This window comes from Chiloscyllium plagiosum, chromosome 2 (assembly GCF_004010195.1).
Source record: "Chiloscyllium plagiosum isolate BGI_BamShark_2017 chromosome 2, ASM401019v2, whole genome shotgun sequence".
NCBI lineage: Eukaryota > Metazoa > Chordata > Chondrichthyes > Orectolobiformes > Hemiscylliidae > Chiloscyllium > Chiloscyllium plagiosum.
The window spans coordinates 14,477,363-14,549,451 of NC_057711.1; the positions used below are offsets into that span (position 1 = coordinate 14,477,363).

Below are 72,089 nucleotides of genomic sequence, written 5' to 3' on the forward strand. Positions count from 1 at the left end.
CCTTACATTGAACCCTGCAGTACCTGATGAGTCACTGCCTGTCACTTGGAGAAAAACAGGTTAATTTGCAATGTTTCTTTCCTGTCTGGAAACATTTCTCTAAACACATCATTACATAAACTCAAACCCATGTACTTGAATTTTACATGCCAATCTCTTACGTGGGACCTTATCAAAAGCTTTCTAGAGGTCAAAGTGAAACACATGCACTGATTCCCCCTTGTCAACATTACTAGCTACAGTCGTTTGTCAAATATTATTTCCTTTTCATAAATCTGTGCTGAGCATATCTGATCACATCATTGTTTTTCAAGTGCTATGCTATGAAATCTTTTATCATGGACTCTATTATTTTTCCCACTACCAAGGTTGAAGCTGACTGGTCTATAATTTCCTGTTTTCTATTTATCTCCCTTTTGAAATAGTGAGGTTACATGAGCTTCATTCCAACCTGTGGCAAATGTTATGTATTGGATAGAATCTTGGAAGATGACCAATGCATTCATTATTTCTAGAGTTACTTCCTTAAATACTCTTGAGATGTAAATGTTTGGGCCCTGGATATTTATTGGCCTCTATTCCCATCAACTTTTCCAAAATCATTTCCCTACTAATACTGACACTTCAGCATAATATTGATGGAAAGCTGCATTTTTACAGATTAGAGAGTCATAGAGATATGCAGCATAGAAACAGAACCTTCGGTCCAACTCTTCCTTGCCAACCAGATATCCCAAATCAATCTAGGCTCATTTGCCTTCACTTGTCCCATATCCCTCTAACCCTTCCTATTCACATACCCATCTAGATGTCTTTTAAATGACATCCTCCACCACTTCCTCTGGCAGCTCACTCCATACACGCACCACCCTCTGCGTGAAAAAGTTCATCATTAGGTTCCTTTTAAATCTTTCCCCTCTCACCTTAAACCTATGCCCTCTAGTTCTGAACTCTCCCAACCTATGGAAAAGATCTTGTCTACTTCCCCTATCCATGCCCCTCATGATTTTATAAACGTCTGTAAGGTCACCCCGTCAGCCTCTGACGCTCCAGGAAAAACAGCCCCACCTATTCAGCCTTTCCCTGTAGCTCAAACCCTCCTACTATGGCAAAACAATCTTTTCTGAACCCTTTCAAGTTTCACAACATCCGATAGGAGGAAGACCAGACTTGCACACGGTACTCCAAAAGTGGCCTAAGCAATGAGCTGTACAGCTGCAACATGACATCCCAACTCTTACACTCAATTCTCTGATCAACAAAGGAAAGCATACCAAACACCTTCTACTCCAGCATCTGCAGTCCTCACTTTCTCCTAGTTGACCTTAACCAACTGTGAATCCTCTTGCAAGGATGCCTACCTTGAAGAAGCTCTCCTCCTCCCTCTACAAGGATCACAGTGAGTCCCTCTCTCACTGCACCCCCCCCCCCCCCAGGTCATCTCCTCTGCCCTGAAGCTCTTCAGCCATGTCCTGAAACAGACTCGCTACCAGAGCCACATCTCTTTCCTCAGCACCTGCCTATCTTCTTCCCGACCTCACCGCCCCCACCCCCTCTACGGCCTATCACCGTCACCCTCACCTCCTTCCACCTATCGTATTCCCAGCGCCCCTCCCCCAAATTCCCTCCCCCCTACCCTTTATCTCAGCCCGCTTGGCACACCAGCCTCATTCCTGAAGAAGGGCTTATGCCCAAATGTCGATTCTCCTGCTCCTCGGATGCTGCCTGGCCTGCTGTGTTTTTCCAGCACCACATTTTTCAACTCTGGACTCCAGCACCTGCAGTCCTCACTTTCTCCTAGCCTTCTTCACTAGTCAAAATTGTGGCGCTGGAAAAGCACAGCAGGTCAGGCAGCAGGAGGAGTAGGAGAATCGACATTTTGGGCATATGCACTTCATCAGGAATGGTTGGGAGTCAAGGGGGCTGAGAGATAAACAGGAAGAGGGGTGCTGTTGTACCAAAGGGTAGATAGCTAGGATGATGATGGGTGGATGCAAGTGAGGGATGATGGTGATAGGTCAGAGCTGAGGGTGGAGGGATAGGTGGGAAGGAAGATGGCTAGTTCTCCCTGTATTCCATGTCATCTAACCTTGCTAACCAGTCTACCATGAGGAACCTTGTCGAACCCCTTACTGAAGTCCACATAGATCATGCCCACTGTTCTGTCCCCATCAATCCTCTTTGTTACTTCTTCAGAAAACTCAATCAAGTTAGTGAGACATGATTTTCCATGCACAAAGTCATGCTGACTATCCCTAATCAGTTCTTAACTATCCAAATACATGTAAATCCTGTCTCTCAGGATTCCCTCCACCAATTTCAGACTCACCGGTCTGTTCCATACCACCCTTCTTAAATAGTGGCACCATATTAGCCAACCTCCAGTCTTCCAGCACCGCACTTGTGACTATCGATGATACAAATATCTCAGCAAGAGACCCAGCAATCGCTTCTCCAGCTTCCCACAGAGTTCTAAGTTCTTACCAGGTCCTGTGTATTTATCCACCTTTATGCATTTTAAGACATTCAGCACCTCCTCCTCTTTTTCAAGGTGTCCATTTCTATTTCCCCACATTCTGTATCTTCCATGTCCGTCTCCACAATAAAACTTGCAAAATACTTGTTTAGTATCTCCCCCATCTTTGGCTGTTCCACACATAGGCTGCCTTGCTGCTCTTTGAGGGACCCTATTCTTTCCCTTGTCATCCTATTGTTCTTAATGTATTTATAAAACCCCTTTGGATTCTCCTTAATTCTATTTGCCAAAGTTATCTCATGTCCCCTTTTTGCCCTTCTGATTTCCCTCTTAAGTATATTCCTACTGCCTTTATACTCTTCTAAGTATTCACTCAATCTCTGCTGTCTATATCCGGCATATGCTTCCTTCTTTATCTTGACCAAAACCTCAATTTTTCTAGTCATCCAGCATTCCCTACACCTATCAGCCTTGCCTTTCACCCTAACAGGAACATACTGTCTCTAGACTCTCATTATCTCATTTTTGAAGGCTTCCCATTTTTCAGCTGTTCCTTTACCTGCAAACATCCGCATCCAATCAACATTTGAAAGTTCTTGCCTAATACCATCAAAATTAGCCTTCTTCCATGGAAGATTCTGTCTTTCAGTTAAGATGGCCCTTTCTGGTGGTTCAGGTAGATGTTACCTATCCCAAAGCAGTATTGATGAGAGTTAGAGTTTATATACACACATCCACATTCTTTATGTCAATCAGTGGTTGTCCAAACCAAAATTAGTTATTCCCTTGTTGACCATCATGAGATTTTGCTGCATGCCAGTTAGTTGTGGAATTTGGTGACGTAAGAAGCAAATGTACTTAAAATAGTGCATTGTCTTTGAAGACCCTACATGATGTACCTGAGATGTGATGAGCTTTATTTTAAACACTTAATGAGTGGCTCAGCGGTTACCACTGCTGCCAAACAGTACCAGAGACCTGGGTTTGATTGCAGCCTTGGTAACTGTGTGGAGTTTGCATATTCTCCCTGTGTCTCCGAGGTGTCTAGGGATGTGCAGGCTAGGTGTATTAGCCATGATAAATGCAGGGTTAGAGGGATATGTTAGGGACTAGGTCAGTGTGGAATGCTCTTTGGCGAGTGGATAGACTTGATGGGCTGAATGGCCTCTTTCTATACTGTAGGGATTCTATGATTCTCCCGAGTTTGAGAAACAATTTGCAGTTCATTACCAGGAAATAATCTGGTCAGTATGTGGCATTGTTCAAAAATTCAGACAAAGTGTATATCTTTAAACGGAAAGGAAGAAAGACTTGCATTTCCATGAGGCTATACTGTAGAAAATTTAAGAATCTTGGACATCACATTACATTCAATTAAGTGCTTTTGAAATGTCATCATTGTATTGTAGGAAATACAGTGGTTTGTAATGATGAACTGTTGAATATAAATTATAAACCTGTGTTAATTAATCTGAGTTAGCTTGAATCATTTTTCTCTGTCTAATTATGTGGTTTAATATAGGTAGCCTTGTTGAGGGTGCATGCAAATTACTTAATATCATAGCAGTTTATTCTGCTTAGAAACGTATATTTTTATGGTCTCTAGAAGTTTTTATAGGAACATCACTGCTGTGGTGGGGTAAGTAGGTAATTTTCGAACCTATTGTAGGATGTTACACTGGATTGCACTGTACCAAATTAGTTTCAGGAATTGCGTGAACGAAGAAGCATTGTGTAAGCAGCTACCCCACTTCTCTTAGGCACAGGTTTTGGAACACTGCTCAGTTTTATTTTCCTGGTGTTGTCTGCTACAGTAATTACATTCTAAATTACATAAACAACAAGTGGCTGTAAGGTAAAGTCTTCCAGGAATTTTAACTCACAAAGAAAGAATAATAATATATGATGATCATTTGAATCCCTCAAATTGCATTTCTATCTCTGCCAGAGCACCAGAATTGCTCTTATCAAAATCAGAAATGATGTCCTATGTAACTGTGACACGTAGACTTACTGTCGTCATGCTACTCATACTGCCTGCAACCTTTGACATGACTGACCACACCATTCACTTCCAAAACTTCTCCACGGTCGTGCAGCTAGGCGGCACTGCTCTCTCCCGGTTACCTTCTTACCCAATTAAAAGCAGACAATGCTGGAGAAACTCAGCAGGTGCAACAGCATCTGTGATAAAACAGAGAAACAAAATTAACATTTTAAGTCTGATATGACTTACTTGGAACAAAACAAAATATCCTTTCTTACTGTATAATAAAAGCAAAATACTGCAGATACTGAAAATCTGAAACAAACACAGAATGCTGGAGAAACTGAGCAGGTCTGGCAGCATCTGTGAAGAAAGAAACAAAGTTAACATTTTGAATCCAGTATGACTCTTCTTCAGAATTATTCAGAACAGATACTGCCAGATCTACTGAGTTTGTCCAGTATTCACTGAGTTTGTATCCTAACGTACCTGCTTAATTGTCGCTAGAGTAGAATCACTTATATTATCTTCTCTTGTTCTCTACATCATTGATCCCTCCTAAAGAATTTAACCTTTCTTATCTGAAAGCATGTTAATTTTCATCTGCACACATGACAACACCCAGCTCTATCTCACTATTGCCTCTTTTGACTCCTATCTCTTTTGACTCCTGTATTGTTGCTAAATTATTAGACTGCTCACCCGAGAACTAGTAACGGATAAGCAAAAATTCCTTTTAAAGATACACTGCTAAGACTGAAGCCGTGGTTTTCATCCACTGATTCAAATTCTGTTCCTTAACTTCCAACTCACTGTTCTCCTCAACAATTGTCTAACATTAAGCCAATCAGTTCAAATTCTACGTGTCCTAGAATTGTATAATAACATCTCTGAACAGGTTGATTAGAAAATATTTAAGCTAATCAGTTTACAAACAAACTTAATCCCAAGATGACCTTCTGACCTCATATTTGTGCTGTCTCTAAGATCACCTATTTTCACCTCCAGATCACTAGGCTTCAGTCCTGCCTCAGCTCAACTCTCAATGCTGAAACTCATGCATTAGCTACCTCTAGGCTCAACTATTGTAACACACTCTTGGCTGAATTACCTATTTAAATTCTATCCTCTGTAAACTTGAGCTTGTCCAAAACCCTACTGCTTGTGTCTTAATTTCAAGCAAAAACTGTTTCCCAGTGCTTACTGACTTTCATTGGTTCCAGATCAAATAATGTCTTCATTTTAAAGTTTTCATCCTTGTGATCTGATTTGATTTATTGTAGTCAAGTACAGTGAAAATTTTTAGTTTGTGAGCAGTATAGGCAGATCATAGCAAACGAGGACATAAGGTGCTTAGGCAAGGCAAGCAACGCTATTACAGCTGCATAGGTGGTTTTCCCCAACCAAAATCAACATTGTTTAAAGTTAGAGAGGTCCAATCAGCAGTCTAATAACAGCAGAGAAGAAACTGCTCTTTAATCTGTTTGAAAATCCCAAAGCCTTTTATTTGTATATAACGAGCAAGAGGGTAACTAGAGAAAGGGTTGGCCCACTCAAGGAAAAAAGAGGCAAGTTATGCGTGGGGTCAGAGAAAATGGGTGAGATTCTGAATGAGAACTTTGCATTGGTTAAAGCTTCCATGTCTTCTGCCTGATGGAAGAGGTTGGAAGAGTGCATTACTGGAGTGAGAGGTGTCTTTGATGATACTGGCAGCTTTTTCACAGCAACGAGAAGTGAGGATGCACTTGGGCAGGACAAGGCAAGTGAATACATCATGAACGGTAGGACCCTGGGAAGTAACAAGGATCATAGCGACCTTGATGTGCATGTACACTCTACAGGACAGGTGAATAAAGTTAAGAAAGCATCTGGTATACTTCCCTTTCAGACAAGTACAGAGGTACATAGAGTTTAAGAGCAGGAAGGTTATGCTGAAACTGTATAGAAAGTTGGTTCGTGTATTGTGTGTAGTTCTGGAGTCTACATTTAGGAGGGATATGACAGCACTAGATAGGCTGCAGAGAAGGTTTACCAGAATGTTACCTGGGTTGGAGAGTTTCAGTTATGAAGAGTGATTGGATAGACTGGAATTGTTTCATTGCTTAGATTACATTACACTGTGGAAACAGGCCCTTCGACCCAACAAGTTCTCACTGACCCGCCGAAGCGCAACCCACCCATACCCCTACATTTGCCCCTTACCTAACACTACGGGCAATTTAGCATGGCCAATTCACCTGACCTGCACATCTTTGGACTGTGGGAGGAAACCTGAGCACCCGGAGGAAACCCACGCAGACACGGAGAGAACGTGCAAACTCCACACAGTCAGTCGCCTGAGGGGGGAATTGAACCCGGGTCTCTGGCGCTGTGAGGCAGCAGTGCTAACCACTGTGCCACCGTGCCTTAGAGCAGAGGAGATTAAGAGAAGACTTGATTGAGATGTATAAAATTATAGGGGCATAGATGGAGTAGATGGAAAAAAAAACTTTTCCCTTTGGTGCAGGGATCAATGAAACATAGATTTAAGGTAAGAAGCAGAGGTTTAGTGGAGAAGTGGTGGGAATTTGGAACTCACTGCCTGTAGGCATGGTAAAGGCAGAAGTCCTCATATCGTTTAAGTATTTAGATGTGCATTTGTGATGCAAAGGGTCAAATACTGGAAAATTGGATTAAATTGTTAGCTGGTTGTTTTTGACTAGCGCAGACATGATGAGCTGAAGGGCCTATATCTGTGCAGTAAATCTCTAAAACCACTCAAATCTCTACATGGTATAGCCTTCCTTATCTTTGTAATCTCTTCCAGCTTCACAAATCTCCAAGATATCTATACTGTACTAATTCTGGCCTATTATGCACCTCTTTAATTGTATTTTTTTATTTCAAATATGTACTTTATTCATAAAAATATATTTATATTGACAGCCTCTGAAGCAGTTCAGTTCTATACAGTAGCATAAGGAGAAACAAACAAACATTGGAATTTGACTCTATCCAGCAAATAAACCAAAGGCATTTCTTACTTGTACAAGACCATATTTAAACACATTTGAGGTACTGGGAGAATCCAATAACTGAACAGACTTCCATTTACTTTGGCATAAAGACCTCACACTCTTGTCTTTCCCTACTGTGCCTTGGTGGCAGCTAACCCGGGCTTCGGTGCATCCCTGAGCACATATTCCTGGACGTTGGAATATGCCAGCCTACAACATTCGGTCATGATGAACTCTTTACTCTGGAAGACCCAACAAATTTTGGGCAGACGAAAGAACGTCTTTCATCAAAGTTATGGTTTTCTGGGCGCACTCGATGTTTGTCTCTGTGTGCATTCCAGAGATCAGACCATACAGAGCTTAAAAATGTGTTGCTGGAAAAGCGCAGCAGGTCAAGCAGCATCAAAGGAGAAGGAGTTTCGGGTTTATGCCCGAAACATCGATTCTCCTTCTCCTTTGATGCTGCCTTTTCCAGCAACACATTTTTAAGCTCTGATCCCCAGCATCTGCAGTCCTCACTTTCTCCTATCAGACCATACAGCATAGAGTGTGATGGAAATGCTTGGGACAAACGCATCCATCTCCAGACTTGTTTGCAAGGACACATTCCAGCAGGACATGCATGTCAGTATCTACTCCACAACCACCTCAAGGGCACTGTGTCGTGGTGCAGAGAGTCCAGGCATAGATGAAGGATCTCACTGGTAATGCCCTTCAAACTATCAGCCAAGCGATGTCTTGGTGCTTGTTGGAAAGTTCTTTGACAGTCTGCAAATGGAAACAACCCAACAGTATCCACCTTCTCCTCTTCCCACATGGTTTCTCACAATACTACGTGCTGACCACTTCCTGATGAACTTGCGGTCAAAGTTGTTTCGCTTTGCTAATTTCTCCATGAAGGACAGTCCAACTACTTGGAGCATTCCATAGCAACAAGATCAGTCTCATCCTTCACAACACTGAGGATAGGTAGAACCTCAGTCCATAGTGACACAGCATTGGATTCGTTTGTAACCCGCACCTTAGCCAGAGTTTTGTACATGGTGTCCCTTTGGACACGCTCCATCTCACACCCCCAGATAGTGAAAAATGGCTAAGGTGACTCCATTTGAGAATGGGCCAGACCTGCGCCATGTACATTCAACCAAGAGAATACCACAAATCTAAAGACTATAATTTTACCTGCAATGGAGACGGAGAGATGCTGCCAATGCCCAGTTTCTGCCACACCTTGGAGCTACACTCCAAGATTTTCCACATTCCCCGATTCTTCCGGACCACATTCCCAGCACCTTCAGGTAATCTGTCCTCATGGTGAAGGGTCTCAAGGATTGGTGGGCCTTAGATGGTGGTCTTTCCCCACAGTGCTGTGGTGGCAGTTGCCTAGGCTTTAGCGTGTCCGTCAGCACATAGTCCTGAACCTTGGAATATATCAGTCTGCAACACTCTGTTGAGATCACTCCTTGTTCTGGAAGATCAACAAATTTCAGGCAAACCAAAGAATGCCTTTCACTGAGTTGATGGTCCTCCAAGTACAGTCGAGGTTTGTCTCGGGTGTGCATCCTGGGGAACAGAGCCTGCGCATAAAGTCCTGCCTCATGGAGCTACTTGACAAAAACCTCTGCATCTTTCTCCAGATTTTCTTTGCAATAGGGCAACTCAATGGCTCAGTGGTTAGCACTGCTGCCTCACAGCACCAGGGTCCCAGGTTCGATTCCAGCCTCGGGCTGTGTGCAGCTTTCACATTCTCCCTGTATCTGCGTGGGTTTCCTCCCATAGTCCAAAGATGTGCAGGTTAGATGAATTGGACATGGTAAATTGCCCATAGTGTCAGGCACATTGATCAGAGGGAAATGGGTCTGGGTGGATTGCTCTTCGGAGGGTCGGTGTGGACTTGTTGGGCCGAATGGCCTATTTCCACACTGTAGGGAATCTAATCTAATCTAATCTAAAAGAGACATTCCAGAAAAAGATGTGTTACAGTCCCAACCCCTATCCTCTCAGCTGCTTCGACGGTAGTGTGCAGTGGCACAGACTGACTGGGCATACATGAGGGATATCACAGGTAGTGCCCTTCTCACCACCAGCCCAGCAGTGTCTTGGTGCTTGTTGAAAGTTCTGGTGATGAGGCATTCTGATAAATGACTTTTGTGCATCCCAGGGAACAGGCCATAGTTTTCTCGGGCCCAAGCTCTGAATTCCCTCCCCACACTTCTGTCTCCCTATTTGCTTTCTTCTTTTAAAACACGGCTCAAAACGTACCTGTTTGACAAAGCTTCGAAACTGACCTACACGCTCCTTATAGCTTGATTTTACACTTTGTTTAAGAGTAGCCCAGAGAAGTGTCTTCAAATTTATTACTCTGGGTGCTACGTAAATATCAGTTAATATGCAAATTGGAAGGGAACATAGCCACATCAGAGAATGAGAGGTAGATCTTATTAAGAATGCAAAATATTTAAATGGGTAGACCAGTAGATGCAGGATAGAGTTTTCCCCTACAACAAAAACAGAAATTGGTTGAAAAGCTCAGCAGCTCTGGCAGTATCTTTGGAGAGAAAACAGAAATAATGCTACAGGTCCAGTGACTTTCCTTCAGAACTTTTGGTCACTAGAGCTCAAACGTTAACTCTACTCTCTCTTCACAGATGCTGCCAGACTTGCTTAGTTTTCCCATCAATTTCTTCTGTTTTTGTTCCTAATTATCCAACAAACACTAAGACACCACTTGGCTGGTGGTGAGACTACCTTTGAGATTCTTCTTGCATGCCCGGTCTGCCTGCACCACCGCACGCTGCCCTCAAGGCAGCTGTGGAGGGGACGAGACTGTCACACATCTTCTTCTGCAATGTGCCTTTGCAAAGTACGTCGGAGAAAGATTCAATGGTTTTTGTCGAGGTTCATCCCAACCAATTCCTGCAGAACTCTGCTGTACAGTCTGTGGCCCAGGACCCACGCCAAGACAAACATCATCTGCGCCTGGAAGACCCTCAACTCAATGTAAGACGCTCTTTGGTTTGCCTAAAATATGTTGGTCTTCCAACAAAGAGTTGACCCCGATCAAATGTTGCAGACTGGCACATTCCAAAATCTAGGATTATGTGCTGATGGATAGACTAAAGTTTGGCGCAGTTGCTGCAAGGCATACTGGGAAAAGACAACTGTCTGAGATCTTTCTGCCAAAGTTAAACGGGGTCTGTTCAGTATCGGATTCTCCCTGTACCTCAAATATAAGAGATTTATGTAAGAGATGTCTTTAGTTTGTTTATTAGTCAAACTCCAATATTCGATTTTTTTCCTCATGCTACTGTACAGAACTACAATGCATTTCTGATTATGTATATTTTTTAATGAAAAAGTATATTTTTGAAATTAAAAAAACCCACAGTTTGCTTTTTTTTGGTTTTGTTTTCCCTTGGTTGAGAAGTCCAGAATCAGAGCACAATTTAAAATAAAGTTGATGCCGCTTAGATCAGAGATGAGGAGAAAAATAAGTTTACTCAGGCAGTTCACGTGTGGTGTTCTCTACTATAGGGGGTTGTGGAAGCTCAGGCTATGAGTAGTTTTACGGTAAACATTGATAGATTTCTGAGTACCAATGGCATATAACATTATGGGGATTGAGTTAGTAAAACGTACTGAAATGTTCCATCAATCATGAGTCATTGAATGACCGAACAGGATCGATGGAATTAATTGTTCTTGTTGGTGCTTACAGGCAGCTAATGCCCCTTTGCTTCTTGCTGCTACGGGTCCCGGATTTTGGAAGGTGCTGTTGAAGACGCCTTGGCGAGTTTATTGCTACTTTTGTCGAAGGATTCTCCCCTCATGATATAATGCTCTTCGCTAAATCGTGCACTGCGCCTCACTCGTTGTACTAGCGTAAAAAAAAAAGAGCATCGTACACGTGCATTTTTGTACTCAAGGTTTGTTCTGTACATCTTCAAAGCTGCCCTGAACGAGCACTAGGAAATATGTAAAAGAAGGCTGGCCCAGGACACTGTAAATATATCCTATCGACTCGATTTCTTTTCCTGTGCTCAACGCTTCCTGTTAACGTCACACTAAGAACTAATTTGTTATGTATGGTATTACAGGCCCGGACCGCTTCTCACTGCAGAATCAGCCATTGTGCTTTAACTTGTCATTCACACTCGCGTTGACTTTACCCACGCTACATCTTTACAATAGGCCTTTTTTTTCATCCAATCGTAATTTACTACGTCTCTGAGGCGGCAGAATCTTTACCTTTTTTAAAACTTAACTTTGACATTGGCAGTCTGTTGCCCGTGTACATTTTCTCGGTTAACTTGTGACCTCCCAGAAAACATGTAAATTGTACAGTCAATCCTCTTCTCTGTAGCTGCCAGATTTTCGGGTTTGGCGCAGCTATTTAAGCGACGACCACAGAAGGTCCTCAATCATTTTGCCAGTTGAAGTGAGAAGCTTAAAACATTGTTTGTCGCGGAACAACTTAAACAGGAAGAGAGACCGTAGAATGATTGCAAAACTGGTATTAAAAACAGACACATTCACAAACACACGATTAGGAAGATTTCAACTCCACCGGTACAACATTGGAGCAAAAGAAAACGGAATTCCCCACAATGTATTGTTTTCAAAGAAAGATTTGTTTATTTGTTGGCACTTTTACAGGGTCTGGAGCAATAATCGATCCTATGACAACCTTAATCTAAAACAGTTTCGTTTTATGGCAATACTTGCCGAACTGAAAAAAAACGAGACGTTAACTGCTGAGCCAAAATACAGTTTTGAGACAGAAAAAAATCGCTGCGCTCATTTATTTTTTTACACACATAGGCTTCTTCCGTGTTTAAAGCTATGTGCATGCGCAGAGGCTAAACGCAGCGTGCAGCCTCCTGGGAGTTGTAGTCCTCACTGCCTCCTGGTAACAACACGTGACATGTGTGGCAGCGAGCCGGGAGGAACTACAGTTCCCGTGTTGCAGTGCGGGCGAAGCGGTAGGCTCCTCGGGTTTGGAACGCTGGTAATGTATCAATGCAGGGGCATTATTTCCTGGATTCCATTTGGAACGTTGGTACATGGCAACAGCTGTTCGCCAGCAGCAGCCCAAGCACTGCAGCGGGCGGACGTCAGTGTAATTTATTATATTTTGTTGCTGTCGTTTGTGTTTTTTGTTTCCATTCCCACCCTTTTACCGTCTTTTTAAAGGGGAGGGAGACGTGTGTAAGACGTATGGTGCGCGTTGCTTTATTATCCATTTAAGCTCGAGGTTTGTATTGTACGTGTGTCCAATAAGACTGAATGAAAACACCGTACTTTAATCCGGGTGGATAATTTTTCTTTCCATCTCTTTTTCTTCCTCTTCAGCACCCCTTTTTTTGTCATTTTTTTCTTCTGCAAAGACGCGCGTTATCGGCGCAGGAAAGCGAATAATTGTCATAAAGGGCTTTGCATGGAACAGCCCGGCCATTGTGAGCTTCTTAGAGAGTTGTAATTTTTGTTTTAAAAATAAGAATTCGATCACCCTTCTGTTCCCATCTCCCCCACCCCCACCACTTCTCACTAAGAAAGTTGCAATGTGAGTTCTTTAACCTACCGTTAAAGAGACGTTTTCTGCCATATTGAATTCTTTTTATATGTGTATATATGAGTTTTTTTCCGTTGCTTGTTGTGGAACTGAGAGTGCTACCGCTGGTTTCGAATCCCCACACACTTGCGTTGAGTTGATAGAACCGTTCTCTGAACCCGGTTTAGGGGTAGAAGAAGAGTATTTGAGGAGAGCGAGAAAGGGGTTCCAAAGTGGGAGGGGGTTGGGGGGGGGGGGACAGTAGGAAAAAAAAATGAACGGTTTCAGTACCGAAGAAGACAGCCGGGATGGCGGCGCCGGGGCTCCAGGCTTTGGCCACATTTGTTGTCTGGTTGATGATGGAGAGAGGTGCAACCGCCCAGCCGGCAACGCCAGCTTTAGCAAGAGAATCCAGAAAAGTATTTCACAGAAGAAACTCAAACTGGAAACCGACAAGAACGTAAGTCTGTTGACTCTTAATTGTTTCTCTCCCCTCCCCCTTTTAAAAATAAATATACATTCTGCAAAGTAACATCGTTGGTAGAGGAAGATTGAACACATATACAGTACTGTGTAGAAGCTGATGTGAAACAACATTGTGCGGTCGATTAAAGGCCTGAAAATAGTAGATTTGAACTGCCTGTACAAACTTGAGCTATCTTTGTTTATTTAAAAGGTTAAAATACCAGGTGGGGATTTTTCTTGTTGTTAGTTCCCTTTCTCCGGGTGGTTAAAAGGCCAGCAGTTTCCACACACGCTCGCTGTTGTGTTTAAACTGACGCTGGTGTGACCTCCAGATTAACATTGGGGAGTCTGTGGCGACGGAGTAATCGCGGTCCTTACTTGAGTTTCCCCGGGCCAGAATGTGTCATGTTCTTTTGAGTCTTCGAGTTAGTAATTGAGCAGCCCCTGTAGCAGACTAGGAAAGCTCCCGCTTTCATTCTTGATCTTATTCTACTTTAGCTAGTGTCATGAGGGCGGGAGATAGGGGGGTGCTTAATCATTAGATTGATTGACTGGCTTCAAGAAAGGGGGAAATCGGCGAAGGGGTCCATGCTAATCCTGACATTCAAAATAAACAAGAGACCATTCAGGCCCTCCAACCACCCACTCACTGAGCTTGTGGCTGACCTGAGATTGACTCCATATAGCCCCTTCTCCCTATCTCTTAACATTCTTTGCTAGGAGGTGTCTATCAATCTAAGTTTAAAAAGACAGGTGCTTTACCATCAATTGCTGAAGATTTTGACAGAATTTTTTGTCTAAGATCGAAAGAGATGGTGAACAGGAAGGGGATTCAAGTTAAGGTTGATGATCAACTATGATCATATTGAGTGGGGAGCAGTCTCAAGGGGCCAAGCGGTCTAATCTGGCTGTTTCCTGCATTGAGCATTACAAACCTTTTATAGTAATGTATCTGAACTTCATTCCTTACAGATCTGGTCCCAATCTTTTATTTTCTGTACTTTCTGAAAACACAGAATCAGAGCAACAGTTTGCACAGAGGGTGGTTAGTGTGTAAAATGAGCTTCCAGAGGGGAGTAGGGCATGTGGGCACAATTACAATGTTTAAAAGACACTTGGCTATGTATATGAATGGAAGGGGTTTGAGGGATATGGGCAGGTAGGTGGGATTAGTTTAGTTTGGGATTACGTTCAGTATGGACTGGATGGAGCGAAACGTCTGTTTCTGTGCCATATGACTCTGTAAAACAGTAAGCCATTTGACCCATTGAGCCTTTCAACATGACCATGGCTGATCCTCTATCTCAATGCTGTATTCTCTCCTTAACGTTTTAGCCTCTAGAAATTTTTCAATTTCTTTCTTAAACATTGAATTATTTGGCCTCCCTGCCTTCTGTGGTGGAGAATTTCTCACATTCGCCACCCTGAGTGAGAGACTTCACCTTGTCTGAATCTGAAGTGGCCTGCCCTGTATGCTGAGACCATGATCATGCTCCCTGACTAGCACGAGTGTCTGTCCTCAAATGTCAGGCAAGGATATATTTTGGCTTGTGTTGGTAAAGTACTTCAGTGGGCTATCACCTATAATTGCGACTTATTTGAAGTATTTGAGTTGAATTAGTGATGTTGGACCGTACACTGACTCCACAAGTTGGTGCTATATGGGCAGTGAAGGAACAATCAATTCTAGAGTATGGGAAGCTTTGGAAGAAAAGGGATTACTATAGGGTGTTGTGAAGGGAAGAAGGGTGAGAAAAGAACTTGCATTTATATAGTGCCTTTCCTGCCTCAGACCAACTCAACACACTTTTTAGCCACTGAAATGATTTTAAATAATGCTCACTGCTGCCAATTTAAAGATGAAGGGTAACACAAAGCATTGTGACTGTTTTTTTTGATGATGTTGTTAAAAGGTTTGATCAGTAAATATTGAATTGGTGAGACCGTCCTGATCTTTGCAATGAAATCTTAAAACAACCAGCCAAGATGCCAGTCTGAGTTTCCATTCAATGGTGGCAGTGCAGCCCTCCCTCAGTACTGTACAAGAGTCTCAGACTGGATTGTGTATTCATGTCTCTGGGACACAAAACCATAAACCTTTTGGTCTCAGATGCTGAGTGACTGTGGCTGCTATCTACCAGAATTGGAGAATATATTTAATGAGAGGTGGTTTTGTATGATGTGTTCAGGAACAGAGTGGGAAAGGGGAAATTTGATTTTTCTGATTGTTTGTTTGTCTTGAGCTGACATTTTGCTATCTTCAACAGGGAATATCCTTTAGAAGCTTTCTCTGCTGCTAATTTGAAATTTGAGTAGGGATAAGTCAGTGGGGAAAGCCATTTGATCACAAGGGTATTGCATCCAAACCCAGATGCATCCGAATTGTGCAGCTTCCATCGTTGCTGAGAGATCAAACAAATGCATTCTGCCTAACTTTTCATATACATAGGTGTGGGTTAAGAGCCTTTCAGTGCACAAGGGAACCATTCAGCCCATGCTAAACTATGAAAACCTTTTGGAAGAACTATCCTGTGTCTCCTTGCTTTTATCCATGGTGCATTGTAAACCAACTTTGCTACCACAAGTGCTTCCTTACCAGAGACCAAATAATCCTTAGGCTGCAGACCCATCTTGACAGCTGCCTGTTCCGTTGGGTTGTGGCTTAGAGACGTCTGGTCTCTGCATGGGAGCAATTTCCATCCAATAGTTGTGTGCTGAAAGTTTCTAGTATTCAGAGCAGTCAGTATTGTCAATGTATTTGGCAACTGTGCCAGGGACTGCAGCTTGATGACTATTGCCTCTTGACTGTGAACACTTTGAAGCTAATTTCTGCTTCGTGAGTTGGTTTGGAAGCAGGTTTGTCCGGGTCTGGAGGGCACTAAGAGTTTTTTGTTAGTGTGCTAATAGTTATACTATGTAATATTGGGAGGAACATTGAAAACTAGGTGAGCAGTTTACCTACAAAGTAATGAAAAATAAGACATCTGTTGCACATCTTCCACTGACTTCTTGCACAGTAGCACTGTCAAGGAACCTGTACCTAAATCACTCCTCAAACAGATTTTACCACTCCTTGTTTCTAAAATGTTCAATCCTCTGCATTCTTTAATTCTGACATCTTATTCTCGATGAGTTATTTATGGCTATGATTTCAACAGGCTGTGGACTCTAAAATACCCTTCCTAAACCCCACTAGCATTCACTCTCACCTTCAAGAACTTCCTTCTGGCCGATCGTTTTGTCCAGACATTTTGCTACTCATCTTAAATTAACATCAAACTATGTAAAGAGTAGTTATGTCTGATAACACTTCTGTAAGTCGCTATTTTGCTACATTTAAATCTGTCACTTAAATGTGGCCGTTGCAATTTTATGGCCAAGTGCACATTAATTGCAGTTAGTGCAGTAGCTATAGTTGGCAAGTGCCACAATAGTTGCTAACAGTCAAAAGGCTTTCCGAATGCTGACGATGACAGTGGCAAGATTTTGGTCTGCAGTCATTTGAGTGGCACTTGAACCCACAGCCTTCTGAATCAGATGTGACTCAGTCAAGGCTGACACCTCTGTATTGGGAAATGTGCCTTTGTATCATGCAGAACACCGAACTTGCTTTCTTTGCTACAATGTCATTCACTAGGTTATTTTTAAAAGAAGTGCTGACTCAGTAATGACTTTTAAAAAGGTTATGATTTGTTCTGTCAAATTTTGACTTAGCTGATTTAAAGCTTTAAGTTTTGCTTTAGATCTGTTGCCCATCTTCAGAGTTTTCAATGTCAGTTGAAAATTTCAATAAGATATTTGCGAAATGTTGTTTGGTTTAAGTATCCAATTCCATTTTACAAGTCACTACTGAATCACCACCACTACTTCAGATAGTGCACTCTAGATCCGCACCAGTTTAGCAAATAAGAAATTGCCTTGACCTCCCTGCGTGCAGCTACTTCGAGACCTAACAATGACCACCACCTATGTTGCTTTTTTGGTTTACTTTGGACATTTGGGCAATTCTATTTCCCAGTTGTGGAGTTCACACTCTTGTAAGGAGCTGCCCGTTTGTTTACCTAAGTCACTGCCTTAGGGCAGTGTTGGCCTTAGTTTAATGGGTAGCATTTCCATTGTGTCAGAAGGTCATGGGTTCAAGTTCACAGGAGAAGTTGCACATCAAAATAAAAGCCTTTTTGATACTCCAGTCCAGTATTGAGGGGGTGCTGCATTGTCAGAGGTGTCATCCTTCAGGTGAGGAATCAGTCCCTATCCCTAACCCTAACCATAACCCTATTTACTCTCAGGTGGGCATTTTGAAAAAAGACACTGTTTTGAAGGTGAAAGGGAGGTTTATCCCTGGTGTTATGATAATTTAGATGTTTTGAAAAGCAGATGATCTGGTTGCTGCTGGCATGATGCCAATTGGTTGTCTTGTTCCCTATGTTGAAAAATGTGATGCTGGAAAAACACAGCAGGCCAGGCAGCATCCGAGGAGCAGGAGAATCGACGTTTCGGGCATAAGCCCTTCTTCAGGAATGGCAGAAACGTCACTGCCTGGCCTGCTGTGTTTTTCCAGCATCACAATTTTCAACTCTGGTCTCCAGCATCTGCAGTCCTCACTTTTCTCCCTGTCTTGTTCCCTATGTCATAATGATGATTTCCTTTCATGGTGTGCATCTTTGTCTGTAAAATATTTTCATACATTTTGGGGACTATGAGCAGCACCATATAACTGCAAGACATTCATTAACTGGCAGCATTGCCTGAATGGAAAGAACCCCATCTTCAGTGATGATTCTGCCCTACGGGTAGAATGAGTCTACAATAAGTCAGGGTGTCAATGAACAGTATTTTGGAGCAATTTAGGCCTATTTTGACTGAGATATGTGATAATTCTTCACGACTGTCTAAGTAATCAGGTGGTTGAATTTTGTAGTCTACTTTAATCACAAAAGCAATCTTGTAATCTCCCCTTCCTCCCCAACACAACCCAATCAGGATGGTGCTTAGTAGGTAATGATTTTAGAGTCTCATGAAATGAATTTGCAGTGGTTGCAAACTTTTGTCAAGAACTTGGGAAGAAGTGTTTTTTATTCCAATTCAACTGCCAGTTTCCCCCTCTCTCTCAGATTTGAATCATCACCATTCTGCAATGAGTTTTTTGCTTCTTGTTTCTTATGAGAATCAGTTTGTTGTAATTTGTTTTTCTTTTTGTTAAATATTTCTTTCTCAGGTTCGACATCTGTACATATGTGACTTTCATAAAAGTTTCATACAAAGTGTGCGAAACAAGAGGAAGAGAAAAGGTAGTGATGATGATGGAGGTGATTCACCAGACCATGATGCGGAGTCTCCAGAGGTAAGTGTGTGCAGCGCTGGTTGTTTAGGTGATTTTTGGTTTGGGACTTTTGCAATCCAATCATACAATTCTACTCATACAATTCTATATCCTTCTGACATCATTATATACAAATGAGATTGTTCTATCTTCTGTATTCAAATTTTACCTCTGCAGTTTAACCCTTTAGAAGAAATGTTGACAGATGTATAGCATATTGTACAACCCAGAACACACTGTATAGTTTTTTTTTTTGATTAATCACTGTTATACTTGGTATAAGTGAGATTGATTGCAAGATAAATATAAAGGCAAACAACCTTTAAATAAAAGTTTAAATATCCCCAAGCTACTGGAAGGGTCTTTCAAGAGTTTAAGATTAACACCATTTTTATTGTAACAAACTAAAAACACTAATGATTACACACTATTTCAATAAGCAACTTTAAACTCCAGAAGACTTCACCCCCATTTAACCTTAATTCCCCTGCTATTGGACATTGGCTATGGACTAGGTAGGTCTTAGGCATTCTCCCTCCTGATGGTTTGTTTTCCCTTTTCCAGCCAGATAACCTCCAACCCCAAATTCACTTTCAAAGTGATGTCCACATCTGGCTAAAGTCTGACAGCTCTTCCAGCCTTGTGCTGACGTAGGTAGTGTCTTAAATCCAAGCGTGAGCTCTCACCTGTGTAATGAACGATAGCTATCTTTACCTTTCTGCCTTTTCTCGCTTTCCATGATTATTGCAGATTTATCTGTCTGAGGGGTTCAGGGTTACCTTTTTAAAAAAAATCCTATATGCTGATACTTCAATGCTTTCTACGACTAGTTCCTGTCTCAAACCAATGTCGGCAGAAATCACATGGGCTTTGTATCCAGGTGGAAGTGCTGATTGACTGTTTCCTAAATCAACTCTGTTCTATCTTAGAATTAAAGTGGTGACATCCGTTAGTCTCGCAAAACCATGGATCTATGCCTGGGAAGTTTTGCTTCAGTCTTTGTTGGTAGAGCAGTGTCTGCTGTAGCTGTAGAGGCCCACACTGGAGTGGCAGACGCGCCTGCAGCGACTGCACTTGAAGGTGTTGTCTTGGTGCGGCTGTTTTTTCGGTGGGTGCGCTTGTCTTCAGCAAGCCTCAGCTTCTCTTCTCCTCCTCTTTTTAGACCTCTGCGAAATTCCAGGCTCCAGCGAGAGCGATCGCTTGCAATGTCCTCCCACCTCTCAATGTTCATGTTCAGTGACTTCACGTCTCACTTGCAGACATTTTTGAAATGAAGATGGGGCCAGCCTTCTGCTCTCTTGCCGGAGGCCAGATCCTCATACATCAGGTCTTTCAGGATCCTCCTGTCTGACATGCAATGCACGTGGCCCAGCCAGCGGTAATGGTGTTGTTGGAGCTGGGTGTCTGGGCATGGGCCAGGACCTCATTGTTGGTGACTCTGCAAGTCCACTTGATGTCCCGGATGCGTCTCGGGCTGGGAAGGTGGAAGGTGTTGAGACGCTGCTCTTGTCTGGAGTAGAGGTTCCAGGTCTCGCTGCCATAAAGCAGTGTGCTGAGGAAGCAGGCCCTGTAGACAGCAATCTTAGTATTCGTCAGCAGCTTTCTGTTCTCTCAGACTGTCTGTTAGCCTGACGAATGTTGAGGCTGCTTGTCCGATTTGTCTGTTGATCTTGGAGTCTAGGGAGAGACTGTCTGTGATAGTGGAGCCAAGGTATGTAAACTTGTGGACTATCTCCAGCGCATAGTTGTTGTTTGTAATGGTAGAGGAGTGCTCAACGCCTTGACCCAACACGTTAGTCGTCTTGGCTGATGGTCAAGCTGAAGTCCTGGCAGGGTCTTGAGCTGTCCATGAAGTGTTGCAGTTGCTCTTCCAGTACCACGTGGTCTGCAAGCAACATGTCCCTGATAAGTACTTCACAAACCTTGGTTTTCACCCTCGGCTGGGTCAGATTGAACAGCCTTCTGGTGGAGGTACATCAAATGATGTTCCAAAGGCGTGCTTACATGACTGCAAAGATGATGCCAAACAGGGTGGGGGGTGAGCGCACATCCCAGCTTCACACCGCTGTGAATGTTGAAGGCCTCCAAAGAAGAGCTGTGATGATTGGATGCCCTTCATGTCTCTGTGGAATGACTGAACTATCCTGAAGAGCCTCAAGTGACAACCAATCCTGGTGAGGGCTTTGAACAGGCCGTCTCTGCTCACAACACCAAAGGCCTTTTGTGAGGTCAATGAAGATGATGTAGAATGGTTGTCTTTGCTCTCTGCATTTAATAAAGTACATCCATTTATAAAATCTGACATTCCTACCACCACCCTGTAAGACTGAGATTAGCAGTGTGTGATTAGAGTCATCACAGATTGGTCTTGTCGTTGTCCACAGGTGCAGATATCTTGCGCTTTCTTCCTTCAAACAGCCTGGGCCCTCTTTGCCTTTCACAACCAAGCCACCCAATCTTGGGGAAAATTTCTGTTTCCTCGTTGCACTAGATTGCAGAGAGTCCCAAAACATAACAATCTTACAAACTTCACATTTGTGACAAATGTCTCATCCACAAGATGACATGTATAACAAAGTGCACTATTCCTTCAGTCAACCTGTGTTTTTTTTTGTTCAGATATCTAACATTTTGGCCATGATGGCACACTCCGAATGGTACTGTTTCATGCTAATATGCACTTTTGTGGGAGCTAACTATTGTTCAATACCTGTCCAAGTTGGGGAAGAGTTACTGTTGAGTCAAATCTGTATTTGTTAATACATTAAGTTTATTGTTTGAGGAGAGTTAAATATTTGGAACTTTGAATAACTGCTGTCAAAATCAGGTAGAATAGTGATATGATTTGGTTTAGCTAAGGGGTTATCAGACAAAGCACTTTGCTTGAGTTGACACTGAGAGTTCAAGTGTTACTCCCTAGAACTGGGTATGAAGTCTAGGTCAATACTTCAGTGCAGGACTGAATGAATGTTGCACTTTTTAATACTTGTTTTAAGGTGAGATTCTAAACTGAGGCCTTGTAAGCCCCAGAAGATAAAAGTTGAAAGATTCTATGGCTGTTATTATCTTACGGGTTTTTCTCTGTCCCGGTCAATATTTATCCTGACTTCAAAAGTAAATGATTGTTGCTGTTTGTGGTGCAATGGTGTGCACGAATTGGCCACATTTTCCTAAATTAGAGCAGGGAGTGTACCTTGGAACTATTCTGTTAAATTCCAAGTGAGTGAAAGCTACGTTATAAATACAAAATCTTCCTTTCTTGTGATAATTGTGTAGCACTCCAGATCTGGTCATTAACTAAAATCATGACCCAGTTACCCGAGGTAGAAGAATTTGTAGTTTAACATTATGAATGGAATTGTTCCTTTTCACTGAAATTAGCTTGGTGTTCCTGGGTTATATCGTTACTCTGATGCTTGGTATTCCAAAAAGTCAAAAATAATTATTCCAGTTTTCCATTTCTGGTGGCTGGAAATATTAGAAAATATTGTTAAAGCCGGGCACTGAGGTAAAAGTAATTAGGCAGATCCAAGATGGTTTTTGTGAAAGCAAAACGTTTTGCTGATCTACTGATGACTTTGTAGAAGTAACATATGCCGACCATGAAGGGAGATCAGTAGATGTACTTTATTTGGATTTCCAGAAGATATTATACAAGTTTTTTTTTATTCCACAATAATCTTTGATGGAGAACTTTTATCAGTGATTAGTAGATTAAAGAATCACAAAGATTACAGTCTAGAAGGAGACCATTCAACCTCTTGTGCTGCACTGGCCTATTAAATGAGCATTAAAAACTGGTGCCAATGTCCTGCTTTATCCCTGTGCCCTTGTATGTTTATTTTTATCCACGTAATCATCCAATGAGCTCTTGACTATTTCATTTGAACAAGCCTCCTCAGCACTTCCAGGCAGTGCATTCCATGCCTACTTATCTGTTGAGTGAAAGTGTTTCCTCACTTCACCTTTGCATCTTTTGCAGATTATTTTAGTTCTGTGCTGCCTGTTCCTTTTGAGTGAAAACAGTTGCCCCCATTCATCTCTATCCAGCCTGCTCATGACTTTGAAAATCTGTTTTTGAAAGCCTTTAAGCTATCTGCACTCCAAGGAGAACATTCCCAGCTCCTTCAATCTATCTTCATAACAAGTTTCCCACCTGAAACCACTCTAGTTACCCGCTTCTGCACTCTCTCGTGCTTTCTCGTTCTTCCTGTAAAGTGGTGCCCAGAACTGCACATAGTACCTGAGGTATAATAAGTGTCTTTTACGAGTTGGATTAAAGACTGGCTGACTAACAGAAAGCAGAGAGTAAGCATAAATGGGTCTTCCTCAGGGTGGTAAGATGTAATGAGTGGTGTTCTACAAGGATTGGTGCTGGAATTTGTTTACAATCTAGATAAATTACATCGATGAAGGGATGGATTGTCAGGTTAATTACCAAAGTTGATGACAAAGCTGGCGAGGCAAGTAAGTTGAGAAGAGGACATAGAGGCAAGGGAAGGGGAATATAGATAGTGTAAGTGAGTGAGCAATGATCTGGGCAGATGACATATAGTATGGGAAAATGTGAAGTTATCCTTTCTGAAAAAAAAATTATCAAATGGGAGAGTGCTGAACTTTGCGGTACAAAAGGATCTTGGCGTAGTGCATGAATCACAAAAGATTAGTATGCAGATACAGGAAGTAGTTATGAAAACTGATTTGAATGTTATAACCTGTTATGAGGGAAAAGAATACAACAGTCAAGAAGCTTTGCCTCAGCTATGGAAGGCAGTTAAGGCCCACATCTGGAATAGTAGTGTTGTATAGTTCATTTTATTTGAGGAAGGATGTAAATGTGTTTGAAGCAGTTCAGAGGTTTACCAGTCCAATACCTGGAATTAACAAGTTGTGTTATGTAGAAAGGTCAGACAGACTAAGCTTACAGCTACTAAAGTTTAGTAGTTCTGGAGGTGATTGATGTACAGAGGCTGTTTGTTCTTGTGGGAACTTTGTCAAAATCGGGGTTGCCTACTTAACGGATGAAGCAATTTTTTTTTCTTTGAAGGTTGACAATCTTTTAGACTCTTCTTGAAAAATGATGGAAGCAGTCCTAAAATACTTTGTGAGGTAGAGGTGGATAGATTCTGGTGAAGAAATGGTATGAAAGTTTATCAGGATAAGTGGGCTCAGCCACAATCTTATTGAATGTCTGAGCATGCTGAAGTCTTCGAATGGACAGCAGTTCATGCAGCATCAGAGAAGCAGGAAAATAGGCGTTTCTGGCAAAAGCCTTTCATCTTCGGCCCAAAACATCAATTTTCCTGCTTCTCTGATGCTGCCTAACTTGCTGTGCTTTTCCAGCACCACACTTGTGACTCTGATCTCCAGTATCTGCAGTCCTCACTTTCGCCTGAAGTGTTCGAATGGCCTACTCCTACTCATACTTTTATGTAGATGTCTTGGTGCCGATGTCTTGTCTCCAGCCTGTTATACTCCAGTCAGAAAACAGGTACTGTCCTGTCCAAACTTTGAAAAGAAAGTGGCTACTTTTGGATGAAGATAATTGAGGGTGAGGCAAGGATGTGGCTCTGAGAACATTCATCTTGTGCAGAAGTGTAGAAGCATACAGCAGAAGCCGAAACCAATTGTTTGTGATTTTTTTTTTAAAAGAGCAATGCTCCCTCACTCTTTGCCTATAGCCATACAACTTGGTTTCAAATTTACAACACCATAAATATTTTATTTTGTACCATTTCTGTAATTCTGTGGATTTTGTAGTATCATTTTAAACTGTTGTTTTGTATGCTCCCAATTTTAGTTTGTGCCACTTAACTATCGAAGACAATGTATCATAGTTGGAATGAGCAATCTCACAGCCTGCAATTTGGTACAGACCTGTAGATGTTTGTTATTAGGGTACAGAAGTCTTGCGTATAGCTTTTCCTTTTTTCAATCCTTGTTTCCTGAAATAATCCTCTACTCATATTGTCAATCATCATTTCTATCTTTTTGAGATTATTTCTAACTTTGTTTTGTGGCTGTCAACTTGATTTACCCAAAAAATACTCAAACCTTTTTTTTCTTTTTTTTGTTTAGGTTGATTTGTTTCAATTGCAAGTAAACACGCTGAGGCGTTATAAGAGACACTTCAAACTACAGACCAGACCTGGACTAAATAAAGCTCAGCTAGCTGAGGTATTATACATTCTCTGGTCTTTTCATTTCAGCGTATTTATTTGCTGTTGTTTAACTATTGTCACAAAATAAGCTGACTGTGGAGTGTGTGACACTTTAAAATTATTTTGCCAAATTAAGTTGCTGAATTGTGAATAGGATCCTACATTGAAAAGTTTGCAACATTTCTTTTTGCCCAAGTTACTAATGTGTTTTAAACTATTACATTTTAGTATGGCACACTTAGCAGGAAGTATTTAAGGCACTGTACATGATGACAATACAAGTACCAGTGAGAATAGATATCAATGGGTAATTGCACTGCCATCATCCCTGGAGATTCCCTTGCTCTAAGTTACTGGTTTGCTCTGATGTCTGTGGTTTTGTATTGTGTAATTATCCTCCAGCGACTGCTTTTTGCTGGAGAACTAATCCTGCTTCAATCAGGAGATTTTGCTATAGTTTTAGTCATACATTGCTTGTTGTAGTTTGTGGAAGCTCTCTGACATTGACCCTGTTTGATGTGCAGGAATCCTCACTTAAAATTATGTTTGCGTTCCTGAAAATCACTTGAAACGACTTAATGTGAAGCATTGATTTCTATACCACTCAATGTTAAAATGAATAAGGTTCTTTCAGGCTTCTGTAGCAGGGAAGAAATTAAAACTTCTTTGTACCTGCATATTAGGAATATGGTGCTTTAAAATGAATAAATTCCCAAATTGATATATTATAACTTAAAATTATGTTTTTTAAAAATATAAAAGATGTCACATTATACTTGGGGAACTATCTTTAGTGGATCCTTCAAGAGTGGAGCCTAGGGCAATGTTTTGGGTCCACCATCTCATCAGTGTCAAGACTCACTGAAAACTGAACATTTTAATCACTGGGTAAGCAGCACTACAAAAGCAAATGGATTGGATAGAGAGTCTCTACTGGAAATGTTCAACACTTCATTTCCTTGGATTTCTTTGAATACATGTAAACTGCTATGGTAGTGATTTGAATTAATTCAATTCATAGATATTGGTTTTGCTACTGAGTTCACAATTTGTAGCATTCCCCAATTGCATTTAAGGTGGTGGTTCACCACCTTGATCTACCACAGTGTGCCTGGTATAGATCTACCTGCTGTTGGAAAGGGGGAGTGAGGATTTTGATCTACTGATGAGAAATCTGTGGTGGTATGATTCCAGGTTCTTATGATGTGTGACTTTGGGGGAAACAACTTGCAGGTGATAATGTTATATCACATATCAGCTGCCTTCCAAGTTGTAGAATTTGCAGTTGAAGGAACTTGAGTGAGTTGCTCAAGTGCATCTTAGAGATGATATGCACTGTTGCTGACGTGCATCAGGGAATGAATGTTAAAGGTAGTGGATGGGGTGTCTGTTGAGTGGGTTGCTTTGTTCTGACTGGTATTAAGCTACACTGTTCCAGGTAAGTGGAGAGCTTTCCATTATACTCCCAACTTGTGCTGTGTAGATGGAAGACAGGATGCAAGTTATTCACTACAGATTTCCTACCAGTTCTGACCTGATCTTGTAGTCGCAATATTTCACCTCCCCGCCCCACCCCCCCCCCCCCCCCCACACACCCAACCCCGGTCAGTACATTCCTTACATGCATTACCTTGCAATTATCAGAATTGAACTTCACCTGCCACTTTCTTGTCCACTCGTCCATCCATCTATATCATTTTGGAGTCCACAGTTATCCTTTGCACTATGCACAACGTGGCCAATTTTTGTGTAATCTGCAAATTTCCCAATTATGTCCCACCTGTTCAAGTCCAAATTATTAATGTATAAATCAAATAGCGGGTGTCCCAAAACTGAGCCTTGAGGAAGACCACTTGAAGCAGCTTTCCATTTACACGAGCAGACATCACTATTACCCTTTCTTTCCTATTACTAAGCCAACTTTAGGTCCAATTTGACACACCACCCTGTATCCCGTAGGCTTTTACGTTTTTGACCAGTCTGCCATGTCTTCCTTGTCACTTAAAGAATTCAGTAAAATTTGTAAAGCCATGCTTACTACCCCTGACCAGTCCATGCCTTTCTCAGTAACAGTTTATACGATCTCTCAGTATTGATTCCAAACATTATTCACCACCGAAGTAAGACCAACTGTCCTTTAATTGTTTAGCATTTCTTTTGTACCTTTTTAAACAATGGACCCACGTTTACAGTCCTCTAGTCTTCTGACACCTCATGTCAGTCTAGTGAAGAAGGGAAAATAATCCTCAGAATATCTACTATTTTGTCCCTGAACTCTTTCAAAATCCTCGAACAATCCATCCACTTTCAAGGATTCAACTCCTCTAACTTCATGATTATTTTGGTCTATAATTATATTGTTTGATTATTTTGTCCAGTATTTCACACTGGTTTTCTCAGATTACTATATCCAAATCATCCCTTTCCATTATGAATAGAGTCAAAAACCTCATTTAAAATGTTTGCTATATCCTTGGGGTTTCCTTTATCTTGCTAATTTGTTTTCACGCCCTCTGTTTGATTTCCTTTTCTTTATACTTGATCCCTGTACTCCTCTAGGCGATCTGCAGTGTTGTTGTTTGTGACTAACATAAGCTTTTGTTTTGTCAGAGTCATAGAGATGTACAGCACTGAAGCAGACCCTTCAGTCCACCTCGTCCATGTCAACCAGATATCCCAACTTAATCTAGTCCCATTTGCCAGCATTTGGCCCTTGTCCGTCTAAACCCTTCCTATTCATGTACCCATCCGGATGCCTTTTAAATGTTGTAATTGTATCAGCCTCTACCACTTCCTTTGACTTCCTGCTGGTCCCTTTCCCCTTTGAGAACATTCTGCACCCTCTCAGAGATATCCTTGAGCCTGGCACCAGGGAGGCAACACATCATTCTGATTTCTTGCTTCCAGCCGCAGAAACATCTGTCTGTGCCTCTGACTAGAGTCCCCTATCACAACCGATTACCCCTCACTACATTAGAGCCATTCTCAGTACCAGAAACTTGTTCATGTTACATTCTCCTGAGAGTCCATCATCCCCTACATTTTCCCCTACAAGATTGTATACTTGTTTGAGATGGGGATAGTCACAGGAGATTCCTACTCTGCCTGCCTGCCTCCCTCTCGTAGAGTTAACCCATTGACTTGACTATCTGCAGCTTTTCCCTCTTCCTATCTGCCATCCATCACACTCCCAGCTCCTGTATATTCCTCATTGCTTCTAACTGCCGCTCCAACAATCTGGTAGGATTTGCAACCAAAGACACTTCCTGCAGACATAATAATCGGTAACATTCAAACTCTCTCTGAACTCCCACATCCGACAGGAAGAGTACATCACTGTACTAAAGGCTACCTTTGCTCCTTCACAATCTGTAGACCCTGAAAATAGCACTGTCTTATTGTTCTAAAAAAAACTGCTCCAGGCTAACTGAGTACTATGGTTTATATTTTTAAGATTTAATCAACAGACAGATCACATCAAGAAAGAACCTATTCTACTCACTATTGTAGATTTACTGCAAGGTTACACTCAAAAATTATGCATTTATCTGGTCCTGTGCTGTGAACTCTTCCTCACAGGTTCCTCCAAGGTCAGCTATGAATTTTGTTGTTGTTAACATTTTTTCCTAGTCTCACTCTGATGTCCAGAGATATTTGAACTCAAACAGCAAAGACAGTAACTGTGCAGATTTGCAGTGTCAGACAGCAGTATAGGTTTCTTTCTGTGACCATGTGTTCGCGGCCTTTGTCTCTTGTCCTGCTTTTTTTAAAAGTACAGTTGTTTTGATACTTTTTTCCTCAAAGTTCCAAAACAGTGCAACATCATATAAAACAGTAATTGCTGCTCCTGGAATTCGAGGAAATCACCTCCAACACCTAAAATACCTAAAAAAAAGGCGTAGCACTTAGATCCACATTCTTTTCCCTTCCTCCATCTTGAATTACCCAGAATCTGTTTAATCTTTCCTTGTATTTTTCGAGAGAACTATGAGGGCATAGATTTGGCAATACCATTCTTATTTTTGGAGGGGGCACACTTGCCTTTTCCCCTAAGGATCTCACTTTTTGGTGCCTCCCACTGGTTTCCTACTGATTTATCCTTGAGCAGCGCTGACCAGTCCACCTCAGCCACGTCACTTCTCAGTTTTGTAAAATTTTCTTCTCCCCAAGTTAAAACTTTTTTACTCCTGATTTACCTCTGTCCTTTTTTCCATAATAATACGACATCTAACCAAGTTGTAGTCACTCTCCCCAAATGGTAACCCACTATCAGTTTACCCATTTGCCTATCTTCATTTCCCAAAACTAAATCCAGAATTGCATCTCCTCTCAATGGGCTTGTCACCTAATGTTTAAACAAAATTCTTGAATACAGTGTATGAGTTTTTCACCCTCATGTCCCTTACTTTGTTTGAAACCCAATTGCTATTGGAATAGTTGAAGTCCTCTCCTCCTGTTATTGCTCTCTTATTCCTATAGACAGAAATCTGTTGATGTATATGTTCTATCTTCCTCTTCCTATTTGGTTGGGGGGGGGGGGCTGGGGGGAGGGAGTTGTCTGTAGTTTGTCTTGTAAGTGTGATTGCCCACACTTTTGTTTTTAAGTCCTAAGCTCAACTCATAAAAGCCTCATTTGTTAATCCATTTAGTATATCATTCCTTTCACAACTGTAACCAATACTGCCACCCCTGCTCTTTCTTTTTGTCACCACCTCTATCGTGCCTGAAAACTGCATATCCAGGGATATTGAGTTGCCAATTCTGCCCTCCTTTAGCCATTATAGCAATGACACCATTCCAACAGTCTCTTTGTGCCCTTAGTTCACCTGCCTTATTTGTAATACTCCTTGCATCGAAATATAAACAGCTCAACTCTCTTGATTTCCTTTGGGCGCTTTTTAACCCTTGTTTCTTTTGACTTTCCAGATTGCTGACGACATCACTAACTAATTCTATCTTCTGTTTCCTCATCTGAATCTGACCCATCAAAGTGTAATTTTTGGTTCCCATTCTCCTGCCATATTAGTTTAAAACCTTACCAAAAGCCTCCCCAAGGGTATTTGTTCCATCTAGGTGCAACTCGTCCAGCTTATACAGGTCCCACCTTTCCCAGAAACTATGCCAATGCCTCAAGAAGCTAAGCCCCTCTCTGGTACACCATTTCTCCAGCTATGCATTCATTTGATCGATCCTCTTATTCCTGCTGTTGCCAACACATGGCACTGGGAGTAATCCTGAGATTACTCCATTTTGAGGGCCTGCATTTTAACTTGCCTCCTAACTTCCTATGTTCAGCTTTCACATCCTCAATTTTTTCAATATTCTGGGCTTTCAACTTTGCGCTCCAGAAGTGATTGAAACCATTTTTTTCACTTCCTCAATTTTGATAGCTGCAGAATTGTTACTGACTGATGTAATGGCCTTTTATTTTGTTGGGGTTCTTTATTTGGGAGGTTACGAGGTTGGGTATTTTGCTCAATCTTTACCTTTTCCAGTCGCTTCAGTGACTGACAGACTTTATGCAGTGTGGCAATCTGGCTCAATTCTGTAGCGGAATCTTTCGTTGTCTATCACTTTGCATCCTTTTCAGTGGTGTAGTCCATTCAGTTGCTGCTTAGTTTGATCTTCATGAAAAACTTTGCCACTAGGAATCTGGATTCTCTAGTTTGGACACTTGTGGAAATTATTTCATCCAAACCACTATAGTCAGTTTTTCGTCTCACTTATGATGCAAGACTTTGTTTTTATTCCAATTTAACTAACCAAGAGATCCTGTATTTTGCATAGGAATACAGAAGTAGCAGACAAAAGGGCTATTTGGATTGGAAATCTTTTGTGAACACAGCAGTGGCTGACTTAAAATGCCAATAATGAGCGAGGAAATTGATAATGAAAGTAAAAACAGAAATTTCTGGAAAACTCAGCAGGTCTGGCAGCATCTGTGAAGAGAAATTAGAGTTAACGCTTCGGGTGCATTTCCAACAAAGGGTCACTGGACCTGAAGCGTTAACTCTGATTTCTCTTCATATGTGCTGCCAGACCTGCTGAGCTTTTCTAGCAATTTCTGCTGCTGTTTCTGATTTCTAACATCTGAGGTTCTTTGGTTTTGATTATGAAAGTAAACTGACAAGGAATAATGAAACAAGCAGCAAGAAATTCTGACTATGTGAAGAAAAAGATTGCTAAATTAAGTGTGGGACACTTGGATAATGCAACTGTGGAATTAATAACAGGGAGCAGGGCAACGGCAGTTAATTTAAACAAATATATTGTCGATTTTCATGGTAGAAGACACTTTATACATCCCAAAGACAAGAGATTAGCAAGGTTTTATGGGAGAAAAGATCTTGTAACAGTTGCTATCACGAGGGACAAAATAATTGGCGAGCTAATGTGACTGAAGGCAGGCGAGTTGCCAGGTCTTAATGGCCTGCATCCAAAGGTTTTAAAGGAAGTGGCTGTGAAATAGTGCAAGCGTGGGTCAAAGTATTCCGGAACTCACTGGATTGTTGGAGGGTTACAGCAGATTGGAAAACTGCTAATGTGGCGCCACTGTTGAAGAAGAAGCGAAACAAAGTAGGAAACTACGCTAGTTGGCCTAACATCTTCATTGGAAAAATGCTAGAGTTCGTGTTAAGGAAGAAATAGTGTTTAGAAAAGCTTAATGGAGTCAGTCAAAATGGTTTTGTAAAAGGGAAGTCAGGTTTGACAAATTTACAAGAATTCTTTGGGGATGTAACAAGTAAATTTGCATAAGACGCCTGATAAGGTGCCACTTAAAAGGCTACAACAGTTAGGAGCTGATGTAATGTTGCTCATAATATTGGGGTTAATATATTAACATGGATTCTAGATTCAGAAAAATTGTCATCAGTGGATCTTTTTCAGGTTGGAAAGACTTATCTAGTGGAGTGCCAGTTCTTGGGCCTCAATTGCTATCTGTATTAATAACTTTGAGGAGGGGGCGTAATGTAATGTATGAGAATACAAAAGTAGGTGGGAGTGCATGTTCTGATGTAAGAAAGCTGCAAAGGGGTATGGGGAGGGAGTTGGCAAAAAACTTGCCACAGAAATATAGGAAAGTCAGAGATTTGGTCAGAAGAATCAAAGGCAGGATATTATTTAAATAGAGACTTTGAAAAAAGCACAGCACAGAGGTATCTGATTTTTTTGTGTGCATAGAGCATAGTTTGCATGCAGGTTCAGCAAGCAATTAAGATTTAAATATTGGAATTTAAAAGTAAGGAAGTCTTTGTTAACATTGCACAGGGTGTAGATTCACCTGCCCCTGGAGTTGTGCACACAGTTTTGGTTGAGAAAGGATATACTGGCATTGGAGGCAGTTCAAAATCGATTCACTAGACTGCCCCTTGGGGTGAAGGGGCTTGACTTAACAAGAATAGGTTAAGCCTTTATTCATTTGAGTTTAGAAGAACGAGAGATGATCTCACTGAAACGTAGACAACGTGGCGGGGCGGGGGGGAGTTGATAGGATCAACATTAAGATGATATTCCAATTTGTGGGGTAATCTTGCTTAGAGGCCATACTTATAGAATAAGCAGACAGTCAATTAAAACTCAGATGTGAAGAAATGTCTTCTCCCAAGGAGTGGTGAATGTCTGCAGTTCTCTACTGATCGAGCTGGAGTTTGGATCTCTGAAAGTATTTAAAGAGGAGTTAAGATTATTGAAGTATCAGGGGAGTTGAGAACTATGAGAGCTGGTATGTCAAAAGAATTGAGGCCTGAGCTACATCAGTTAAGGTCTTGATGAATGACATGACAGGCCTACTTGATGAGGTACCATATGGCTTACTCCTACTCGTATTTATGTTCTCAAGTTCAACCAATAACATCATCTGCTATACATCTAATTATGTAACAAATTGTATTGATACTTTAAGCTTCTGTTTAACTGTCTAATTTGGGAGCTGTTCAAGAATTTTTTTTTGGTATCAAGTTTTGATTTTTATTTAGCCCATTTCTGAAGATAAATCTTGCTGGTAATACTATTTCTGATACCACAGTTTCCTAACATGATTAGGTATTTTATGTTCCTTTAAGATTTTCATTCTGCAGTAACGGGAATCTTGCCATCCTTCGTCTTGTAAAGTTTCTCCCTTGCTTCAGAACCTTGTTAAGACTCTTGTTGCTTTCTTGTTTCCTGAAAATAATTCTGTTCAATTAGAATAGTGACCATCTTTCAATTGCCCAGTGTGTTTCATATACATGGCTAGAGATTTTTGCTGACTCTCATTCTTGGAATGTATGAATATTCTCTCATGATCCTTTGTTTTGTTTTTCCTGCCCTGCCTCAGTGTATTTGTGCACTGCGCCACTGAACCCCAATAGGAGCTGCAGATTTTAAGTTGGTGCAATTTTGACATGAGTTACTGTTGCTGTTTAAGGCTTCCCTGTTTGTGTAAGGGATTTCCATGTTTTGACTCGTGCAGCTGTTGGCTCACTAATTCAACGTGGGCTTAGGACTGCTTCAACAGGCCACCTCGTGATTTGGCCTGTACCTCTGCCTTGGGAATTGCTTATTTCCTTTGCTCCTGAGCACTTTCTGTAGTGTCCTCTGAAGTATTCTCCTTTGTTGAGTGTTGTCACAAAATTTGTGACATCTCCTTCTCCTGAAGTCTTCTCTGTCACCAACATGCTTTTTTTCCTGAAGTCCCAGATTCTAATTTCTCTTACTTGGCACCATTTGGAAATGGTGCTGATCACCACTGGTCATGACGTTGTGGAAAGTGTTCCTCTCTTGTCACCAGGTTGCATTCAGGAAGTTGTGAATTCTTTCATGCCCAAAGTGATCTATTATAGATAAGGGTATGTACTGTTCTCATCTGACTAAAAGTCTTGTTCAAGAAACAGCATATTGTATGACTGCAATTATTTACAGACTACATGAGTACAACATCTATTACTGCAGAGATTTTTTTTAGGAACACTAGGACTGAAAAGTGGAATGTAATATTCATGCCAAAAGTGTCAGGCAATGACCATCTCCAATAACAGACAATCTAACCTTTGCTCCTTGATATTCAATGGCATTACCGTCATTGAATACCACACTGCCATCATGCTGTGGTTAACACTGACCAGAAACTGAGTTGAATTTTCCACATGAACAGTGTGGCTACACGAACAGGTCAGAGCCTGAAAATCTTGCAGTGAGTAACTCACCAAAGCTTGTCCACTATCTACAAGGCTCAAGTCAGGAGTGTGGATGTAATACTCACTCTCCAGTTGTCTGGATGAGTGCCACTCCAACAGCACTCAAGGAAGCTTGACACTATCCAGGATAAAGCAGTCCATTTGATTGGCACCACATTCGCAAACATCCACTACTTCCACCACCACCAAAGCTCAGTAGCAGCAGTGTGTATACAGTGTACTGCAGAAATTCATCTGACTTGCTTAGACAGCATCTTCCAAACCAGTGGCCACTTCCATCTGGCAGATCAAGAGCAACAGGTACATGGAAGACCACCATGTGCAAGTGCCCATCCAAGCCGATCAGCATCATGACTTGGAAATATATCGCCATTCCTTCAGTGTCAAAGTACTGAAATTCCCTCCCCAATGGTGTTGAGTCCATCTACAGCACAAGGGAACTGCAGTAGTTCAAGAACACAACTCTCTGCCACCTTCTTGACAGCATCTATGGATGGCAGTAAATACTGGCCCAGCACTGAGTCAAGCATTAACCCTTTCGGACCCGTGATACCAGATTATTTTAATGTGCCTGGGTGAGATTTGGACACAGTCTGGATTGAAGAGTTCTATCCTCAGTTGATGTCCACACATGTTATTACCTGGGGATCCTGGCCAGCAATTACATGTACTGTGTACTGATGTTCTTCCCCCACCCTTGCATTGAATTGCTGAGATTAGCTTTGATGTCCTCAAGATCAGCATTATTGAAGTTTTAAATTGGAGAAAGGCCAATTTTGATAGTATTAGGCAAGAACTTTCGAAAGCTGATTGGAGGCAGATGTTCACAGGTAAAGGGACGGCTGGAAAATGGGAAGCCTTCAGAAATGAGATAAGAATCCAGAGTAAGTATATTCCTGTTAGGGTGAAAGGGAAGGCTGGTAGGTATAGGGAATGCTGGATGACTAAAGAAATTGAGGGTTTGCTTAAGAAAAAGAAGGAAGCATATGTCAGGTACAGACAGGATAGATCGAGTGAATCCTTAGAGTATAAAGAAAGTAGGAGTATACTTACGAGGGAAATCAGGAGGGCAAAACGGGGACATAGCTTTGGCAAATACAATTGAGAAGAATCCAAAGGGATTTTACAAATATGTTAAGGACAAAAGGGTAACTAGGGAGAGAATAGGATTGTTGAAACTTTATTGCTGGAACAGCACAGCAGGTCAGGCAGCATCCAGGGAACAGGAGATTCGACGTTTCGGGCACAGGCCCTTCTTCAGGAATCAAGATCAGCAAGGCGGTCTTTGTGTGGAGCCACAGAAAATGGGGGAGATACTAAATGAATATTTTGCATCAGTATTTACTGTGGAAAAGGGTATGGAAGATATAGACTGTAGGGAAATAGATGGTGACATCATGCAAAATGTCTAGATTACGGAGGAGGAAGTGCTGCATATCTTGAAACGGTTAAAGGTGGATGAATCCCCAAGAGGTGATTAGGTGTACCTGAGAACTCTGTGGGAAGCTAGAGAAGTGATTGCTGGGCCTCTTGCTGAGATATTTGTATCATCGATAGTCCCAGGTGAGGTGCCGGAAGACGGGAGGTTGGCAAATGTGGTGCCACTGTTTAAGAAGGGTGGTAAAGACAAGCCAGGGAACTATAGACCGGTGAGCCTGACCTCAGTGGTGGGCAAGTTGTTGGAGGGAATCCTGAGGGAAAGTATGTACATGTATTTGAAAAGGCAAGGACTGATTCGGGATAGTCAACGTGGCTTTGTGCGTGGTAAATCATGTCTCACAAACTTGATTGAGTTTTTTTGAAGAAGTAACAAAGAAGATTGATGAGGGCAGAGCAGTAGATGTGATCTATATGGACTTCAGTAAGGCGTTCAGATGACAACAAAATTGGAGGTGTAGTGGACAGTGAAGAGGGTTACCTCAGATTACATCAGGATCTGGACCAGATGGGCCAATGGACTGAGAAGTGGCAGATGGAGTTTAATTCAGATAAATGTGAGGTGCTGTACTTTTGGGAAAGCAAATCTTAGCAGGACTTCATGGTAAGGTCCTAGGGAGTGTTGCTGAACAAAGAGACCTTGGAGTGCAGGTTCATAGCCCCTTGAAAGTGAAGTCGCAGGTAGATAGGAAAAGTGAAGAAGGGGTTTGGTATGCTTTCCTTTATTGGTCAGAGTATTGAGTACAGGAGTTGGGATGTCATGTTGCGGCTGTACAGGACATTGGTTAGGCCACTGTTGGAATATTGCATGCAATTCTGGTCTCCTTCCTATCTGAAAGATGTTGTGAAACTTGAAAGGGTTCAGAAAACATTTTACAAGGATGTTGCCAAGGTTGGAGGATTTGAGCTACAGGGAGTGGCTGAACAGGCTTGGGGCTGTTTTCCCTGGAGCGTCAGAGGCTGAGGGGTGACCTTGTAGAGGTTTACAAAATTGAGGGGCATGGATAGGATAAATAGACAAAGTCTTTTCCCTGGGGTCAGGGAGTCCAAGAGGGCAGAGGTTTAGGGTGAGAGGGGAAAGATATAAAAGAGACCTAAGAGGTAACTTTTTCTCACAGAGGGTGGTAGGTGTATGGAATGAGCTGCCAGAGGAAGTGGTGGAGGCTGGTACAATTGCAACATTTAAGAGGCATTTGGATGGGTATTTGAATAGGAAGGGTTTGGAGGGATATGGGCCGGGTGCTGGCAGGTGGGGATTAGATTGGGCTGGGATATCTGGTCGGCATGGATGGGTTGGACCGAAGGGTCTGTTTCCATGCTGTACATCTCTGACTATATTATGAGCAATTTTAACATGTTCCAAGATTCAAATTTGAAAGTTTATTAGTTTCTGCTGCAGCATAACATGGTGAATTTGGCATTATTTTGTGTGCTTTACAATACCTATGTGACTTGATTTAGCTAATCAAGGAGTGCAGATCAGTAGAATTTTTATGACCTATCCTTTCAATGCAAAGTAATCAGCTTCTTTGTTCCTCGTTTTCCTGCTGTTGGCAATTCATTGTAGTTGAGGGATTTGTCCAAGTTCGTTTACCAGTTGCTAAGTCTTGCTAGTGATTTGATTTTGTAACCTGCTTCTGTGTAGTAATTCTGCTTTCCAGAGCCTCCCCAATCCCTTTTGAATGAAACCTTTGATTCCTCAAGGAATAGTGAAACATGACTGATATTGTAATTCCCTGAATGTTTTGCAACCTCTTGTGCTGCTGGGAGGCCAGTCTTGCATGAAATGTTTTCCCTCTGATGGGAATCCAATTTCTGGAGAGCTGAGTTGTTGTGCATATCAACAAGGATCACTCGCAATCTCAAAATGACTGAACAGTCTTTGGGCAGTTCTCCCATTGTTCTATTGAAATTTGGGTTTAAATATTTCATTCTTCATAGTAAGATTTTTACTTTTTCAGTTACCCTTTATAATCTGTCTTGGTTTTTTTTTCAAACTGCAGATAACACAGCAATCCTGGTGTGGTTCTTGTTATCTTCTGTGCATTTGTTGATGATTTAAACGAAGAGTATTAACTGTGTATGTGATAGTTATAATCTCAATACCTTGTGCAGGTGGATATGGTTATGCAAATGGGGCAGAAAGATCATCTATACTGTACTGGGTTCCATAAGCTGCAGGGGAAAGTACCTGCTTGAAATGTAACACACTTTCAATGAAAATGGAAAATATGTCCTAATTTTTAAAATAATAAATATCATCTTTTTCTCCCCTAGACAATCAGTCGTCATTTTAGGACCATTCCAGTCAACGAAAAGGAAACTCTAGCCTATTTTATCTACATGGTGAAGAATGAAAAAATGAGGCATGATCAGAAATCTGACAGCAGCATTCACTGAAAGACATTAACTGGGCTTTTGTTGATCACAGGATCATGCAGTGACAAGATTTCCACTTCTAAAGCCATTTTATTCTTTAAAAGCATCAGCTGAAATTGGCGTGTGATTTTCTTTGAATTCTTATGTAAAAGCAAAACGTTTGCAGTTATTATTTGCCAGTCTCAGAATTTTAATGTCTAGAATATGCTATAGTTAAATAGAGCCACGAGAAAAACAGATTCCTTTTGCATATTTTTGTTTAGCTCTTGAATGAAGTCAAGTACTGAAAGAGAAAATTACACTTGCAACACACATTCTGAGGAAGTGCTTCAGGACCTGGAGACCACCTCATTGTTTAGAATTCTTATTTTGTCCCATCATCTTGGAAGTAACGTGGCTCCAATTAGTGCAACCCTGGAAAGACAGAAGATGGGCAGCATTGCGGAATGCAGGAATTCAGCTCTGCATCGCAATTTATGTTGCAACAGGCATACCTAACTCTGGTTTAAGTTTTTTAAAACTTGGCTGGAATGGGAATTCGTAGCAAGAAAACACAACTCTGGAAAAAGAAGGATCGCAGTTGAGAATGTCGTAGTGCTTATTAATTCAATTTTTTTAATGCAGCAAAACATTTATCATAGTTGGAAGTGAGACATTGTCCTGTCTGCAATACAGTGATCAATTATAAAGTTTGAACTTTTTTGTGCACCAGGATTTTCTTAAGATTGATTACAGTGTTAATTTTTTTCTGTGTGCACAAATATACAATGTACTGTACAATAACTGCCAGAATTTTTGTAATATTTACACTTGTCAGCTTCAGTGGGGTTGGGATGTGGTTGCAGAGGTACACGTTTGTTACTACTGTTATCTGGCGGGCTACTTAAGACTTGATTGTCAATTTTGCATTAAACAGATGTGGACCCTAACTTTGTTATTCTTTCTGTTATTTGATAAGTTCGGGCAATGTTAGTGATTGTCAAAAAGTTGAACTCTAAACATTCGGGTTGTATTTCATCTTTTATTCCCCCTCAAAGGACTCCTTAAGATGAATCTCTCAAGGGGCCAAGCACCATGATTCAGTCAAAGACTGAAATAATCAGAAATGCTTGGTGAACACAGAAATCTCCTGAAGTGAAGGTTCAGCCATTACACTACAGTGGTGTGTGTGATCAGATAACATTAGTGGCTTTAGTAGACCATGAGTTGATGATTTTTATGTAATCAAAAGAAAGGAGCCTGTTTGTCATACAGTACTGAAGAGGCTCTTTGGCCTTTTGAGTTTGTACTACCAATCATCTATCCCTAAAGCCATCGAAGATGTCTAGTTTGCCATATTGAGCTGTGTGTGGCCTTGATGGGTCAAGGAAAGTTAAGGAAATTGTCCCCACTTCTTTGAACACTGACTTTTGTTTGAAAGATGGCTTTGAGGGATTGCAAGCTCTTGAACATTTACTGTTAATTGGCTGCCCTCCAGTTGTGAGCCAAGCTAATAATTGTTGACAGACCATTAACTACTGTGATACTGCACTAATGTAACTCCATACAGCCTGAAGATAAAACCTGATGTTCCTTCCATTCTGAAATGTAGAGGGTGACTGTATTAGACAAGTTTGCCTGGATCTTGCTTTGAATTTCTTCTGGCCCTTCCAATCTAGGCTTTCATAGAAATTGGCAATGCAGTGCTGCTGGAGGAACTCAAACGGCACAGAGTCAAGGGAAGACTGGACACAGCTATGGCACTAACTGTGGTACGATAAGGTTTTAAAGGGGAGTGATCGACTACCTGAGGAGGGTAGTCAGGGCATGTTTGTAAGAGGGGACTTGGTATGCTTCAGTGATGAAGGTGGGCCGTAATGTGTATAGTTGATGTTTTAGATTAGCTTTTTATCTGTCTGATGTTTCCTGAATAACTTTTGGCATAATGGGGTGAATGGCCTCTTTCTGTGCTGTAACCTTCTTTATGTTCTAGGTCTCTAACTTTGAATCAGAGACACTTGCAGGGTAACAGTGGAATTGCCCACTGCAAGTTGCAACTTCCCACATGTCTATGCTTCAGGATTTACAAAGCACCCTGAAAGGCAACTTCATTTGTACAGCTGGTGCCTGACGATCCATGGTTTGGAAGAGTTGGCACTCTAGTTGATAGGATTGTTAAGAAGGTGTATGGTGTGTTGACTTTTCATTAGCTGGGGGATTGAGTTTAAGAGCTGCGAGGGTCTGCTGCAGCTCTATAGAGCCCTGCTTAGACCACACTTGGAATATTGTGTTCGGTTTTGGTCGCTTCATTATAGGAAGGATATGGAAGCTTTAGAGAGGGTGCAGAGGAAATTTACCAGGATGCTGCCTGGGCTGGAGGGTATGACTTATAAAGAAAGGTTGAGGGAGCTAGGGCTTTTCTCATTGGAGTGAAGAAGGATAAGAGGTGACTTGATAGAAGTGTCGAAGATGATGAGAGGAATAGATGATAGTGAATAGTCAGATGTTTTCCCAGGGCAGAAACACCTATCACAACGGGGCATAATTTAAGGTTTAGAGGAGATGTCACAGGTCTGCTCTTTACACAGAGTGCTGAGTGTGAGGAATGCACTGCCAGTGGTAGTGGTAGATTCAGATACATTAGCGACATTTAAATGATACTTGATTAGGCACATGGATGACAGTAAAATGAAGGGTAGGTATGTAGGTTAGTCTGATCTTAGAGTAGAATAAAAGATCAGTGCAACATTGAGGTTCGAAGGGCCTGTACTGTTCTATGTTCTGTTCTGTGTTCCATACTTTCAAGCGAACAGGCAATGCAAGAAAATTATGCTGAACCACAGAAACCCAAAGGATTTGAGGCTTCATTTTCAGTACTGCATTAAATGGTCTTGTTTGAAGTTTAAATGAGACTCTAATGTAAGGTGACCAGTGGTGTTCCACAGGGATCAGTGCTGGAACCACTGTTTGTGATATACGTAAATGACTTGTAAGAGGGCATTGGTGGTCTGATCAGTAAGTTTGCAGATGACACTAAGATTGGTGGAGTGGCAGAAAACATAGCGGACTGTCTGAGAATATAGATAGACTGGAGAGTTGGCCGGAGAAGTAGCAGATGAGTTCAATCCGGACAAATGCGAGGTGATGCATTTTGGAAGGTCTAATTCTAGAGCGAACTGTACCGTAAACAGAAGAGCCTTGGGAAAAGTTGAGGAGCAGAGAGGTCTGGGAGTTCAGGTCCATTGTACCCTGAAGATGCCTGCACAAGTAGATAGAGTGGTCACGAAGGCATATGGAATGCTTGCCCTCATTGGATGGGGTTGAAAACGTGTTGCTGGAAAAGTGCAGCAGGTCAGGCAGCATCCAAGGAGCAGGAGAATCGACGTTTCGGGCATGAGCCCGAAGAAGGGCTCATGCCCGAAACGTCGATTCTCCTGCTCCTTGGATTCTGCCTGACCTGCGCTTTTCCAGCAACACATTTTCAGCTCTGATCTCCAGCATCTGCAGTCCTCACTTTCTCCTCATTGGATGGGGTGTTGAGTATAATAGCTGGCAGATAATGTTAAAATTGTACAAGACTTTGGTTTGAATGCATTTAGAATACTGTGTACAGTTCTGGTCGCCTCATTACCAAAAGGATGTGGATGCTTTGGAGAGGGTGCAGAGCAGGTTTATGAGGATGTTGCCTGGTAAGGAAGGTGCTAGCTGTGAAGAGGGGTTCAGTTGGTTAGGATTATTTTCATGAGAAAAAAGGAGATTGAGGAGGGACCTGATTTGAGGTCTACAAAATCATGACTGGTGTAGCTAGAGAGAAACTTTTTCCCTAGATTGATGGATTCAATAATGAGAGGAGAAAAGTTTTTAAGGGGGGTGCACACAGAAAGTACTTTACACAAAGGTTGGTAGGTGCCTGTAACGCATTGCCAGCAGAGGTGGTAGAGGCCGGCACAATTGATTCAGTTAAGATACATCTGGACAGATGCATGAGTAGTTGGGAGCGGAGGGATACAGATTCTTAGGAATTGGGCGATAGGTTTAGGTAGTGGATTTGGATTGGCACAGACTTGGAGGGCCGAAGGGCCTGTTCCTGGGCTGTAAATTTTCTTTGTTCTTTGATTATTTAATATTCTGGCTAAAACATTTTTAAAAGTCCATTCTGACTGTCATTCCTGCTATTTGCTAATCCTTGGGCAGAACTGGGATCAATTTATCCACTCCAATGGCTGCTGTGGACATTCATTACCCTCATTACTTTGAAGGTTGGTATTTGCCTAAAGTAGCTGGCAACAAAAGCTGCTATCAAGGTGAATCACTTGCTTTTGAGTGTAGAAGTGGAGAATATTTGAGTCAACAAATTTACTGCAACCCTCTTAAATCAACATAAAATCCCACTCTCATTTTATTGGATTACTTCATGCTGTCATTATGGATGAAGAATGGTGTTAAGTTCAATTAACTTTCAACAACTGCCTTGGATGAACAAAACTTTGGTAATGTTTGAATTCTATTTGGTTGACTGCTGCAAACAAAAGTACACAGCTTTTACTTTAGAATTCCAGACCATGTTTTTTTTTAAAAAAAATCTGAACAGTTTTTTCAGTGAATGGCTGAACCTCCTGAGATCAAGATTATTTGATTGTGTCTTCCAATTTGTGCTAAATTCATGCAGAGGCCCTGTAAGTAATCTTCTTCCTTGGGAAAAAAAAGTTGTCCAGGTTTCCTGTTCAGGCCTGCATTTGTGACATTTATTGAAAATGTGAACTGTTTCATGCATTTCAATGACAAATAGCTTTAACACACTGGGTAGCTCTCAACCCACCTGGAAAGATTTTTGATTTTATTCATTTGAAAGGGTTGAAGGTGGTAGATGTGAACTACTGTATTGATGTTCATGAGTCACTTCAGAATAATCCAAAATCAGTCATATTGCTGAGAGTTTGGAGTTGCATGTAAGTCAGGCTGGATAATGGTAGTAAGTTTCCTTTTTAAAGGACTTGAGAACCAGATGAGACTTTCTGCTGAGCAAGTTGCTGTGTTCACTAACAGATATCAACTTAATTTCTGTTAATCTAATTTTCAACATTTATATAAATGATTTGGATGTGAATAAGGAGGAATGGTTCATAAGTTTGCAGATGACATCTAAATTGGTGGTGTGGTGGAGAGTAAAGAAGGTTACCTCAGAGTACGATGGGACCTTGATCTAATGGGCTGAGGAGTGGTAGATGGAATTTTAATTTAGATAAACGTGCAGTGTTGCATTTTGGTAAGGCAAGTCAGGACTTATGCACTTAATGGTGAGGCCCTGGTGAATGGTGCCAAATAGAGAGTTTTTGGGATGCAGGTCACAATTCCTTGAAGTTGGAATCTCAGACAGGGTAGTGATGCTGTATTCTTATTGTTTTTATTGGTCAGTGCATTGAGTATAGGAATTGGGTTAGCAAGTTGTGGCTGTGCTCGGCCACTTTTGGAATACCTCATTCAATTCTGGTCTCCGTGTTATAGGAAAAACATTGTGAAACTTGAAGAGTGCAGAAAAGATTTACAAGCATGTTGCCATGGTTGGAGGGTTTGAGCTACAGGGAGAGGCTGAGTAGGCTGGAGCTATTTTTCCTGGAACATAAAAGACTGAGGGGTGAACTTTATAGAGGTTTATAAAATCATGAGGGGCATAGGTAGGGTGAATAGCCAAGGTCTTTTTTTCCAGACTAGGGGAATCCAAGACTAGAGGGCATGAGTTCAAAGTGAGAGGAGAAAGATTTAAAAGGGACCTAAGGGGCAACATTTTCATGCAGAAGGTGGTGCGTGTATGGAATGAGCTGCCAGAGGAAGTGGTGGAGGCTGGTACAATTGCAACATTTAAAAGGCATCTGGATGGGTATATGAATAGGAAGGATTTAGAGGGATTTGGGCCAAATGCTGGCAAATGGGACTAGGTCAATTTAGGATATCTAGTCAGCATGGATGAATTGGAGTGATGGGTCTGTTTCCGTGCTGTACGACTCTATGACTTTATCATTAGTTCTAGTTTAAAACTCCCCAGTTGTGATGGGATAATTGCTGCAATGGCATCAATTTCCACCTGATACTACCATGGAGGATAACAATTGCTTGTTGAATATTCCCTAGTAAATTTGAGATGTATTCTGAAAGCAAAAACAGAGGCAGCAATCTGCTTGATAAATATCTTAAGAGAAAAGGTGAGTACATATCACAAATAACTTTTAAGGCTACTTTTTAAAAGTGAATGCCATTTTTAAAAATAAAGTTCAATCTACTGCGTGCATAATGTGGCTTTCTATATGTTAGCTGACATAGCACACCATCTTGACTCCGATATCCAAAAGTTTATTAGCTATTACACAAATGATCCCTCAAGACTTTGTAATACAGTCTGGATTATATGTTTATTTGGATTACTATTATATTACATAGAGAGTCTGCAGCTGATTTGCATGCTAACAGATGAACAGAATGTACAAAGACTAAAATGAAGACCTAGTATAATACAGCATCCTCTATTGAGATACCATCTGGCTGGACTAAAGGTGTAATGCCTTTCTGAGATCTTGCAAGAATACAACAACCTGAGGTTTATTTCCAGAATGTTAGAATTTTTAATAAAAGGTTATGTTAGCCTTCTATTCACTCTTTGTTAGACCCTTGGAGTAGGGGATTCTGGATTAGTGGTGCTGGAAGAGCACAGCAGTTCAGGCAGCATCCAAGGAGCAGCGAAATCGACGTTTCGGGCAAAAGCCCTTCATCGGGAACAGTTCTGGTATCCATAAATAATACTCAGGAATGAGTTCAATACGTACAAAGTAATATGTACAAGAGAAGGCTGAACAGACTGGGGTCTTTTTTTCTTGAACTGAATATTAACCAATAGAAGTCTTTAAGGTTAGGAAGCAATTTTTTTTGAGTAAATCTAAAGGAATGTCTTCTACTGTGAGGGAGGCCACAAGTTGGGCCAGAAATAACTCTCAAATTCAGGAATAGATCTTTATTTAGAGGATTGCAACTGGGGCTGGTGGTAATGTATTGGCTGGTTAAGTTTTATCAAGAGCCCCAGGCTAATGCTCTAGGAAAATGGATTCAAATCCCACTATGGCAGCTAGTGGAACTTAAATCCCACCGATAAATCTTGAATTTAAAACTGGTCTGTTCTGGTGCTCTGGAAACTTTTTTTAACAAAAATAAAATTCTGGTTCACAAATGCCCTTCAGAGAAGGAAACTCACCATCCTTACCTCTTGACTGCAAACCCACACCAGTGTGGTTCTGAGGCCATTCAGTTCAAGAGCAGATGGTAGATAACAAATGAAGCATTTCAATTTTTTTTGAGAAGTTATAAATACATTTAAGACTAAATTAGATTGCTTGAAGGAAGAAATCAAACTTTGAGGTTAGATGATTTCTTAAAGCATAGAACAGATTGTTTAACTCAACAGGGGAAGGATGTTGTGAAACTTGAAAGAGTTCAGAAAAGATTTACAAGGATGTTGCCAGGATTGGAGAATTTGAGCTTTCGGGAGAGGTTGAGTAGGCTGGAGCTGTTTTTCCCTGGAATGTCAGAGGCTGAGGAGTGACCTTAGATGTTTATAAAATCATGAGGGGCATGGATAGGGTAAATAGGCAAGGTCTTTTTCCTGGGGTGGAGAAGTCCAGTCCAGGTTTAGGATTAGATTACTTAGTGTGGAAACAGGCCCTTCAGCCCAACAAGTCCACACCGACCCGCCGAAGCGCAACCCACCCAGACCCATTCCCCTACATTTACCCCTTCACCTAAATCTACGGACAATTTAGCATAGTCAATTCACCTAACCTGCACATGTTTGGACTGTGGGAGGAAACCGGAGCACCCGGAGGAAACCCACGCAGACACTGGGAGAATGTGCAAACTCCACACAGTCAGTCACCTGAGGCGGGAATTGAACCCGGGTCTCTGGCGCTGTGAGGCAGTAGTGCTAACCACTGCCGCCCATAAATGAGGATGAGGGGACAAAATTTAAAAGGACCCTAAGCGACAATTTTTTCACTCAGTGGGTGGTGCGCAGATGGAATGAGCTGCCAGAGGAAATGGTGGAGGCTGGTACAATTGCAACATTTAAAAGTCATATGAATGGATATATGAATAGGAAGGATTGAGAAGGATATGGGCCAATTGATTGATTAGATTAGCTTTGGATATTTGGTTGGCGTGGATGAGTTGGACTGAAGGGTCTGTTTCGGTGCTGTACATCTCTGTCTATAACAATGTCTGCTGTAACTTGTATCACTCTTCGTTTTGTTTCCCAATGAGCCAGTGCTTCAAGCTAAAGACATACTTAGCTGAATTTGTGCTTCAGAAATACTTTTGTAGTTATTTTGAAAGATATTTGGATGGAAAATTCAGTATTTGACTTTTAAAAAAAAAAATTATTTAGGGTAACAACTTAGTTTCAGTTGTTAAAGCAGTGACTATTTCTTCATTTGGATTTATAATGTAGTTGAAACATCCAAGTCTGAAGAGCTGTGTAATTGGAATTAGATAGGAGGATTATTTGCTTCAGGGATGCCTGTATATGACGATGGGTATGAATGCTGACTGGCAAAAACCCAGGACTTGTTTGAAATCATCATCACCTCACTGACCATTTCATGTCATATTCCATCTATCCACTGTCCACCTTCCATCTCATGCCCCATAAGACGCAAATATTCTGAACCTGATCCACCACCAGACTTCTAGATGGTCAAGGAATGGGAGACACAAAACGTCAATAACAAGTTTCTTGCAACAAGCCTCACCTATTGAATGGCAGACTTTGAATCGCCACCATCACTGAGAGTGTGGTCCCTTGCTCAACCAGTTCAGGACAAACCATGCCCTCAGCCCAGCCAAACTGTTCTGGATCCACTTGTTTTAGATCTGGTAATGTGTAAATCAGGCAGTACATCTCTTTAAATTTAATACCTTTCTTTAGTTAGCCATGGATGGTGTGTTTAACTCTTTCTTTCTCAATCAAATATGATAGTTGAAAGTTATTGAAGATTATCTCTGAAGATCATGTTGCAGCAGTAAGGGCATTGGTTGGGCCACTTTTGGAATATTGTGTGCAATTCTGGTCTCCCTCCTGTAGGAAGGATGTTGTGAAACTTGAAAGGGTTCAGAAAAGATTGACAAGGATATTGCCAGGGTTGGAGGGTTTGAGCTATAAGGAGAAGCTGAATAGGCTAGGGCTGTTTTCCCTGGATCATTGGTGAATGAGGGGTGACTTTATAGAGGTTTAAAATCATGAGAGGCATGGATAGGGTAAATAGACAAGTTTTTTTCCATGTGTTGTGGTGTCTAGGTTGAGAGGGGAAAGACTTAAAAGGGACCTAAGGAATAAATTTTTCATGCAAAGGATGGTGTGTGTATGGAATGAGTTGCCAGAGGAAGTGGTGGAGACTGTACAATTACAACATTTAAAAGGCATCTGGGTGGGTACATGAGTAGAAAGGGTTAAAGGGATATGGGCCAAATGCTAGACAATGGGACTAGATTAATTTAGGATATCTGGTCACCATGAGGAGTTGTGACTGAAGGGTCTGTTTCCGTGCTGTATGTCTCTATGACTACCACCACTATTCCTCCTTATCTAGTAATCTATATTGCTATTTTAGCCAACTCTGACTTCCCTCATCAGCTTTCTGCTTAAGACGCTAGTTTTAGATGCAAATTGTATGCTCAAACTGAATGTAATGTGATGAATTTTACAATCAATCCTACCTAGAGGATTCTTACTAATTATGTATTATTACTCATTAACTAATCCAACCTCCTTACCCAACACTGAATCCAAAGCCGCCTGTTCTCTGTTTGATCCAATATGTATTGTAAAAAATATTGTTCCGAGTACATTCTACAAATATATCCTCCAGGCTATTTTTGCCAATTTATCTATCTTTATGAAGATTAGTCTCCCATGATTGTTGTAGTACTTTTATTAGCTCCTCTGATCGATTGATTGATTGATGAGTATAAATCAATGTAGTCAAGGGCTCTTTCAACCAACAGTAACAAATTTCCTTTGTTGTCTGTTCTGTGCAATATGATTCTACATTTAGACTCTGAGTCAAGTTCTTTTCTTTTCTCAATGCTGTAACTATTATCCTTTATTAACAGATCCACCTCACCACCTTTTCCTATCTCCCTATCATTACAAAATTTCAAACACCCATAAACATTCAGGTTCCAGGTGTGGTCTTTTTGCAGCCTTGTCTCAGTAATGACTATTATATTGTATATTCATTTAATCTATTGTGCTGCAAGCATTCAGGTAAGGACCTTTAGAATTCTGTCTTTTTACCTTGTGTATTTTTCTACTGACTTTTTTAGTGCATTGTTCTGTTTCTGTGCTCAGTCCCTGTCGCTCACTGGATATCTTTTCCTGAATTGCTGCCCTGCACTATTTCCTTGTTCATTTTAAACTTCCACATCTACCCTCATCATTATTCAGTTTAAAACATTCTCTGCAGTAGGGAAAAGATTTACAAGGATGTTGCCAGGGTTGGAGGATCTGAGCTACAGGGAGAGGCTGAACAGGCTGGGGCTGTGTTCCCTGGAGCATCAGGGTGGTACGTGTATGGAATGAGCTGCCAGAGGATGTAGTGGAGGCTGGTACAATTGCAAATTTAAGAGGCATTGGGGTGGGTATATGAATAGGAAGGGTTTGGAAGGATATGGGCCGGGTGCTGGCAGGTGGGACTAGATTGGGTTGGGATATCTGGTTGGCATGGACAGGTTGGACCGAAGGATCTGTTTCCATGCTGTACATCTCTATGACTCTAGTAAAGTAGTATCTCCAGTCTAAAGTTGGAAGGGGGGATGTTCACTGTGCAATCTTCAGTATGTTTTGTAATTCCTCAATGACTGAAGTAGTCTGTATCCATATGTAACAATGGACAATATCAAGACTTTGCCAGGCCATTGTGTGGCATGACTGCCATTTAGCAAACAATGATCATTTCAAGAAAAGAGGGTCATCACTAAATCCCCATTATCAGTTTCCTGCAGTTCAACATTGGTCAGGAACAACTGGACTAGCCATTACAGATAATGCTGACCACAAAAACAGGTCAGAGGTTAGGATTTCTGCAGTCATGTAGCTCACTCACTATCTGGAAGACAAAAGTAGGAGTCTGACAGAATATTCTCCACTTGAGAAGCTTAATGCCAACCAGACGAAGCACCCACTTGAATAGTACCCCTTTCACCATCTTCAACATTTACTCCTTTCACCAAGTATGCACAGTCTCTCTGCCATATTTATTGTGTTTTATTTTACTACTTAGGTTTTAAGTTTAGAAATATCATTCAACTGTTGTCTGTAACTATTACAAATAGTTTGATAGTTAATCTTTTAATTTAATGCAACACTTTCATCTTCCAAGTACCAACTTATATTTCTGCCCATGTTTAAAGATATTAAAACTGTAAAAACCCTCCAAAAACCACCTTGCTGCTCACCTACTTAAAGCCAGAACACTCAGCTACTGTTGGAGACACTGTTGTCATATGAGGAACAGTTCAGAATTCTGGGTTTGTACTCATTGGGGTTTAGAAGGATGAGGACGGATCTGATTGAAACTTGCAGAATACCGAGAGGCTCTGGATGGTGCAGACATGGTGAAGTTGTTTCACAAATAGGAGAGACTAGGACTCAAGGGACAGATTCCAAGTGAAGGGAGGATCCTTTAGAACTGAGCTGTGGAGGAATTTCTCCAATCAGAGGGTGGTGAATCTAGAATTAATTGCTGTAGAAGGCTATGGAGGCCAAGTCACTGAGTGTATTTAAGTCAGAGATAGTTCTTGATGAGTAAGGGAATTAAGGGTTGGTGGGAGAAAGCAGGTGAATGTGGTAGAGAAACATATCAGCCATGATTGACTATTGGAGCAAACTCAATAGGCCAAATGGCTGAATTCTACTCCCCCATCTTTTTATCTTATGACATTGTAAATAAAAGGGCTCTAGCAGTTCAGGAAGGTACCTCATCACCAACGTTTCCACGCCAATCACAGATGGACAATAAATGCTGCTTAGCTCATGCTCATATTACTTGGATTGTTTTTTTTTAAAAATACCTGTATAAAAGCAGCAAATTAGCACTTGGGAGCTCCTTGCACATAGGCCTCACCCCATCTAGTGCTTGCATACTGTGTGAAGATAACAAAGATGGAGTGGTCAAGGAGGTGTATGGCATGCTTGCCTTTATTGGTTGGGAAATTAAGTACAAGTGTCAGGATGTCATGTTGCAGGTTTATAAGACTGTTTAGGCTACACTTAGAATATTGTGTTCTATTCTGTTTGCCATGTTACAAGAAGCATGTGGAGGCTTTGGAGAGAGTGCAGAACAGGTTTATCTGGATGCCAGCATGAGGAAGGGTCACCAGATCCAAAACTTTAACTCTGATCTCTTTTCATAGATGCTGCCAGACCTGATGAGTTTTTCCAGCAACTTCTGTTTTTGTTTCTGATTTGCAGCCTTTGCTGTTCTTTTGGTTTGTGCCAGGAAGCTGCCTAGATGAGACAGCACGAGCTGTAGTAAGAGGCTAGAAAAACTCTGGTTGTTTTCTCTGGAGTGGCAGAGGGGACACTTGATTGAAGACTATACAATTGAGATGCATAGATGGAGTTGACGGTCAGAATCTTTTTCCCATAGTTGAAATGTCTAATACAAGGGGGCATGCATTTAGCAAGAGAGGTGGGCAAAAGTGCGAAGGAGTTGAGGAGCAAATCTTTTACACAGCGGTAGGAGTCTGCAACGCACTGCCAGAGGTGGTGGTGGAGACAGATATAATAGGGCTGTTTAAGGGACTTTTAGATAAGCACATGAATGTACAAGCAATGGAGTGAAATGGACCAAAGGCAGGCAGAGGGATTAGTTTCATTTGGTGTCCCGTTTGGCACAACATTGTGGGCTGAAGGGCCTGTTCCTGTGCTGTACTGTTCTGTGTTCTAAGTCTGTTCTCTCAGGAAGATTTGATGAGTAATAGCCAAGTTGCAATGGCTAAGTCACTCATCTGCTACTGTGGTTGGCATCCATTCACATCCAGTTGATGGGCAACTAACTGCTATTGCTAAGCAGTTTTGTAAATTAGCTCATTAAACTAGCTTACAGTCTTAAAATTCTAAGTCAGAATCAGACTGCTAACCTAAATTATAGCTTTACAGTTGGGGAAAAGTATATTGGAAAGAAACCCACCAACACCAAATTCCTTAGCACCTGGGCCTCATCACATGCTGCAATATAACAAACTCAGTTGACATGCTTATTTACCTCCGGGTGACTGAGATCCACAATGGAGAACGCTCTCTGCAGAAATCCTCCTATTTTTCCATTAGCGACTTGGGGTGAGGGTGTTGGAAACTCAGCAATCTGTTATAATCGTAGGTTGCAACAATTCATGGACTCCCAACGTTGTGGAGTCTGTGGATTATGTATCTATTGATTGTGGGTGTTTGCACTCCCTTTTTAGTTATTTGAACAACCTTCTTATGTGCTTTTGCTTGCAATTCAGCCCAATACTCCTGATCCTTGGGCACTGAGTGGTGTGGGCAGATCGGGGTACTGGCTTTTGTGGGTCTGCTCCTGGGGCTTGTCATGCTTGCTATAAACAGGTCCAGGCAGCAGGCTGTGGAGGAGGTCATCTCTGCCAACTGCCCCTTTCCTGCAGTTATGTTTGAGCCCTGGTCCCATTGAAGAGGGACCACGCGGTGTCCATAATACACTCAATGCCTTGAGAGAAGTGGATATAATATAATATATTGTTTCCCCTTCCAATGCACTTTTGAATTGGCTCCTTACCGTTCCTCCTACCACCACGTCACCTTTTGATGGTTTGCATTGTCCTTCACAGGTTTTGCACATATTCACTTGGAAACATGGATGATTACTGGCGGTGGTTAGTAGAAAGAGAAAGAAAAACATGGTGACTTGGTAATTGGGGGAAAAAAAATTGTTTGTATGTGATAGCTTTTCAAGCTTTTCTTTAATATCCTGAAATATTAGGTCAACAATTATTGAGGGGGCAGGGGATAGTTATGAGCTGGTTATAAAGGAAAATGAACAGAGAGCCATGATGATGTTACTGATGACCTTACTGAATGACAGAAAATGTACAAGTGAACAATATGACATGCTTCTATTTCTGATATTCTTGCAGTTCCTGAATATTAAACCATTCACTAAATACTGCAGCACTATTTTCTGTTGTTTAACTTTCGTATGAACATAAAATAATCCTCTTCGTTTCCAGTAGAGGTCAGACAATAGCGGTATGTAACACCAGAAAGGCTGTGCAAACTTTTTCAGAAGAATGAAGGTTAATTATGGGCCAGTTTTGGATTGCTGAACTATCCTCCAAGACACTGAAAGACCTCAGTCCCACTGTTCCATTCAAGCCCTTGTCTTCACATTCAGTTCAGTTTGCTGAACCCATCCTTAATCCTTGGTTTCTGAGAATGGAATCTTCTCAGCTCCTAAGCAATGATGAGAAAGTTAGTGAAATCGAGGGAGATCGGCAGGAATGAGGTTCTCTAACATAAAGGGCAAAAAGAACCATTTTCCAACCACATGAATGGCGAGACAACAGCCTTGCTAATAAGTGTGAGGCCTATTTGCACACATTTGTACATGTTTGCATCGCATTATTAGTTCATTTTTTCACATTCGTATGCAGTTTCCCATTCTCCCATCTACCAGATAGAAACTAGGCAGTGACAATTCCTGACATGAACATCAGAATGGGTACCTGGTTACTCCTACCCTCTTATTTGGAAAGTGCTCACCAATGTCCCAGGGCATACCCCATGGATGCCAACTGCACGCATTCCCATCAGGGTAGGTAGCACAGTGGCTCACCGGTTAGCACTGTTGCCTCATAGCACCAGGGACCTGGCTTTGATTCCCACCTTGGGTGACTGTCTATTTCTGCGTGGTTTCCTCCAGGTGCTCTGGCTGCCTCCCACAATCCAAAGATGTGCAGGTCAGGTGAATTGGTCATAGTATTAGGTGCATTAGTCAGGGGGAAATACAGGGCAGGGGAATTTGTCCGGATGGGTTACTCTTCAGAGGATCAGTATGAACTTGTTGGGCCAAATGGCCTGTTTCCATACTGTAGGGATTCTAATTCACTGAAATTGGCATTGGCCTCATGCTAGTCTCAACACGTACAGTACTCAAGGTACCTCACTGACCCACTTACAACATGGTGAGGCACATTAATGCTGCACTTCGGAGTGTAGGGATAGGCATCAACTTGTGGGTTGGATCATGAGCGTCGGAGGCCTTCTTGCTTGCTCTCTGTGATTGCTCACTTTCCCTCTTTTGGATGCTCAGAATCTCTGCTTTGCCTTTTTGCACTTTGCCACCTCAAACAGTGGTTAAAAACTCACTGTAACTCTGTTTTTGACTTGCTGGTAAGTGCAGTCAAAGCCAGGTAGCTTGTTATGGTAGTCAGCAGCCATCAGTCATAAGGGGTGGACATGTTGCTGATTGTCACTGTGCTACATCAGTCTCTCACCCACGCCCACACTATGTGCTAGCAGTAAATGCTACAAACATACTGCATTGTGCATTAAACAAATAGCTAGTCTCAAAGTGAAAGAGCAGTAGACCTCAGAAAGTCAAAGACAGCCTCTGATATCAGTCCAGGGACTTGGATACAATCACTCAGCAGCTTGGTGTGTTTGGAATCTGGGGTCTTAATCTCTGCAGTCAGAGGAGTGAACACAATCAGTCCTGTGCAACAAATCCAGTGAGTTGTGCTAAGTCGGTCAGAGAGCTGTATATAGGTTATGATGCAGTATCTATGGCGTAAAGGCCATGTCTTTTTATTTTTGTGATTTTTAAAATTGTAAAATTGGGAAAGAACCATTTTAAAACATGTTATTGAGGATTGCTGTCTGGTTTGTAAAGCTTTGGAGCCTAGGGGTTCTGCGTGCAGATGCAGTTGGGGCAACAAACATTTCATTGATCTGTGGACTAGTGACAAACTACTGATGACAAAAGCCTATGGTTCTCAGGTAACTGAACAGCTTGGGGCTGGGAACAAGTCAGAGAGAGAAGAGTATTTTGATCTCCAACAGCACAAGACCGGGGTCTCTGTTCTCTGCCATCAAAACCTGTTTTAAATTTGATGAAAACCAGCTCATTTTTTTTCTTTAGCAGTTGTAAACTGTAACTTTTATGTCTTTTGTAAATGAACCAGTCGTCTTGTGTCCCTTGAAATCATCCAAAGAAAGATGACTGAAAAACAACATTCTGACCCGAATCAGATTGTAAGGATCATCACAGCAACACAGAGTAGAAACCATTGAACCACCTCTTTTTTGTTCTCCTCTGCAAATAACTTATATTTCCCAGTTGTCAGTGTGTGTAAGAGGATTAGAATTCAATATGGAGTATATGCTGATGATTTATAACTGTTTACCTGGAGCTAGAGTCTAATTTGCCCTTATAACAAGTAGTAATAATTATTAAGTACATAATCCTGATCCAAGCTTCCTATCCACTTGGGTCTGGAAATCAGTTGAATTGGGGAATTTTGTGTATTTATTTTGAAATCTTTATTCCTGGAGTCATCACAAAGGTTAGTGATTTCCAACATGCTACCCCAATGCCACAGAGAGGCAGACAGCAGAGAAGATTCCCTTCCGCCCCAGTGCAACCCATTTACACTAATCCCACTTTCCAGCACTTAGCCCAATGTATGACACATTAAGTGTGCGCCCATATATTTTCTAAATGTTGAGGTTTCCTGCCTCTACTACCCTCCCAGGCAGTGCATTTCAGATACCCACCGCCCTCTGGGTGAAAATATTTCTCCTCTAATACGTCCTGTCTCTTCCCTGCTGTCCATGTCCTTCATAATCTTGTATAGCTTAATTTGGTCCCTCAACCTACTCTCTTCGAAATAAAACAACCTGAGCCTATCTCACCTCTCTTCGTAGCTTAAACTCTCCAACTCCTGTGCACCCCTTCCAGTGCAATAACATCCATCCCTTAGTGTGGTGACCAGAACTACAAACACTACTCCAGCAGTGGCCTAACCAAAGCTCTGTTCAGCTCCAACATAATCTCTTTGCTCTTATAATCTATGCCATAACTGATAAAGGCCTTCTTAACTAACCTATTAATCTGCCCTGCCACCATGAGTGATCTGCAGACAAGCACCGCAAGATCCTTCTGTTCATCTGAGCTTCCCAGTGTCCTGTTATTTATTAAGTACTCACTTATCTTGTTCCCTCTTCCAAAGTGCATCACTTCCCTTTTATCAGTCTTAAATTCCATCAGTCACTGATCTTCCCAGCTGACCGACCCACCTATATTTTCCTGTAACCTAAGCTGCCTTACTATTAACCATCTGGCTGATTTTCACGATATCATCAAATTCACTCGCTCATTCTCAACATTTGCAACTATTTGGTTTCTATGTGTCAATGTCTGGTGACAGTGAGGCTGGTAGGTGAAATGTGGAGATGACCGGTTAAACATATCCAGTGGGAATTTGGGAAGATCCAAGCTGGTGGGGTTGATGAGGAGGGCAATCATGAAAGAAATATGAAGAGTTTGGGGGTCAGCTGGACTGAGAAGCTGACTATGTGACTCCGTCCATGAAGCATGACTGTTTTCCTTCAATTGTGATCCAAGTAGTGAGTGGACAGTGGGTGTGAAAATGGTTGCTAGCACATGCCAGGGAACACATCGCCACCATATCTCTGCAGCTGACATATGAAGAAATACCTGATAGTGAGAGTGAGCCTTGGTGGGAGGTGTGTGCAGTAGAGGAGATAGAGGGAGAGTGATGTTTTCGTGTGAAGATGCTGGCTCTTACCTTCAGAGTGGAGATGATTGTTGACCTCCTGGCAGCATTGCTTGTGTTCTTACTCACTGTGGATGCAGCACTGACTCAGGTGACAATCTAGGACCAGGTTGGTGGAGTCTGCTGGTGTGATCACCTCTGTAGATTTTGAGAGAAAGAGGTCAACCCACCTTTACACCGTCTTGTTAACCAGGACCTCTGTCTATCAACAGAGTGAGCTGTCAATTCTCTTCTGTTCCCCCATATCCGAGGCAATTGACAGGCGCTGTGCCGGGCAACTCCAGGCTGATGGGGATCGACCTGGTGCATTACTGCCTTTTAAGTCTGGTGCTGGTGTCAGGAATCCTGGGAGGTCCCAGCAGTGGCACATACTTCTGCCTTTGGCAAGAGGGCCAGTATGACCAATGGCGCACCTTCGAGGTGTGGTGCATTGGTTATGAGGGACATTTCAGAAAATAATGTGAGAAGGTTAGATGGCTGTTTTTTATAGGTGTGTATGCGATGGGCTGAAGGGCCTCTTTCTGTGCTATAGATCTCTATGACTCTGAGTCCAAATCTCGCTAGGCCATAGAGATAAACCATCCTTTAAATTCATTGAAATTAACATCGCCAATTTCTGGTAAAAATTCAGCCTTTTGATAATATTTGCCTCTACTTAGGACTCAAGCAACTATATAGAAAAGTACATCTTATAATTAAAGTTAGAATGTTTGTGCAATGAAATAAACTTTGACTCAGTGGAACTGTCAGTATTTTTATTACAGCAAGTAAATCAATTACAATAACAAAACTATTAAAATACAGTAAGAAAATCTATAAAATGGAGTGTTAATATCAGTACTTATAAATTTTACTTGAAACAGTAAGTTAGCAGTTGCAAGGAAAACAAATACCACGTTTGTGTGGGTTTCCTCCGGGTTCTCCGGTTTCATCCCACAATCCAAAGATACGCAGGCCAGACAATGCTAAATTGCCCATAGTGTGAGGTGCATTAGTCAGGGGTAAATAAATGGTAGGGGAATAGGTCTGGGTGGGTTACTCTTCAGAGGATCAGTGTAGACTTGTTGGGCCGAAGGGCCTGTTTCCATACTGTAGGGAATCTAATCTAATTATATGATTAGTTTGGATAAATATCAGTATTTTAAGTGCATTTCAGCTTGTTATTTTAATATCCAGAAATCAAATATATTTTTAGAAAAAAGAGTGGTGTTAATATGATTGAACAACTATTTAGTAAGATGGTAAACAATGATTGTTGATTTATATGTTAGATTGAAAAAGCATGCACTGTATTGTTATTTCAATCTTTGAAATTAAAATATAACTTAACAATTGTTCATGCAAAAAAGTACATGTGTTGTGGGGCACATTCTACAAATGACATTTTAGGAAAATCACAGGAGATTTTGTAAAGTTCTATACGCAGGGAGTAGGTAACCCTTTCTTTGATTGCAGACCAGTGAATGGTTTTCAAGCTGCTGTTAAATTTCTTTTCATTGGGAATTGCAAGGAATCACAAAAGAAATCTTTGGTCCAAAGAATATGTCCCTGAAACAGAACAAGATGGAAAGCTGTTAAATGTCAATAGTTCCTTCCAAGGTCACATTTCAGCTTTGACAGATCCTGTCAGGAATGGTTGAGTGGTGATGAGCAGCACTAGGTAATGGGTGATGCTAAACTCTAGCAGTGCTGCTAGTTAATAGACAATAGACAATAGGTGCAGGAGTAGGCCATTCTGCCCTTCAAGTCTGCACCACCATTCAATATGATCATGGCTGATCATTCTTAATCAGTATCCTGTTCCTGCCTTATCTCCATAACCCTTGATTCCACTATCCTTGAGAGTTCTATCTAACTCTTTCTTAAATGAATCTAGAGACTGGGCCTCCACTGCCCTCTGGGGCAGAGCATTCCACACAGCCACCACTCTCTGGGTGAAGAAGTTTCTTCTCATCTCTGTCCTAAATGGTCCACCCCATATTTTTAAGTTCTGTCCTCTGTTTCGGCACTCACCCATCAGCGGAAACATGTTTCCTGCCTCCAGAGTGTCCAATCCTTTAATAATCTTATATGTCTCAATCAGATCCCCTCTCAGTCTTCTAAACTCATGGGTATACAAGCCCAGTCGCTCCAGTCTTTCAGCGTGAGGTAGTCCCACCATTCCAGGAATTGACATAGATAACCTATGCTGCACTCCCTCAATAGCCAGAATGTCTTTCCTCAAATTTGGAGACCAGAACTGCACACAGTACTCCAGGTGTGGTCTCACCAGTGCCCTGTATAGCTGCAGAAGAACCTCTTTGCTTCTACACTCAATCCCTCTTGTTATGAAGGCCAGCATGCTATTAGCCTTCTTCACTACCTGCTGTACCTGCATGGTTACCTTCATTGACTGCTGTACAAGAACACCCAGATCTCTCTGTACTGTCCCATTACCTAAATTGATTCCATTTAGGTAGTAATCTGCTTTCCTGTTCTTGCCACCAAAGTGGATAACCATACATTTATCCACATTAAACTGCATCTGCCATGCATCTGACCACTCACCTAACCTGTCCAGGTCACCCTGTAATCTCCTAACATCCTCCTCACATTTTACCCTGCCACCCAGCATAGAATCATCAGCAAATTTGCTAATGTTATTACTAATACCATCTTTTATATCATTAATATATAGTGTAAAAAGCTGCAGTCCCAGCACTGATCCCTGCAGTACCCCACTGGTCACTGCCTGCCATTCCAAAATGGAGCCGTTTATCACTACTCTTTGTTTCTTTAATGTTGGCAGACCTCTCCTACTAATAATACCACACCTAACAACAATTGTCTCTTCATATTGATCCCACACTGCTGTGGGTTTGCTGCATCGTGATTTCTGACCGATTTTTCTCTTCCCTTCCACAGGGTCATCATAACCAAGTGTACTGACCATGCCACTGTCCTTTTTTTAACTTAGATTCATAGAGTCATAGAGATGTACAGCATGGAAACAGACCCTTCGGTCCAACCCATCCATGCCGACCAGATATCCCAACCCAATCTAGTCCCACCTACCAGCACCCGGCCCATATCCTTCCAAACCCTTCCTATTCATATACCCATCCAAATGCCTTTTAAATGTTGCAATTGTACCAGCCTCCACCACTTCTTTTGGCAGCTTACTCCATACCTGTACTACCCTCTGTGTGAAAAAGTTGCCCCTTAGGTCACTTTTATATCTTTCCCCTCTTACACTAATCCTATGCCCTCTAGTTCTGGACTCCCTCACCCCGGGGAAAAAACTTTGCCTATTTACCCTATCCATGGCCCTCATAATTTTGTAAACCTCTATAAGGTCACCCCTCAACTTCCGACGCTCCAGGGAAAACAACTCCAGCCTGCTCAGCCTCTCCCTGTAGCTCAAATCCTCCAAACCTGGCAACATCCTTGTAAATCTTTTCTGAACCCTTTCAAGTTTCACAACATCTTTCTGATAGGAAGGAGACCAGAATTGCATGCAATATTCCAACAGTGGCCTAACCAATGTCCTGTACAGATGCAACATGACCTCCCAACTCCTGTACGCAATACTCTGACCAATAAAGGAAAGCATACTAAACAGCTTCTTCACTATCCTACCTACCTGCGAATCCACTTTCAAGGAGCTATGGATCTGCACTCAAAGGTCTCTTTGGTCAGCAGCACTCCCTCGGACCTTACCATTAAGTGAATAAGTCCTGTCAAGATTTGCTTTCCCTGTGGGCATCGCTGGCTAGGACAGCATTTATTGCCCATCCCTGATTATCTAGCGGGCAGCTAAGGGATACCAACATTGTTATTGGTCTGGAGTCACGGTCGGCTGGTAATTTCCTTCCCAAAGGACATTAGCTAACCGGATGGGTTTATTTTAAAAAAAACAATTATGGTCACCATTAGACGAGTATTTCGGATTTTCGTTGAATTTGGAATTCACCACGCGCCACGATTAGATTCGAACCTGTGATCCCGGAATTGGGCTGGTAGATCTGAATTGGTGCCATCAGTGTTATACCATCACCTCCCCCAGGGTCACCGAGAGCAGAGAATCTTTGGAATTTTCTCTCCTGAAGGGTTGTGCATATTCCATCAGTGACTAAAAGTTTCAGCTGATATGGGATTTTAGTTTCTCACGGAATCAAGGGATGTAAGAATGGGTGAGAAATTGGGCTAAAATCCAAGATCAGCAATGATTGTATCAACTGGCAGTGCAATCTGAATAAATCATATGGTCTGCTCTCGCTACTTTTACCCTGTGTTAGTAAGAAAGCATTCGAAGTGCGGGTTTTTACTCTAACTCCAGGCTGCATATGAATCTGATCATTCAAACACACACATTACCCCATCATCATTACACTGAAACTCCCACCCCAGCACCTTCATCACGGGACAGCTACCCCACCCCCACACCAGACCTGATCTAACACCCCTTGCTCTCCATTATCCTTCCAGACCAAATTGACTGACTTGACCAAGACCCTATTCTGCTTCCAATCACCGCCAATCCCCAGTTCCAAAGACTACCATCCTAACCACAGCTGCCTCAACAGGCTTCAAATTCTCCAAACCCAACCAACACTAAGCACTCACTCACTTAACTCATCCCCCATCCACTGGTCACCCTATCCCTCACCCAACAGGGCACTCCATCACCTGGCACTCTACCAGCTCACCCACCTGGCATCTTACCTCCAGTCACCTGGCACCTTGTAGCTGAAAGTGAGGACTGCAGATGTTGGAGATTAGAGTCAAGAGTGTGGTGCTGGAAAAGCACAGCAGGTCAGGCAGCATCCAAGGAACAGGAAAATCGATGTTTCAGTCAAAAGCCCTTCATCAGGAATGAGCCTGGGAGCCTCAGATAGAGAGATAAATGTGAGGGGGTGCGACTGGGATGAAGGTTGCTGAGAGTGCAATAGGTGGGTGGAGGTGGTAGGTCAGAGGGGAGGGTGGAGCAGATAGGTGGAAAGGAAGAATGACAGTTGGGGCAGGTCATGAAGGTGGTGCTGAGCTGGAAGGTTGGAACTGGGGTAAGGTGGGAGGGGGAAATGAGGAAACTGGTGAAGTCCACATTGATGCCGTGGGATTGGAGGGTCCCGAGGCAGAAGATGAGGTGTTCTTCCTCCAGGTGTCGGGTGGTAAAGGAGTGGTGGTGGAGGAGGCCCAGGACCTGCATGTCCTCAGCGGAGTGAGGGGGGGAGTTGAAGTGTTCAGCCACGGAACGGTGGTGTTGATTGGTGTGGGTGTCCTGGAGATGTTTTCTGAAGCGCTCTGTGAACATCTGTGGGACACGCACAACAATCAATCCCACCGCCCCGTGGCCGAACACTTCAACTTCCCCTCTCACTCCACCGAGGACATGCAGGTCTTGGGCCTCCTCCATTGTCACTCCCTTACCACCTGACGCCTGGTGGAAGAATGCCTCATTTTCTGTCTTGGGACCCTCCAACCCCATGGCATCAATGTGGATTTTACCAGTTCCGTCATTTCCGCTCCCCCACCTTATTCCAGTTTCAACCTTCCAGGTCAGCACTGCCCTCATGACCTGTCCCACATGTCCATCTTCCTACCCACCTATCCGCTCCACCCTCCTCACCGACCTATCACACTCTCAGTTATCTTCCCCCCAGCCCCAACCCCTCCCATTTATCTCTCCACCCCCAAGGTTCACAGCCTAATTCCTGATGAAGGGCATTTGCCCGAAACGTCAATTTTCCTGCTCCTCGGATGCTGCCTGATCTGCTGTGCTTTTCCAGCATCATACTCTCGACCTGGCACCTCATGTCATGCTCCCCACCCTCCGTACCTATTGTCATTGTATCTGCTCACTCACCTGCCACCCTACCCTGTCACATACCTTAGACACCTATGTTCTCTCAGCAGCTGTTAAAGTGAAGTCCAGACTTTTCAACCTTGGAAAAACAGAAGCTTGTGTAGAAATAAGGGACACTGTTTCAACATAGATCCACTCACTGCTGTGGATTCCAGGCCATGACTTGACAGCTTTAGTTGGGTACCCTCCTGGCCCAGAGATTTGCACAGAGAACACCTCCAAAGGTAAGTGGGTACTTTTTTGTCCAATAAGAGCCAGAATTAGGGAATCTGTTCCTGATCAGAACAGCTAGGCCAATACCTAATTGCAAGTACAGTGTATGTACTTTGGGATTTTCATGAAACTCCCACTTGAAGCTTAAGATATTGCTCAAGATTTTGTACGAATTTTAATTTGTGAAAAAACAGTCTGGTATTTTCTTCATGAGTTTATTAAAAGTGTAAGTATATTATGGTGATTCATCGCAGGACTAACTAAGGCAATATACATCACCAACCTTCTAATATCCAAAAACTGACTGCTCAACAATAATGCAATTTTGTCAATTAGGACCACCAGTTTTTTTTCCCCTGGAGAATGTAAGTATTTGGAATAGCTGCTGGCTTGCACAGTGAGACCCTATTCACTACAATTATTTCAAGTGAGAGCTGATTTCTATTTTCTGGCTGGGCCTGCTATTACTTCGTAACATGAAAGGACAGTGCTAGCATTAGCAAGACCACAGTGATCTCCTGAACTGACTTTGATTGCTCAAGAGTGAATCAGAGGACACGTTGTAGAGTCAAAGAGGTCTGCAGGATAGAAAAAGTCCCTTTGGCTCATCTTGTTCACGTTGGTCAAAAACAACCAGCTATCTAATTGCAGCACTTGGCCCATAGCCTTGTATGCTTGCCATCACAAGTGCACATCTTAAATACTTCTTGCAGGTTTCTGCCCTTACCACCCTTACAGGCAATGAGTTACAGGTTCCCATCACCCTCTAAGTTAAAAACAAGATTTTCTTCACATACCCCTTAAAGTTTCTGCTGCTTTCCTGAAATCTATTCTACATGGTAATTAGTTCCTCCAGCAAGGGGAGAAGTTTCTTCTTGTCTACCCTATGTATGTCCTTCATAATTTTTTACACCTCAATCATGGCCTCTCTCTATCTCCTCTGCTCTAAGGAAAACAAAATCTGTCTGTCCAATCTTTCTTCCTAATTGAAACTCTCCAACCCAGGCAACATCCTGGTAAATGACCTCTCACCCTCTCCAGTACTATTACATTGCTCCTAGAATATGGATTCCAGAACTGCGCACAATACACAAGCTGTGGCATAATCTCCCTGCTCTTAAACTCTATGCCTCGGCTAGTAATTGCAAGTATCCCATATACCTCTTAACCACTCTATCCATCTCTCCCACTACTTTAAGGGACTGGCATACATGCACACCCAAGGTTCCCCTGATTCCCGGTGCTTCCCAGGGTCCTACCTTCATCATGTATTCCCTTGCCTTGTTTAGAGGTATTTGGATGGGTATATGAATAGGAAGGGTTTGGAGGGATATGGGCCGGGTGCTGGCAGGTGGGACTAGATTGGGTTGGGATATCTGGTCGGCATAGATGGGTTGGACCGAAGGGTCTGTTTCCATTCTGTACATCTCTATGCCTATGACTCTAAGTGCATCATCTCCCATTTATCTAGATTAATTTCCTAGAATTTCATGCTAAAATTATACACTTGCGTCTTATAGGCTGCTTTCCTGTTGATCCTCTTCAATCTATTGTCACTGACTCCATTCCTCTTCCTAACAGCCCTCTGGAGTTGGGACTTCTCCAAATCATCATTTAGTATTTGACCAAAATAAGCCTCCCACCACTTTTCTGGACCATCACCAAGAACCCTTATTTCCAATGGCTCAGTAACTAAGCATTTCAGTGGCGATTTTTAAGGCTGAGGAGACACCATGTCAGGGGATGCAATGATCCAGTGATATTATCACTCCACTATTCATCCAGAGACTCAGGTAATATTCTGGGATTTGAACCCAGTCCTGGCATATGATAGAATTTTAATTTAGAGTTGACACTGTGGTGCTGGAAAAGCACATCAGGGCAGGCAGCATCCCAGGAGCAGGAGAGTCAACGTTTCAGCATAAGCTCTTCGGCTGCTGGTTGACCTGCTGTGTTTTTCCAGCACCACACTCTCAACTCTGATCTCCAGCATTTGCAGTCCTCACTTTCTCCTAGAATTTTAATTCCATCGAATGATGATAATGAAACCATTGTCAATTGTTGTTAAAAACCCAAATGATTCGGGAACGAAACTGCCATCCTTTCCTGGTCTGGCCTACACGTGACTCCAGACCCAAGCAATGTGGCTAACTCTTAACAGCCCTCTGGTCAATAAATGCTGGCCTGGTCAGTAATGCCCGCATCCCATAAATGTTTAATCTTATCCTGTTACACGCACCTGTAAGCCCCCCCCCCCCCCCCCGACCCTGTAGAAGTCTCAGTACTGAAAAGGCTCTGGTATCTGGTATGGGTTACTTCCTGCTCTAAAAGACCATGAGAAGTCTTGAGTTCAGCTCTAAACCCTGGCAAAGGAACATTGTTCGCACAACCTAGGCCGGCGATTTTATGCAGATAAACACAATGTCATAATCTATACACAGCGAAATTCTCCATAATGTTAAACCTGGGCTGCGAGTGTCCTCTTATCAGGAAGGAAGGAAAAGATTTCACAGAACTATTCTGACGTGAAAGAGACTTCTGGCTAATGCCCCAACCAACATTAAACATCACCAAATGTGCGGGAATTTATGAGGAAAAGAGATGTTACGGGTCAACATTAAATACAGCAATATTTTTCTGGCTGGAAAGCGCTTGGAGATGTCGAGTTGCGGAAGGCGCTTTCCAAATACAAACTATGTGTTTACCACGTTGTGATATTCTTGCACACATTTGAGCCAAAACCTTTGTCTTGGGACGTTTTTCTTGATTCGTAAGGCGCTACATAAATGCATGCTGTGGAGGCGAGTGACTTGATAAATACTCAATGCCTTTCGCTATTCTAGAATTCGTGGCATTTATCAGTCAGTGAATCGTAGTACATTACAGGGAGAAAGTGTGTGCTACTTTGTTGAGTGAGTCATTCACTCCTGACAGTATCTGCAAATACGGTCGAGTGTGTTATCACTGCTCCCCCTAATGGCAAGGCCAGGAGGGGTATGTCTGTCTGTGTGTGTGTGTGTGTGCAGAGAGAAAGACTTACTTAGGGCAGCAAAGCAATTCTTGGAAACTGCAATAACACACAATCTCGCAGTCGTCCCCAGCCCAGAAGTGATCCGTCAACCCCTGGTCTATGAGCCGTAAGTGTTCGGTCCCTTCGGGGATGTTATGGCAGCTTCGACCCTGCAACAGCTTTTTGTAACACGACGGACGATTTGTCGGCATGGCTTGGGTAACCAGCAGCAAGCTCAAAAGCATAAGAACAATGGGCTTTTTCATTTTCCACTGGAGGCTGAGAGGCAGAACATGCCAGATCTTTAATCGACAAGTATATCTTTTAACACAGAGATATAAAACAACCCGGAAGACTTCGCCATGTTTAAATAAGCAAAACAAATCCCATAAATATTGATTTTATTTTTCTCCCACTTTTGTAATTCCTTCCTTGGAATAATAACTTTAAATAAATAAATCCAAAAAATTGAACTCTGCAATAAATATACGCTTTTGATTCCGTGCCTTTGCATTGTAAGTTCACCTGAAACAAATTTATTAAATAAGAATAATTTTACAATCCAGGAAGGCGTATGTGTGAGGGGATAGTCAGTCAGTCATTCTCATTCAGACAGGGTGGTTGCTACGTTACCAATTCATATAGAATTGCACACGTGAAAAACAAACAAAAAAATTTTTTAAAAATATATATAATTGCTTTTTTTCTAAGAAATGTAAAGAAACGAGAGGAAACACATTCAAAAGTAACCCATTTAAGGAATCATTGATATTTTTTTTAAAAAAAGGCCACACTTTGAACCTAGCCATAATCTGCAATTGCAAACTAGAAATTATCTGTTAACATTTAAGATAATTTAGTTGTTAAGATAATGAGTTGAGAGCAGGTTATATGTATTAAATTTACTTTGAAGATTAATTGCTGAGGTCCAACTGTTGCTGCTCCCTTTTTTATACAGATACGGAACGGAGGATTTTGAATAAATGTTTATTTACACAATAGAATGAATGTTTAAATTTCTGGTGCAAAGATCACTTACCTTTCTAGAGTAGTGTGTGCCTACTGCTGAGGAGGACAGATGTGAACGCCTGGGCACTCTCCCTCAGTATGGGTTTGTAGAGACAGCAGCCACAAACGGGGCTTTGTGCTGGTCAGCTTGTAGCCAAAGCTCACAGGCTCTCTTCTCCCACCCCCCTCAGCCATCCAGGGATTAAAAATAACTAGCTCACTTCAACAGCCAGGATCCAGGGGGGAAACATTACGTGTTAAAAGAGAAAAGAAACAGCCACTTCACTTTGGAAGGAAGCGTTGAATGCATGAGTGCAGGAGGAATGAGAGACTGCCTTCACCCAGCCCCCTTAACCCTGTGTTAAGGGTCTGCAGGGGACATATGTCATCGTTTGCATTATCCTCTGTTTGTAAAGACCTGTTTTGATGAAGGTAGCAGTTCAGTTGTGATGGTAGAATTTAGATTCATCCAGCTTAAAGCCTCCCTTTGATCTTAAATCCTTCACAGACCTCTGTCTCTTGGTTGTAGTCTATCTACAGAACGAAAAGAGGCTCTTCGGCCCATCATGTCCATGTGGGTCATCAAACATTCATCTATTCTGATCCCATTTTCTAGCACTTGGCCCTTAGCTGTGTATGGTGATAGTGTTGCAAGTGTTTTTGTCTTGAGGGTTCCTGTCTCTATCACCCTTTCAGGCAGTGAATTCCAGAAACGCACAAACCTCTGGGTGAAAGAAAATCCTCAAATCCTCCTTACTTTAAAACTATGCCTCCTAATTGTTGATCTGAACTTTGTACAGCTCAGTTCTCCCGCCGCAGCCTCAACAACTTCAGGCTGTTTAGTTTCAATTCTCAGCGGCATCGCTTCAGCCTAGGCAATCTTCTGGTGAATCTCCTCTGCAGCCTTTCCTTCCTGCAATATGGTGACCCGAACTGCACAAAGTAGTGAAGCTGTCGCCTCACCAATGTTATTCCATTCCTGATGAAGGGCTTTTGCCCGAAACGTCATTTCGAAGCTCCTCGGATGCTGCCTGAATTGCTGTGCTCTTCCAGCACCACTGATCCAGAACCTTATATACAGTATAGCCCAGTCATAACCTCTGTGTTCACTGCTGAGCTTTTCCAGCAATTTCTGTTTTTGTTGCATTTGACTTCTTAAACACCGTGTCTACCTGCCCTGCAGCCTTCACTGATCTATGGACATGCACACCAAAATCCTTCACATCTGTACTTGCTAGGGCCCTACCATACAAACTATGACATCTGACCAGGGTATCTACTTGTAAAGGAAATACTAATGGCTATCGGGATGACGAATGGGGGTTCTGTTATGTTTAGCTAGCATACCCCAATGATATATTTTTGGGATTTCATAGCTCTGTATTGCAGCTGACGTTAAAACAGAAGAGGGCAAAATTGATATTAAAAGAAGGAAGTTATCTCCCTTTACCCCACGTGTTCCTATTGTAGGGGTGCTTGCCTCTTTGAAACATGTGGCTTCCTCCTCCCAAGGCGATACAAGTTGCTTTCTAGACTTTTTCTTTTAACCCTGATACGCTCTGAACACAAAGAGTAGCTGCAGAATTGGTGGCTGTCAGAGCGGGCTGTTTTGTTGTAAAACAACAGAAAGACTGGCTCCCGGAAGCTCAGAGATGACACTGACGGCTACCAGGAGACTTGGGTAAAGTCGAACAAAGCATCTAGTGGCGAGCTAATCTCTGCAAGGCTGTCAGTGATACCGAGTGCTTTGTCCGGTTACTTTTATTTTGTTCTTGTTTTGCTGCAACTGTTTCACGTTTGTCTGCAACACTGCAATCTTTCCGATGAATATTACTTGGTGTTGCTCAACATTCTTTCATAATTGCACGCACGCAGACACACACAGAGAAAGAGAACTGAAAACCAATTTGCCACAGCGTGTTCAAAAGTGAAAGAATCTCACAAGGAGGAGGAGGAAAAGTGGAGTTGCTTTTTTAAATAGGGAGGGTGGAAGTGATGAAGGGAATGGCATTCTGCCCCCTGCTGACAGCTGAGCAATGCACTAAAGTATGAGAGAACACGCAACACGCCCAGTTCATTCACTCGATTTAAATATCATCCCATGATATTTAAGGGCGTAGAGGTATTTCGCTGTAGGTGTTACTACTCTTGAAGATTAATCTTGTTCAGATTTTAAACCAGCGCTGAAAATGTGTTGCTGGAAAAGCACAGCATGAGCCCGAAACGTCGATTCTCCTGCTCCTTGGATGCTGCCTGACCTGCTGTGCTTTTCCAGCAACACATTTTCAGCTCTGATCTCCAGCATCTGCAGTCCTCACTTTCTTCTCCAGATTTTAAACCAGGCAGGATGACTGATTCAAACACACAGAAACTGCAGGTTGGGGGCATCTATGGAGAGAGACAAAGTTAATTCTTCAGAGTTACTGGTCAGGATGCTACAGGGAGAGGTTGAATAGGCTGGGGCTGTTTTCCCTGGAGTGTCGGAGGCTGAGGGGTGACCTTATAGAGGGTTATAAAATCATGAGGGGCATGGATAGGATAAATAGATAAAGTCTTTCCCCTGGGTGGGGGAGTCGAGAACTGGAGGGCGTAGGTTTAGGGTGAGAGGGGCAAGATATAAAAGAGACCTAAGGGGCAACTTTTTTTCAGGCAGAGGGTGGTACCTGTGTGGAATGAGCTGCCAGAGGAAGTGATGGAGGCTGGCTCAATTGCAACATTTAAAAGGTATCTGGATGGGTATATGAATAGGAAGGGTTTGGAGGGATGTGGTCCGAGTGCTGGCAGGTGGGACTAGTTTGGGTTGGGATATCTGGTCAGCATGGACAAGTTGGACTGAAAGGTCTGTTTCCATGCTGTACATCTCTATGGCTGATTGATCAGGGTGTTGTCTTGAGACATGAACCAGCAAATGTCATTCGCCTGTTTTGTTGAGTTGAAACAGGTGCAGTGCATGTCTACGTATGGCAGGATGTCTCATTGCCAGAACTTTCCAACAAGCACAAAAACATCGCCTGGCTGGTGGTGAAAAGGGGGAAGCACAGCAGATCAGGCAGCGCTCCCACCTGACCTGCTGTGCTTTTCCAGCATCGCACTCTTGACTCTAATCTCCAGCATCTTTAGTCATCACTTTGCCTGTTGTGAGAAGGGCACTGCCTGTAAGATCCTTTCTGTATGTCCAGTCCATCTGCGTCACTGCACGCTGCTCTCAAAGTGGCTGTGTGGGGAATGAGACTGTCACACATCTTCTGGAATGTGTCTTTGCAAAGGAAGTCTGGAGAGCGGTGCAATGGTTTTTGTCGAGGTTTGTCCCAAGCAGCTCCATGACATGGGATTTTGTGCTGTACGGTCTGTTCCCGGGGATTCACACTGAGACAAACATCAAATGCAACTGGAGGACTATCAACTTGGTGAAAGATGCTCTTTGGTCTGCCTGGAACTTGTTGGTACAAGGAGCAGACCTCAAATGAGTGTCGCAAGGTCCAAGGTCCAGGACACATGCTGAGGGATACACTAAAACTTGGGGCAGCTGCTGCCAAGGCACAGTGGGGAAAGACCACCGTCTAAGATCTTTCTGTCAAAACACAGCGGGAGTCCATTCAGTTATTGGACTATCCCTCTGGTGCCTCAAATACATGTGAATAGTATCTTGCATAATTAAGAAATGCCTTTGAGTGTTTACAACCATACAGCAAGTCAAACCCCAATGTTTGTTTGTTCTCCATATGGAAAGACTGTACAGAACTGAACTACATTTGTAACCATGTATGTACACAGGTTTTTATGCATACATATGTATATTTGCCAATGAGAAAGAAAGATCAGGGCTCTGTGTATTCATATATGTACACAAGAGTGTGCCACACAGCAATCTTGACTGGTAAACCTAATTTGGTTGCCACCATGAATTTTCATATACTCAGGATTGTCCAGGAAATGCTGTCCAATCGGAAAATCACAACTAAAGTTGGACACTGTTTTGCTCGTTTTGCAAGCATGGGGTGGTTAGGTACAGACAGTGCCTTGCTTGTTGCAACCGGCCCACAGGATATTCTTGTTGGGGCAGTCTGCAAGTCCTTGCTCCATATGGTCTTTTTTGCCTGACATCACACCAGCATTGAAGGTCATATGTCTCACTATTCTTTGGGTGATCGGAAGAACGTGTTTTTGGCTTGAAGGAAGTGTCCTGCTAATGGGAGCACCATTTGTATAGCTACAATGCAATTTATCATGTATTGAGCTTGCTGTGGTGGAAATTGAAGCTAAATTGAAGTAACATTTACACCACACAAATGCCAGGTAATGACCATCTCCAACAAGGGAGGATCTAGACATTGGTCCTTGACATTCATTGGCATTACCATCACTAAAATGCCCTCTATTGACAACCTGCAAGTTGCCATTGACCAGAAACTGAATTCGAACTGTCATTTAAATACTATGGGTGGCACGGTGGCACAGTGGTTAGCACTGTTGCCTCACAGCGCCAGAGACCCGGGTTCAATTCCCGCCTCAGGCGACTGTCTGCGTGGAGTTTGCACATTGTCCCTTTGCCTGCGTGGGTTTCCTCCGGGTGCTCCGGTTTCCTCCCACAGTCCAAAAATGTGCAGGTTAGGTGAATTGGCTATGCTAAATTGCCCGTAGCGTTAGGTGTAGGGGAATGGGTTTGCGTGGGTCGGTGTGGACTTGTTGGGCTGAAGGGCCTGTTTCCACACTGTAAGTAATCTAATCTAATCTAAAGTGAAGGTCAGTGCTTGGGAATTCAGCAGCTTCTGACCCCTCTGCTTGTTCATCATCTACAAGACAGATGTCAGGAGTGTGATGGAATTCTCCCCACTTGACTGGATAGGTGCAACTCCAACAACACTCAAGAACCTTGATACCATCCAGGACAAAGCAGTCCACTTGACTGGCATCCATACGCATCCACTCCCTCCTCTATTGACAGTAGGAGCAGGTTGTACTATCTGAAAGATGCACGACAGAAATTCATCAAAGCTCCTTAGACAGCACCTTCTAAACCGCCAGCCTCTAACAGCCAGGAGGACAAGAACTGCAGATTCATGGGAACACCACCATCTGTAATTTCCTCTGCAGATCAGTCACCATCCTAGCTTGCAAATATATTGCTATTGTTTTGTTGTCATTGGAGCAAAATCCTAGAACGCCATCCCTAAGGCCTTTAGGGTGTTCTTACACCAAATGGATTGCAGAGGTTCAAAAATGCATCTCCATCTGCTCCACCATTCAATTGGATCATGATTGATTCAAGATTTAGAATCATAGAGATGTATAACATGGAAACAGGCCCTTTGGTCCAACTCGCCCATACCAACTAGATATCCTGGATAAATCTAATCCCATTTGTCAGCATTTGGCCCATATCCCTCTAAACCCTGGATAAAAGCAAATTACTGCAGATGCTGGAATCTGAAACCATAAGAGAAAATGCTGGAAAATCTCATCATGTCTGGCAGCATCTGTAAGGAGAGAAAAGAGCTGACGTTTTGAGTCTAACTGACCCTTTGTCAAAGCTAAAGACAGATTGAACAAAGGGTCAGTTAGACTGGAAACGTCAGCTCTTTTCTCTCCTTACAGATGCTGCCAGACCTGCTGAGATTTTCCAGCATTTTCTCTTTTGGTCCCCCTAAACCCTTCCTGGACATACACCGATCCAGAGGCCTTTTAAATGCTATAACTGTACCAGCCTCCACCACTTTCTCTGGCAGCTCATTCCATACACGCATCACCCTCTGCGTGAAAAGGTTGCCCCTTAGGTCCCTTTTAAATCCTTCCCCTCTCACCATAAACCTATGACCTCTCTCACCCCGGGAGAAGACCTCATCTATTTATCCTCTCCATACCCCTCAAGATTTTATAACCTCTATATGGTCACCCTTCAGCCTCTGACACTCCATGGAAAAGAGCCTGTTCCACCTCTCTCTATACCTCAAACTCTCCAACCCTGGCAACATCCTTGTAAATCTTTCTGAAGTGTTTCAAGTTTCATAACATCCTTCTTTGAGGAGGGAGACCAGAATGGCTCACAATATTCCAAAAGTGGCCTAACCAATGTCCTGTATAGCTGCAACATGACCTCCCAACTTGTGTACTCAATGCACTGACCAATAAAGGAAAGCATATCAAACACCTTTTTCACTATCCTATCTACCCGCGTCTCCACTTTCAGGAAACTATGAGCCTGGACTTGAAGATCTCTTTGTTCAGCAACACTC

The 72,089-nt window shown here is 42.2% G+C and overlaps 2 protein-coding genes across 3 annotated transcripts; one reads left to right on the plus strand and one right to left on the minus strand.

The window, feature by feature from the left end:
- Window positions 1–12,368: 12,368 nt before the first annotated feature.
- Window positions 12,369–38,880, plus strand: sap30l (sap30-like). Of its 2 annotated transcripts, none has more exons than XM_043704451.1 (4): window positions 12,369–12,467; window positions 18,694–18,819; window positions 24,877–24,975; window positions 37,850–38,880. In XM_043704451.1, exons 1-4 carry the CDS (start codon window positions 12,384–12,386, stop codon window positions 37,970–37,972), a joined length of 432 nt encoding a protein of 143 aa, XP_043560386.1. In that variant the 5' UTR covers window positions 12,369–12,383; the 3' UTR covers window positions 37,973–38,880. The 2 variants fall into 2 exon arrangements, with proteins under 2 accessions (XP_043560386.1, XP_043560396.1); XM_043704461.1 differs by lacking the exon at window positions 12,369–12,467 and adding an exon at window positions 12,474–13,470.
- Window positions 38,881–57,060: 18,180 nt separating this feature from the next.
- Window positions 57,061–66,273, minus strand: LOC122565302 (scrapie-responsive protein 1-like). Its single transcript, XM_043721119.1, has 3 exons — window positions 65,888–66,273; window positions 64,879–65,127; window positions 57,061–57,328 (listed from the first exon to the last, which is right to left on the minus strand). The coding sequence occupies exons 2-3, from the start codon at window positions 65,112–65,114 to the stop codon at window positions 57,274–57,276; spliced, it is 291 nt and encodes a 96-aa protein (XP_043577054.1). The 5' UTR covers window positions 65,115–65,127; window positions 65,888–66,273; the 3' UTR covers window positions 57,061–57,273.
- Between the last annotated feature and the right edge of the window lie 5,816 nt (window positions 66,274–72,089).

What these genes read in the sequence shown, in the direction of transcription:
- sap30l (XM_043704461.1), top strand. Translation starts at nt 13,285, where the DNA reads ATGAACGGTTTCAGTACCGAAGAAGACAGCCGGGATGGCGGCGCCGGG. An exon ending in ATGATGCGGAGTCTCCAGAG is followed by an intron (nt 18,820 to 24,876) that starts GTAAGTGTGTGC and finishes TTTTTTGTTTAG; the next exon opens with GTTGATTTGTTTCAATTGCA. An exon ending in ATAAAGCTCAGCTAGCTGAG is followed by an intron (nt 24,976 to 37,849) that starts GTATTATACATT and finishes TTTCTCCCCTAG; the next exon opens with ACAATCAGTCGTCATTTTAG.
- LOC122565302 (XM_043721119.1), bottom strand. Translation starts at nt 65,114, where the DNA reads ATGAAAAAGCCCATTGTTCTTATGCTTTTGAGCTTGCTGCTGGTTACC. An exon ending in GAATTGCTTTGCTGCCCTAA is followed by an intron (nt 57,329 to 64,878) that starts GTAAGTCTTTCT and finishes GTTCTGTTTCAG; the next exon opens with GGACATATTCTTTGGACCAA.